This window comes from Anolis carolinensis, chromosome 2, assembly GCF_035594765.1.
Source record: "Anolis carolinensis isolate JA03-04 chromosome 2, rAnoCar3.1.pri, whole genome shotgun sequence".
NCBI classification, from domain to species: Eukaryota; Metazoa; Chordata; class Lepidosauria; order Squamata; family Dactyloidae; genus Anolis; species Anolis carolinensis.
This window is the reverse complement of record NC_085842.1, coordinates 125,713,323-125,785,411: the sequence shown is the minus strand read 5'-3', so window position 1 is coordinate 125,785,411 and position 72,089 is coordinate 125,713,323.

Genomic DNA, 72,089 nt, shown 5'->3' with positions numbered 1-72,089 from the left:
AGTGTGAGTGACCGAGAAAATCACAGCAGACTTCAAGGGTGCCACTATCATCACTCTTTTCAAGAAAGGGGATAGAACAGACTGTGGAAATTATCAAGTTATCTCTCTTCTAACCTTCGCAGGAAAAATCCTCACAAGAATCCTTGCAAACTGCCTTCTACTTGTCTCTGAAGATACCCTCCCAGAATCCCAGAACGGCTTCCGCCCCTACAGAGGAACTGTGGACATGATCTTCACTGCACGACAGCTCCAAGAAATATGCAGGGAACAAAACCAACCTCTGTACATGGCATTCATTGACCTTGCAAAGGCATTCGACACAGTGAATTGCAGTGCTCTCTGGACTATCCTCCAAAAAATTGTGGCTCCTCCATGATTACATGATGGCAACAGTCTTGGACAGCAATGGCTCCCAAAGTGACCCATTTAAGGTGAAATCAGGTGTCAAGCAGGGATGTGTTAGTGTCCCAACCTTATTCTCCATCTTCATCGCTATGATACTTCATCTTGTTGATGGGAAGATTTCCACCGGTGTTGAAATCATCTATCAGACCGATGGCAAGCTATTTAACCTCAGCAGACTGAAAGCCAAAACCAAGATCACAACATCTGTTATCGAACTTCAATATGCCGATGATAACGTAGTCTGTGCTCATTCAGAAGAAGACCTACAAGCCACTCTAAACAGCTTTGCAGATACAAGATGCTCGGCCTCTCATTGAACATCAAGAAAACCAGAGTGCTCTTCTAGCAGGAACCAGCCAATTACTCTGCAATGCCAAAAATACAGCTTAATGGTGTAACACTAGAAAATATTGATCATTTCCACTACCTTGGCAGCCACCTCTTCACAAAAGTCAACATTGACACTGAAATACAACACTGCCTGAGCTCTGTGAGTGTAGCATTTTTCCAAATGAAGCAGAGAGTGTTTGAGGATCGAGACATCCGTAGGGAGACCATGGTGCTTGTTTATAAAGCTATTGTCCTCCCAACCCTGCTATATGCCTGTGAAATGTGGACCGTGTACAGACGTCGCACTCAACTCCTGGAATGATTCCATCAGAGTTGCCTCCAAAGAATCCTGCAAATCTCTTGGGCCTGCGAACAGTTAGGAATCTGATTGGTCAGTGTCTCTGCCATGCCACTGGGGAATTGGTTTGAGCAGGTATTACTTTAGAATGAGTGTGTGCATGCTGACTGGAAACAGCCAGAAAAGAAGATGGCTGCCAGCTCTCAGAAGCCCTGTTATTTCTAAGGCTCTGGGGCAATTTTGTGGATTCTAAAAGGGTTATTTATTCCTTCTGTTCTCTGTAAGCAATCAAAGAGACTATTTTGAAGTCAGTAAAGTTCCTGTTAATTGTTCTACAAAGCTGAGCAGCACATCTGCAGGGTGACTTTGGTTCACAGGTAGATGTAAGAGCTTCTATTCAACATCATCTACAATCCTTAACATTCTTTGCATTCATATGGTCCTTCTGTGCCTGTCAATAGATATCACACAGAGTCTTCATATCTGTTGCAGGAAACTGAATTTTAAACGTGTGTGTGTGTGTGTGTGGGGGGGGGGAGCCTAGATAAGGAAATTAAGTTATAAAGAGGGAGCAAGTAAAACAAGAGAAGAGTTTGGGGAGAAGTAGATGAGAAACTGAACCTTCAAAATTCATGTAGGTGTTTCTTTCTTTCCCAAATACAAAAGGGATGGGAAGCAAGAGAGAAAAAACACAGATAGGCAGTTTCTTTTTTTGTACAGTTTTAGCACAAACATCTAACTTAAATTGAAATAAATGTATGCATAAATATATTAGTTAATGCTTTTTCTCTTTCAAACATTAATGTGCTTGGATTAGATATTTTGAGTGTGCCTAATCCTGCTAATTTTCTTATCTTTCGTCGGTCATTTGTTTTCATTTTCCTAATGCTTCTTGTTTCATTTTGCTTCATGTGCTCCTTCCCAGTGCATATTTTACTTAATATTCCATTTTACCTGATATTCAGAATGATTTTCAGTGTGTGATAAAAGAGAAAGGAGAATAAGACAACTTGATATTCAGCTGATGCAACATTTAGGAGAACACAGACACTTGCTCACTGGTTTGTGACATTTTGACTGGTCTAATTAAGATGTTGCTGAGGTCAGTTTTGAAATTTGCTGTCATGGGTGTTATCATAGATTAATGTATTGTCAAAGGCTTTCATGGCCTGAATCACTGGAGTGCTGTGTGGTTTCCAGGTTGTATGGCCACATTCTAGCAGCATTTTCTCCTGTGCATCTGTGACTAGCATGTTTGTGTTATATTTCCCCCTCATTTCCAATTTGCACAAAAGCTTTGCTGTTAGGAATAAAACTTTGAAATGAAAAAGTATTAATTCATATTTGAGTGTTAAGTCACAGTACCCGACAAAGCTTCTGTTTTCAGCCTCATAATTCTCAAGTTAATCGAATTAGAAAAAATTATGTGAACTATAATTACAAATTCTCTTTAGTGCTTTCAGCTGTCTTTGGAGAGAAAGACTCAGACCCTTAGAACTAGAAACATATATCTCTATTCCCTTTTAACTATACAGTTCAGAGTTTGAAAAGTCAGACACATATCACTTCTACTTGTCTCACATTTGAGAATCATTCCACTTGTTCCTGTTAATTAGGCTGTAATTTTGCCTTTTCCCTTGAATGACGCCATTCTGCTTTGTTATTCTCTTGATCTCAGCTTCCTAAACCTTTTGACATCAAAACTCACAGGTTCAAGGTTTTGAACAGGACCAATGAGTGACTTGTTATCTTAGGCAGAGTTTGGAAAGTTACTTTTAAACGGTATGAATCTACTGGCATGCTGAAACTATCCATAAGTAAGCTGAGACTCCAGAATATATGTTTGCCAATATAAGATGGTCCCATTTCTCAATGATGGATGGTTTCAGCATGCCAGTATATTCATACGTCTTGGATATTTTCTTATAAATATAAGAACATAAAATTGTTTTATATCAAGTCCAATCTAGTCCAGTATTGTCAACTCTGACCTGCAGTGGCTCTCCAGAAACAATTCTTTTCTAGTCCTGTCTAAAGATCCCTGATATCCCTTAGTATTTTCCTAAGCTGACCAGACCTGGCCTCGCTCAATTTAGTTTCCAAAATCATATGAGATTGGTGTGTTCACATGGTACCAAAGGAGGATATAATGCAATTTCCCCCATATGTCCCCTTAGGGGGTGTAAGAAGCATTTTTAAATGTAGCTGAAATCAGAAGCAGGGAACAGCCTCCCCAAATCCCATGGAAAACAATGAAACTTCTCAACCCAATTGACTTCCACTGACGTAGACCCTCCTACTGATGGAATGACATCTGTAAGTGAATAGAGTGAGGGAGATTTTTCTTCCATGTATGTACACTCAAAGTCTATTCTGGACAACTTTTGGATTGCTGGGAGGAAAAGTCCTGTTTTATGAGGATATTTTCTGTTCCATTACAGTCCTGGTCTTTATCACCCTGTCAATATTTGTGGTTTAAATCTACAGCTTGGGATGTTGGTATGGTAAACTCTACTCAAAAATGATATTCTTGAGTCAGTATTATTAACTGTCCATAGTGTCTGTCTATTCTAATGTGATGTGCTATGAAAAGGTGTACTATATCCATCTTGTTACCCTAACAATACAGATAGGATTAAATGTTAGAAATGTTCAGATGATGGAGGCACTTTTCAGTTGCTAAACCAGACGTATATCCAGATCAGGGTAGGCAACTTGTAGTCTTACAGATGTTCCACTTCACTCCCTATCGCTGGCTGTGCTGGCTAGATCAGAGAAGAGTTGGGCATAGCTTGTATCTCAATTCTAAATGATTAGTAATATGTGTCATAATTAGGATTGACTTTTTAAAATATTATCATATCCCTGCATTCTTCACAACTGGATGAAATTTAATCAGAAGAGTTAATTTAGTTAAAGTTATATATTTCTGCTGTTTTAAATTCCTGTTGTGTCCTACATAACATAAGTTCAGCGCCATAGTGAAAAAATAGAATTTGCTTAGGAATTTTATAATCTGGTAAGCAGGGGCGGTTCAACCATTAGGCGAACTAGGCTGAAGGTGCCATGAGTTGGAAGGGCGCAGACTGCCTCCCCCCCCCCTGGCTCCCCTGCCCTCTTTGCACCCTCCGACCTCCTCCCTCCTAGAATAGGCAGAGGCAGCAAGGACAAAGCAGCGGAAGGAGAGGAAGGCTGCACCTGGGCCTCCCTCCTGGTACACTGCCCACAGCCCCTCTGTGGCCTGGCCCGCCTCCGTGGCCTGGGCCTGCCTCCATGGCCTGGCCTCGGCCCGCCTCTCGGCAGCAGGTAGGCAAAGGAGGGTCAGAGAAGGAGGAAGGAGGAGGGGCTGGCAGCACCTCGCGCTGCCCAGGAAGCCCCTCGCCTCCTCTCACTCCCTCCCTCCACTCCCTCCCCTTCCGCCTCAGCCCACCTAGGCACCTCTGAGCTTCCCAGGGCCATCCCAAAGCCTCCGCCTCACAAGGCCAGGGACTCAGGGGGGAGGGAGTGGAGGGAGGGAGTGGGAGGGGGTGAGGGGATTCCTAGGTGGCACGAGGTGCTGCCAGCCCCTCCTCTGTCCTCCTCCTCCAACCCTCCTTCTCCTACCTGCTGCCAGCGCCCCCCTCTCCTCAGAAGCAGCCGGTCCGCTGGGCTGTTGGGAGTGCACCATGGCGGCTAGGCTGGGGCTGCTTGTTGGGGCGCTGCTTCGCCTCCTGTGTAGCCTGCCGGCACCTGGGGGGAGCCATCCAATGATGGACCCAAGGGAGCCCTCTCTCCTACTGCTGCACTGCGAGCCACTGCTGGTGTGGGTGCCTTGGAAAAGGGGTTGCTCTTGCCCTCCATCTCCTCCCTGTCCTCCTCCTGCTCCTGCCCACCGGAGGGAAACATTTTTTCCCCCTTTATTGCAGTAGCTGGCTCTTTCCCTTTCTTTGATCCAGGGCAAGCCATTCACTTTTTCAAGTCACCCCACCGCTCTCGTTTTGGTTGGCCCCGCAGGTAAGAAAGCAGCAATGATCTGGGGCCCCTTCCACACAGCTGGATAAAAATCCCACGTTTTCTGCTTTGAACTCAAATATGTGGCAGTGTGGACTCAGATACCCCACTTCAAAACAGATATAACCCACAATATCTGCCTTGATCTTGTTTATCTGAGTCCACACTGCCATATAATCCAGTTCAAAGCAGCTATTGTGGATTATCTGCCTTGATATTCTGGGTTATATGGCTGTGTGGAAGAGCACTGAAGATCCTTCCACACAGCCATATAACCCAGAATATCAAAGCAGATAATCCACAATAGCTGCTTTGAACTGGATTATATGGCAGTGTGGACTCAGATAACCCAATTCAAAGCAGACATTCTGGGTTATATGGCTGTGTGGAAGAGCACTGAGGATCCTTCCACACAGCCATATAACCCAGAAAATCAAGGCAGCTAATCCATAATAGCTGCTTTGAACTGGGTTATCCGAGTCCACACTGCCCTATATCCCAGTTCAATGTTTGGTGCTAAATTCACAAATATAGTAATTCCTACATAACATTACCATGTATTGAACTACATTTTCTGTTGATTTGTTGTAAAACATGATGTTTTGGTGCTTAATTTGTAAAATCATAATGTAATTTGATGTTTAATAGGCTTTTCCTTAATCCCTCCTTATTATCCAACATCTTTGCTTATCCAACACTTTTATTTTTCAGTGATTGGTTTGGGGGGGGGGGGGGCGCCAAAATTCTGTTCGCCTACACTTGAAAATTACCTAGGGCCGGCCCTGTATATTTTCATCCTTTTAATGGTAATTTCTCAATGCACACATAGTTAATTAATTCAGAAAAAAAGAATTAAACCACAAAATTATGTGGGCAAAAGGTTTATGCATATCTCACCTTAATAAACAGCAATATGTTTGACATTGTTTTGAAATGGGGCTAGGCAAAACTACAGTTAGATGGATCTGTAATTGGCTAAGTGAAGGAACCCAAAGGGTGATCACCAATGCTTTCTCTTCATCCTGGAAACAAGTGACTAGTGGAGTGCCATAAGCAGGTTTCCGTCCTGGGCCCGATTCTGTTCAACATCTTTATTAATGACTTAGATGAAGGTCTAGAAGGCATTATCATCAAGTTTGCAGTTCCAACATTCTAGGGATCTGGGTAAGGAAAGGGGGTAGCTGGAAAAATTCGACTTCCAATCGTCTCCCCTGTGGTCTACAATTTCCTTTCTCATTTCTTTGTATAGCTGCTCTGCCCTCTTGAATGTTACCCATTGAGTGACAATTTTCCTCTTTATTTTCAATTAGGTTCTATTATCAAATTTATTTTTATTAATTATTTATTTATTTATTATTTGCTACATTTATATGCCGTCCTTCTCACCCTGAAGGGGACTCAGAGCGGCTTACAAATTAAATTTACATACAATATTATATTAGTATAGTATAATACTGGTAACAAATTACTATATTGTACTGTATCAACATATTGTAATATTATTAGTAATATTACATGTAAAATATGATATATAACTAATATTATTATATTGTATTATTAGTATTATATCGTATTACAATATAATATTATGAATATTATATGTATATACAATATGTTATAATTATTACATATTGTAAATTATATTGTATATATATATATTTATATATAAACACACACACATATGTGTGTGTGTGTGTGTTTGTATATATATATATATATATACATATACATATACATATATAAAACTAGCATAGCATTATATTATATTATTATATATATTATATATATTATTTCATATAGTCTCTTATTGGAGTCTGGTCAACATTTTTATTATTGACTTAAATGAAGGGCCAGAAGGTATGATCATCAAGTTTGCAGATGACACCAAATTGGGAGAGATAGCTAATACTCCAGAAGACAGGAGCAAAATTCAAAATGATCTTAATAGATTAGAAAGATCAGCCAAAACTAACAAAATGAAGTTTAACAGGGACAACTGCAAGATACTTGTCACGCCCAGGGCAACGAGAGCACTAAGAACCGACACACGGAGGCCAAAAACTATCTAACATCTTTATTAAGGGAATATGTAAGAATAATAAAAGCAAGTAGGAAATATAGTCCAACAAAAGACCTTTCAGGAAAGGTCAGAAATAGTCCAAAATTATATTGTCCAATATTTTATATTAGAGTCCAAAGTTGTAGATCCAAACCTAAACACACTCTATTCGCAAGCAATAGAGTGGGGAAACGTCCAAACTCCTTCCAAAGTTCAGAGTAAGTCCACAGCAAAATTAGAAACAAGGCTTGATACTAGAAGCAAGGTCCAAGGCTGGAAACAAGGCAAGATAGTTCTTGAGTACTTGGCTAGTCAAGGCAAGGCAAGGAACTGGAGTTGCGGACTTTGCGAAGTCCGCACTTGGCTGGAACCACGAAATCACTCCCGAAGTTGATCTGTTGACTCCGCACGGAATTCTTCGTGTCAGGCACTTTTATCCCGGTTTAATTTCTCTGCAAAGCAGGTGTCCTGAGCTTCCTTTCCCAAGGGAAAGGAGAACAAAACACATCTCCCTCCAGATGCGTTCCTCCCTAGAATTTCCCAGGGGAACATGGCTAATTAACGTCTTGTTTAGCTGCTATTCTCAAGCTCCTCCGAACCTGCTCTTTCTCGCCCCTGCCCGCCGCATAGAACTGTTTCCTGGGAAAAGGAGGGGAGGCAGTGGGGAAGGCCTGTTCAAGTTCTTTCTTAATGGGCTCTCGGGTAGAATCATCAACAACAGGCATCTGGAAAGATTCCGGCTCTTGCTGAGCCGGCAAAAATCCCCTGTTTTCCTCCTCATCAGCCACAATGGCACTGGGATCAGGACTCCATGGCCCATGAGACATCACAATACTCCACTTAGGCAGAAAAAATGAAATGCAAAGATACAGAACGAGGAACACCTGGCTCGTCAGCAGTATGTATGAAAAAGATCTCGGAGTCCTTGTGGACAACAACTTAAACATGAGCCAACAATGTGATGCAGTGGCAAAGAAGCCAATGGGATTTGGCCTGCATAAATAGGAGCATAGTGTCTAGATCCAGGGAAGTCATGCTACCCCTCTATTCTGCCGTGGTCAGATTACACCTGGAATACTGTGTCCAGTTCTGGGCACCACAATTGAAGGAAGATGTTGACAAGCTGGAATGTGTCAGAGGAGGGTAACTAAAATGATCAAGGGTCTGGAGAACAAGCCCTATGAGGAGCGGCTGAAAGAGCTGGGCATGTTTAGCCTGCAAAAGAGAAGGCTGAGAGGAGACATGATGGTCATATATAAATATGTGAGGGGAAGTCTTAGGGAGGAAGAACCAGGCTTATTTTCTGCTGCCCTGAAGGCTAGGACGTGGAACAATGGCTTCAAACTACAAGAAAGAAGATTCCACCTGAACATAAGGAAGAACTTCCTGACTGTGAGAGCTGTTCATCAGTCGAACTCTCTGCCACAGAATGTGGTAGAGGCTCCTTCTTTGGAGGTTTTTATTTATTTATTTATTTCAATTATTTATACCCCGCTCTTCTCACCGAGGGGACTCAGGGCAGCTGAGGTTGGATGGCCAGCTGTCAGGGGTGCTTTGAATGCAATGTTCCTGCTGCTTGGCAAGGGATTGGACTGGATGGCCCACGAGGTCTCTTCCAACTCTATGATTCTATGATTAAGGTGATCACTACAGTTCCACATGATTACCTTGCTGAAAATCTCTTTGTCATATTGTGCAAATATTTTGTCTTTGCCAAAATAATGCCTACATGTGATCACTAATCCAAATGGATATATTGCTAATAAAACATTGGGTCACATATTTTTACACAGCCGGCACATTTGCAGATCTTTTTAAAGTTCATAGGACATAAGCGTATTTAACAACTTGCCGGATTGTGCTACTGCACTTTTTTCTGTCAGCAAAATGCCTACTGGAAATCTTATATAAATCATAGGAAGATATTTTTCCTGAGCTTCAGAATTTGAAAAAGTGACAGAAAAAACCCACCCTTTTAACTTTAAAATATCTTGACAGTTGTTCCAGACAATTTCTGCACCTGTCATCCAAAAATAATTGCAATTAGCCTGCCACAATTCATTTTCTTAATATTTTTCTTTCTTTCATCATCTGGTAATTGTCTGTCCAGCTTGATTTTTGCCTTAATTATTTTTTGTATGGTATGAATATTGCAGAGTTCCAAATCATGGTGTAGGTCTGCATTGCATATAGTCCAGCTGGGAAATATATCAAATGATATTTGTTCCTGGTGAATTGGATTCACTGTTATGGCTTCTAAATATATAGTAGCATCAAAAAATAGCTGACCTTTTGAAAAACAGTAGTGCATCTTTATCTGTCCATGCCAGGTGGCTATTTCAATATCAGCAGCAGAATATATCATAGCATAAAAACCTTTCATAAGATTTATATACTTTCTAAAAGAAAACTTCTCTTTGTAGATGCTGATTTTAAAAGGATTGCTCTCCAACCATAGAAAAGAAATTAAAACCATACAGACTCAATCATAACAAAGTCCAGGGATCTGAACCTGTTATTCTTGTGCATGAAATTTAACTTCAGACACAGTATTAGATGCCTCATATGACTTATGGGAAATAGAAAAAGCTCTGCAAAGTTTTAGATTATAATTATAAAAGGATTGCAACCTGTTGCTAAAAATAATCTTTCCTTTTGAAGAAAAGAAATTAAACAAGCCTGAAGAATAATCCAGAGAGACGTATACAAAGGAAGTGGGTGAATTCTACAAACAACAGATGATGGAAGAGGGAAACATGTAGCAAATTAAGCATATACGGGTATTGGAAAGCCCCCTTTCTCTTCGCTGTTTAAAAGTATGAAGTAGATTAAGATTAATGTTTACATTCAATGTTGCCTAGTCCCCTAGTACATAAATGGCTCGGAATTGTGTATTTGATGAGCTCCTGCCTTATTGAGCTCTTCCTTTTGCCAGTCCTGGAGGACAAAAATGAAGGGTACCAACATTTTCTGCAACTGATATCATATCCTCTTCCTGAGAGTCCTGCCACAAGAACAGGCTTCATGCAAATAGTAAAAGGCTAGCCATTACTGAGATCCAATTCTAGGCTGCTATGTTTCTACATAAATGTTCTGTAGTTGTGACTCCAGCCATTTTTGCATCAACACACAGAAGTAGGGATATATTGTCTTCTAAATTTCTGTGATTCTCTTCAAATATGGGGTTTATAGACATGATTGATTCACCCCTGCCTATTCCATCACCCATAGACAAAAGGAAAGTATTAAATAACATAACAACTATGCTGTTGATGGACATTTTTTCAAACTGATATTCAACTCTCTCTTTAGTAGAAAGACCAGAAGTGGAGTGCAGGTGGGTGGGGTGGGTGTATTCACAGCATTCCAGAAAAGCAGAGTCAGTATTTTCTAATCCACATCTCTGGATTAGAGGAATAGATTGCTTAAATAGAACCAATAACATAATCTACCCAGTGCAGTTCATTCCCATTTTCTGATACCCCTTATAATCTCAGAAAGAGGCAATTCCCTCTTTTTGAATCTTCGGTTGTGTGGTGTTTGCAATTAAATATTACATTTCTGCAGGATTCAAAGTTTCCCATATGCTATTAAGGCAAGACAACCAGCATTTTGTCTGTATCTTATCCAACAAGAGAATTGTAAATAATGGATCTGTGTACATATGAAAAAAAAACATGCTGTATCATCTCCTTCCATAGGCAAAAGCCCAATTTTCCCCCTCTCTCATAATGTATCTTGTACATATATGGACCACATTTTGAGTACTGAAACAGTGCGATGTCCATCTTGAATTTTGTTCACACCTTCATCCACACAGCAGTCAAGTGAAATAAAAAAGCCAAGTCAACATATGCAAGTTTTGTTAGAGCCTGGTGATCACATGAAAGGCTGTTTTGACTAGCATGGTACTGTAAAGATCTGATAAGCAGCCTGAATTGACCTAACCTTATCTCACTTCCAAACCCCAACTTTCATCCCCTTAAAATGTAGTTATTGATTTGCTATTGGAGAGAAAGACAAGAAGGATTGGAGAAAGACTTAGATCTGTTAGTGTTACTTCACACAGGTGAGGCAATGGCTTGGTTGGGAAGGGAAGGGTATGGCTGAAATTTAGCATTAAGGTGGTGAAGAAGGACAGGTACATCTATCTCACCTAATAAAGCTTTGCAGTATCTTCTCCTGCTCAAATTAAGATGAAATAATTGCAAGATGCCAAAGATAGAGGGAGTATGGCTCTACCAAACTTTAAGCTATATTAGGAAACTGCAATTCTAGTTTGGATGAAAAAAATGGATAACTCTAGATAATAAAAGACTACTGATATTAGAAGGACGTGATTTAAGATATGGATGGCATGGATATGAAAGAATATTAATTGACTCTAATTTTGCCACAAAGATATTTTTAAGAGCCACCTGCTAAAACATACACTATACAGGATATGGAAAAAGTACAAATCAAGACTCTACTTAAAAATACCTTTGTGGAAAGCCTGTAGCCAAGGGAAAGGTTATGAATTAACCGCTCCCTCTATTTTCCAAGTTAAAAAAAACAAACAGGAATTTTAACTGGTTAACCAAATCCCCATGCTAGTTTATGAGAAGCAAAAACTGGAGTTCCTCCAGAACTGCAAGCACTATCTCAACAAAATTTTGATAATTTATTCACACTATCATTACCTATCTTTCTGACAATTTACATTGCAATAGCAGCAATAGCTGACATAGTGGAAGCGACCAAATTATGATGTCGTGGGTGTTTAATCAACATTTTCAGCATGAAGACAACTTAATTCACTGATACTGACATCAGAATCGGACTCCCCAGATTAAACTCCATGAGAAAAACCTTAAATTTAAATACAATTTACGATGTTTCCAGATATTTAACAACTATGATAATTTGTAATTCAGGAACCACAAGTGTTCCTCCCTATTAATTGTGGCCATTTAAAAATCCAACTTGAACAAGTGTACAGAACTTTACAATGAATTCCTTCAAGATACTAACACACTGATGGAAGTGACCTGTGGTGTAGAAAATGGAAAAAAAATTACGCCTGCAGAAACTACAGACAACTACAAGAAAGATACCATTAGGTTAAGAATACAGGCATCGATTGGAAATGAGATATTTTCTTCCAGTCCAAGGAAAAACAAATTGCTAAGGTCTATAAAATATTATTAAAATTAGACTCAAAAGTATATCTAATCAAAGATTTTATGATTCAATGGTCAAACAATGTGGGCCATAATATTCACCTAGACAAATGGGAACAGATGTGAAAAACAAAGATTAAATTCACAAGATGCTATGGAGTAATAGAAAATTTCTACAAAATGATGTATAGATGATACATGGTGCTGGAAAGATGATCAAAGATGGAATTAAAATTTTAAAAAAATGTTTGTTAGAAATCCCATCAAAAAGAAGGAACATTTTACCATATGTGGTGGACATGTTCTAAAGCAATTTTTCCTGGATTATAATTCATATGAACATTGAAAACACTTTAAACTTCCACTAGAGCCAGAGGGTTTTCTATTGAGATTTACAAATTCAACACTACCAAAAAAAATCCTGAAGCTCTTTTTATACATGGTAACTACAGCAATTATTGTTTATGCTTACTATTGGAAGCAAGAAGAAATTCCCACCCAAGATTTATGGATTACAAAAATGTTGGACATGGCAGAGATGGTCAAATCGACAAGGCTTATACAATTGCCAGATCTTTCCAAATTTGAAGAAGAATGGCAGCCCTTTATTGACTATTTTAAAAGAAGAAAAGAAAATGAAAATATTTGGGTTTTTATATTATTAAGGGAAAACTAGTAGTGCAGAGATGTAGGAATAACAAGAAAAACGGAGAAGTTAGTGACAAGTATAACAGGATTTCCAATGATATCCAAAGAATCCTAGAAATTTAATCTACCAAAGATGAGAATATTTATGACAAAAATAATAGTTTTTATTATTATGAAGAAAACAGCAGAGACAGAATAGGAAGCGTTAGTTAGGGCTTTCTATTTTCTATTCTCCAACTTTTCTATTTTCTTTGTTTTAAAATACTATGCACCTGCTTTTCTATCCTTCCATTTTAGATTAGAAAAGAAATGTTATCACTGTTCTTGTGGGGATTTGTGTGTATGTGTGCATAGGGGGTGGAGGAGGCATTATCTATGAAGGAGAGACAAAAAGGTCCAGAGTAACAATCCCTTAGAGTCTCTGGCCTTGGAATCTTCATCGGAGAAGACTTCCTGGACTGGGTCAACCATTATATAATTCATCTTACCTTTTAGTTTTAGGCATACTACTTGTGTTTATCATTTAAAATCACTATATGATACTTGATTCAATTAAAAATACCCAGTCATTTTTTCAAATGGATGCTTTGTTATGGTCTGGGGACAGGTTGGCATGGAATACATCTGGTTCTACGTTCCAACTTGCTGAAAATTCCAACTATTCCAACTTGCTGAAAAATCCCCCCCAGTGCTCATTCCTGCAGATTCTAGGTTATGAGGTGACTGAAAACTTCCATGACAGCCACACTAGTCAAATTGTGTGTATTTGCATGCAACTGATGATGATATCTCAGTGGTATATCAGTACTCTGCCTCTGTGTGAGGATGGAAAATGTGAAAGTCACTGACATTATATAATGTAAATGATAAACCTTTCAAGGTGGGAGGTAAGGGAGACAGGCACAGTGTCTGATGTTATTAATTAGAATTGGAGATAATGCTAATTGCATGTGACATCTGGCTTGTGTGCATGCTGTCCCTCATGACTGCAACAAATAGAAACCTTATAGATGACTGAATTATGTGAAGGCGAATTCCAGTCACATAAAAGCCCATAGTGCTACCTACAGCAGGGAAATGGGGCAAAATGACTTCCTTCTCTTTGTCTTTCCTTTTCAGTTTGACTTGGGGAGCGTAGACAGTGAAGTGGGAATTAAGTGGGAAAAGCTGATCGTCAGACATATTTGCAAGATAACACAGGCAGAGGCAGAGGCGGTGGGGTTAATACTCCACTCTTTTAAATTAAGCCAGGTGTGAGAGGCAGCTGATATTGAAGAGAGCGGGAGGTGAGAAGAGGAAAGCATTGAAGAACACAGAAATTGCTATTGTTCCTGGAGACTTGCTCCTGGATAGGGAAGGATTTTATAAATCTATCAGTCAACGATCCAACCAATCCTTTTCATCTGTTCCCAGGGAGAAAGTTGAGGTTCTGAACCGATGTCTCTGAAGTCAGCAAATCCACTGAATTCTTATTATAAAAGATTTTAAAGGGAATATAACAAGTGAAACGTATGACTGATTGGAAAAAGTGTTATCACAAGATGGTATGGTACCTTGGCAGGTTTCCCATCTTAATTTGATATCCATTTAACAATCTCTAGGGCTTTTACACATGTGTCTAGAGCAGGCCTGCACAACTTGGCAATAATAAGTGGCTGAAATTAAATATGCTAAACCTCTTTGGACTGCAGATATGTTTTAAGCACCATACTCAGGGTTTGTGAGAGGATGCATTTTCCACAGAGTAAGCACCAAAGTGGAATAGCCTCAATTTGCCTGCCTCCCTTCAGTGTGGTGGCAAATTGCAAAACTTTTCTTGTTGCAGGCAATACATCTCATATCAAATAGTAGATAGACTTTGGTAGAAGAGTTTCTAATTCTGATTCTCTCCTTCAGCCAGAGAAGCCTCATGGTGCTCCCTTCTCAAACAAAGGGTAATAAAACACACTTAAGTCTTTTGAGAAGAAAGGGGAAGTTACTTCAGGCAGTAGGCAAATCACCTTGAGTTACTAAACTCTAAGAAACAAAAATGAAAACAAGACAGCCGGCATGCTCTACAGCAGGCATGGGCAAACATTTTGACAAAGGGGCCACGTTGCGTTTTAAAATTTGATGGCCAGGCTGGGCAGAGCAAAACAAGTAGCCATAATGTGCTTATCTGAGGGAGCTGCAGCAACTGGTCTTCACTACATGGCAAAGACCCTAAGCAGATAAAGCCCATAAAATGATTTTAAAAGTTCAATATTATGTCCATAAAGAATATAATATGTTCTATTCTGGTGGCCCATTTAAGGACCAAAACAACATAAAATACTTTTATAACTAAAAACATAGAAATTCAGTTTATAAAATAGAATATGTGAGGTATCAATTGACCTCCTGAAGCCAAGTAAAAAACGAAATTAGACAGGCTCCCTCCCTCCTGTCTTTCCGAAAGAGAATGAAAACGTGGTTATGGGATCAGGCATTTGAGCATGAGTAGCAGCAGAATCGCAATATGAATATATGACTCACTGACAGACCCCCACCTGTTTGCAGACTGATTTTTCAGGGTTCAGCTTCAGATACTTATATAAATATCTCTATATATTTAACTAGCTGTGCCCGGCCATGCGTTGCTGTGGTGTTGTCTGGTGGTGTTGGTGAGAACTTGTTGAGATAGTGGTGGTATTGAACGTCTGTTGTATGGTTGTCTTTATGTTTAGTATGCATTTGGTTGTTTGTGTACTGTGAAAGTGGTGAGGGTAGAGGGGGTCTATGTCCCTGTGTAGTATTGTATCGTATTTATATGTTGTCCATGTGTTGTGAATGCTTGGATTGTGTCCTGCTGCATAGTAGAAAGGGTTGGGCTGGATGGCCCTTGGGGTCTCTCCAAACTCTTGGATTCTATGCTTCTATTATTATTATTATTATTATTATTATTATTATTATTATTATTATCATCATCATCATCTTCATCATCATTATTATGTAGAGGCTGGATAGCCATCTGTCAGGAGTGCTTGGATTGTGTCCTCCTGCATGGTAGAAGGAAGTTGATCTGGATGATCCTTAGGGGTCACTCCAAACCTTAGGATTGTATGATGATGATGTTGTTGTTATTATTATTATTATTATTATTATTATTATTATTATTATTATTATTAGTAGTAGTAGTAGTATTATTGAGAGGTTGGGTGGCCATCTGTTGGGAGTGCTTGGATTGTGTCCTGCATGGCAGAATTGGGTTGGACTGGATGGCCTTTAGGGGTGTCTCCTAACTGTTTGATGCTATGATTCGATGTGTATTCTTATTGTGCAGATATTGGATGGCCATCTGTCAGGAGTGGTTGGATTGTGTCCTCCTGCATGATATAAGGAAGTTGAACTGGATGATCCTTAGGGGTATCTGCTAACCTTAGGATTGTATGATATTCTTATTCTTATTATTATTATTATTGAGAGGCTGGCTGGCCATCTGTTGGGAGTGCTTGGATTGTATCATCCAATTGCAGAGTTGGGTTGGACTGGATGGCCTTTAGGGGTCTCTCCTAACTGTCTGATCCTATGATTCGATTTGTATTATTACTGTGCAGATCTTGGATGGACATCTGTCAGGAGTGCTTGGTTTGTGTCGTCCTGCATGGTAGAAGGAAGTTGAACTGGATGATCCTTAGGAGTGTCTCCTAACCTTATGATTGTATGATATTATTATTATTATTATTATTATTATTATTATTATTATTATTATTATTATTATTATTATTATTATTGAGAGGCTGGGTGGCCATCTGTTGGGAGTGCTTGGATTGTGTCCTCCATGGCAGAATTGGATTGGACTGGATTACAACAGTAATTATTTCATATTACAGTAGAATCTCACTTATCCAACATTTGCTTATCCAGTGTTCTGGATTATCCAACACAGTCTGCCTTTTAGTAGTCAATGTTTTTATAGTCAATGTTTTAAATTCATTGTGATATTTTGGTGCTAAATTTGTAAATACATTAATTACAACATAGCATTACTGAGCATTGAACTATGTTTTCTGTCAAATTTGTTGTATAATATGATGTTTGGTGCTTAATTTGTATAATCATTACCTAATTTGATGTTTAATCGGCTTTTCCTGAATCCCTTCTTATTATCCAACATATTCCTTTATTGAGCCCCCAGATGGCATAGTGGACTAAGTGACTTGAAGGTTGGGTTGCTGACCTGAAAGCTGCCAGGTTCGAATCCCACCTGGGGAGAGTGTGGATGAGCTCCCTCTATCAGCTCCAGCTCCATGCGGGGACATGAGAGAAGCCTCCCACAAGGATGGTAAAAACATCAAAACATCCGGGCGTCCCCTGGGCAACATCCTTGCAGATGGCCAATTCTCTCACTCCAGAAGCAACTCCGGTTGCTCCTGACACACACAAAAAAAATATTCCTTTATCCAACATTCTGCCATCCTGTTTATGTTAGATAAATGAGACTCTACTGTATATTTATAATCTTATTTTATCGGCTTAGAACTGGATTATATGAGGCCCCTTCTACACAGCTGTATAAAATGCACACTGAAGTGAATTATCTGGCAGTGTGGACTCAAGATAATCCAGTTCAAAGCAAATAATATAAAATTATAAATGGGTAATATAGCTATGTGTGGAAGGGCCTTGAGTCTACACTGCCATATAATCCAGTTAAAATCAGATAATCTGTATCTTATAGGCAATGTGGAAGAGGCCTGAGGCCTAACTGTGCCTGTCCCCTGGGCTGAGTAGGTTGCTAGGAGACCAAGTGGGCAGAGTTTAGCCTTTTAACTGGCAGCAATTGGATAAAACACAATTATTCCTTTCCCTCTAATTAGGACTTTATTTTTCTTTTCTTTTTGTTGTATGAACGTAGAGGCATGGATGAGAGGTTGTGTTGCCAAGTTTAGTGTTTCTGGGATGTGTAGTTTTGTTGTTTTGTCCTAGGCCGAATTTTTTTATCCTTTTATATATATATAGATGGCACAGTTCAGTTTTAGACAAAGGGAATCACTATGGGAGCATCCCACCTCCTTTTTTGAGCATAGGATGGGTACATCTCACACAGCATTGCCTTCATTTTAAGCATGTGCAAAGTTCAGTGTTGCTTGCATTATTTGCAAAATACAACTCCTGGGATTCCATAGCATGGAGTAATAGCGATAAAAGTGGTATCAAACTGCATTGATTCCAGAGTGTGGATGCACCCACAGTCAACAGAGGAATATACTAACATACTAGGAATATACTACTACTTGGATTCAAAATGTCTTCAAGTGAAGGGAAAATAGGCTCACTGAGGCCCGATGCAAAAGTAAGGGGAACCTTTGAGATAGGAGGAATAAGCAAATACCTTTCCTCAAAGTCATTAATTAAAAAGGGGGCTTTCAAAAAGATGGAGGCCAGTTACCTGTGATGCCTGAGGTCCTGCTTGTATCTCTGGTACCTATGAGGCAGGCTGCAGTTGTTAGTTTGCTATGACTCCGGATGTGCTGTGGGAGTTAAGGGAGGCTTGGTCTCAGATTCTCCCAACAACAGTGGAAGGAAAAAGAGAGTCATGGGAGAAATCAGGGCTTCAAAGAAAGCCAACGCAGAAGAAGTTCCTCAAAAAGGGGAATTTCTGCCTCTCCTTGCCTTCTGACTGCCAACTGACTGCTCCCTGAAATAATGCCTGCTGCATTCTCACACTGGGAATTGGGTCTGTGCAGCCGACACAGGGATGATGGTCTTAGAGCTCCGAGGCAGAGGAAAAAGCCCAATCCATTTCGTGGGCATAGTTTACCCATGTTTTTGCTACAGGGTTCCTTCTGTCCCTAGTGGCTCTATATGCAAGTGTTGATGCTTCTTCACCTCTAACACAAGCTTGGCTCCTTGGGCTTTTCAGATTACATCCAATTGCTCTTATGGTACAGACTCGGTAATCAGTTTCCAAACACAATCTAGATAACATTAGCAAACATTTTAAGGATCTATGTTTTTTAAAGAGAAAAAAACAACACCAATTTCATTATGATTAGAGCTGCTCTTCTTTCTTTGTCTGCATGAGAGGCAAATAGAAAAAATTCATAAAAGTTCATGAATTGAAAAGTTGGTTTTGACAGGAGAACTATGTTCACTTTTTTGATTTGCATAAGTGACACTCTCCATTAGCCGTTGCCCCTCATTCTCCCTCTGACCTCCCCTGAGTTCTCAGGCTGCTCTGCCTTGAAGCTGCTTTCTTTTTTCTTTCTTGGCTGACAGGTATTTGGAGAAAAATTAATAATTTTATGGAGACAAGGAACAATGACTTATCTTAGCCCCTTTATCTTTGTTTAAAAGACTGCCTCACCTTTTAGGATGTAAATGGCACATCTACTTTACAGGCCTAAGAAAACTTAGCTTATACAGAAAATTTTATACCTGGAATGGTACTGATCTCTCCCCCATGCCACCAATCTGTGATGCATTCTCACAGGAGATAAGCCTCATTACAAATGGCAGCTTTAAGCACGGTGTATTCTTCCAGAACCAAGAGTGAGAAAGCAAACTTGTAGCAGTATGCAAAAATCAATGAACCAACAGATAAATTCACAAAGATTGAGAAACTAAAGAAACAAATTCCACCATAATATTGCACTGCTAATTCATTTCCACACTTTGTTTAAGCCTCATGTATGTGTGTGTGTGTGTGGGGGGGGGGTGTATGCTGGTATTGCATGCATTAAAAACAACAAATAGTTTTATAGCCTGATTTTGACTTAACACTGCCTATAAAATCCTTACCTAACCCGTACCCCCAGTGAGCTCTGTCTTAGACCCATGCAGACAAAAATATGTTGCTTGCTGATTGCATCCCCACTCTATAATCAAGTGCTTCATGGTTGCGAGCACACTTCTTCAGCATGTTGTAATTGCCCTTTGTTTCAGTCAAGAGACTGGTAATTACTGCTATGGGCCACATTTTTCGTCTGAGCAGCATTTGATTGCAACTAACAATATATTGTGGTAAAAATCTAAAGCCTTGCTGCAGTGTTTATAGATAAACCTTCTGCACAACAGACATTTAGCCTAATCATCCATCCCTGGAGTCAAAATACCATTCTCTCATTGCCTGTGAAAGATGATTTGACTGTTGCCTCAAACTGCATTTGGTTTTCACAAACATTTGAACAACAAAACTTTTGTTTTTGATTGAACATAGCTAGCAGAGCAAGTAACTGAAATTACTTGCAGTTATCATTCCAAACACACAAAATACCTAATTATCTCTACAATTAAGGTTTTAACAGTAACTCTCTAAATTCTTACAACAAAATCCACAAAAAATAATGCCTTTTATTTGGGCAACTAAAAAGCACAACCTACATTAATTAAAAAGCACAAAATAAATCTAAATTCCTGAATATCAGAAATAACCGTATCAATTAATTTTAGTTACATTTAAAAATGATAGTTTTATTTAGTTATTTATTATTTATTTATTTATTTACAGTATTTATATTCCGCCCTTCTCACCCCGAAGGGGACTCAGGACGGATCACATTATACACACATAGGGCAAACATTCAATGCCCATAAACACATCAAACAGAGACTGAGACAGAGACAGACACAGAGGCAATTTAACCTTCTCCTGAGGGGATGTTTTATCATTCAGAATCACGACTTGCAATAGCCAGTGTGAACCATGTGCAATTTCACCTTCCCTATCTAGTCGTATTACCCCATGATGATAATAGTAACTAAGAAATTACAATTATGCTGTAAAAAGGAGATCATGTCATGTCGGGTTGTAAATGTAATATCATGTAATTAAGTAATCTAGCTTATGTAATGGACTTCATAAGTAAACTGTGTTTGTAACTAGTTATTTCCAATCTGCCTAAAGTAATTGTGATTTCAGAGATCTCTATGGTGCTAAACAAATTGGGAAGTAAAATGAATACATTCCCCCATGGATGCTTCCTGCTATATGAGAATATTTATAGCAATTCTGTAGTTGTTCATCTTATTGGCAGGATTGGGCAGATATTTCTTCAACATTGGCGACAGAACAGCAACCTAGAACCTATTTGAAGTGAGCAGCCTAAACTGAAGTTTGCAGCGCAGTCTGCTTCGCACAATAGCTTTATCAATGAAATATCTTGAACTCAGCATCTGCTGCATGAGGTGATTGTTGTGGTTACAAGTGCACAATAAACATGGCGATCTGACTTTCCCTAGGTGAATTGTGAAAGTCAGATACAATGCTTAAATATGATTGCCCCTTAAATTTTAATAAAATATATGCCTTATTGTAAGAGTATCTTAAAATTCATTTATCATTTCTCAGCTATACGTTATTGGTAATGACACAATGTTCTTTTAATTCTTGCTGGGCCTTCAACTACCATCATATATGCAAGAGAGTATGTATTGATTGAGGAGCCCCGGTGGCGAAGTGTGTTAAAGCACTGAGCTGCTGAACTTGCAGACCGAAAGGTCCCAGGTTCAAATCCCGGGAGCGGAGTGAGCGCCCGCTGTTGCTCCAGCTTCTGCCAACCTAGCAGTTTGAAAACATGCCAATGTGAGTAGATCAATAGGTACCACTCTGGCGAGAAGGTAACGGCGCTCCATGACCTTGGAGGTGTCTACAGACAACGCCGGCTCTTCGGCTTAGAAATGGAGATGAGAACCAACCCCCAGAGTCAGGCATGACTGAAGTTAACATCAGGGGAAACCTTTACCTTTTTACTATGTATTGATTACAGCCATCCGTACACATTTGCAGTTATGACTTTTGTAGATTTGATTATTAACAGATTTGACTTAAAATAGTCTCTCTAGGTATTCCTAGGTATGTTATTCCAGTGTGACTGTAGAATCTAGAGGTTTCTAGAAATAACACCTCTCTAGGAATCTCTAGGTCCTGTAATGTGATAATCTGTCAAGCTTCCAGCAGAAGTTGACTACAGAATCATGGCGAAAGATCTAGACATTTCTAGAGAGGTGTTATCTCAGGTAAAAACATTAGAAATTTCTTTATTCATGATTTTCACTTTCATAGGGATCCTCTCAACAAGCCTAGCAAACGTGGAGCACTGACTGTATTTTGTTTTTGAGATATCCAGATAACCAATGATACTAAATTTCTTTGGCAATATTCTATTCTCTTCGATTATTATGTATTCAGTGCTTTGCTTTTTGGAAAACTATGTTGAACATTTGTTATAGGCCTACAAGAATTTTAGTTCTGATTGATGTGGAATCAATCAAAATGTATGCATAATATATTATTCAATACATGAATAAATGCTTTGGCTAAAAAAATCTGGAAATCCACAATGATTTTTTGCTATAAGTACTTCTTTTGCTGCCAGCATTGGCAACAAATCTATGACATATGTGGGAGACAGCATACTTCATGGTGCATCGGCCACCACCTTCTGCATACCAAAAATTGTAAATCTAGTATATTCCTTCTGATGTTCTGAGAAACTAACAAAATATTACAGTCCATGATATTAGATTGTACTGGGAAATTCTGGATTCTTCGTAGGTCTATATCCTGTCCAAAAAGAGCTGCCTGTGTTGGCATGCAGAGGAAAGGATAGAAGGAGAAGTGTCAATTGAATGCAAAGCTAGTGCTTTGAAACATGCCTTTTAGTGCTTTGGAACATGCATTTTAAATTTACATTTTATATTGTTAATAGTTTTAATTCCAAATTCATGTTTTTCAACGTTTAGTAATCTATTTTTTTAAATTATGATATCTTTGTTTAAATTCACATGGCAGTGTTTTTTGTTGGTATGGCATTGAATGTTTGCCATTTCTTGTTGGAAACCGCCCTGAATCCCCACATGTGGACTTCCTACAATCACATTGTACATCAAGCATGAACATGGTGATCCCAAAAGTTTTTTTATTGCTTGAGTTAAAAACCGAAATACCTCTCTTTTTTGACATTTAAATTGTACTTCAACTCTGGTGATGGGCAATACCTGAGTATTGTCCACTACACCCAAAAGATGTAATTTGTGGGGAATAGGTAGGGAATTGGTGGCCATGAGGCAAGAACACTATCCTCAAACCAAGAGGAATGCCCAGGAGCCTCAGAAGAAACATTCATGTGTTTCTATGGAAAGAAGCCATGTGTGCCAGAAGCATGAAATAGCAGCAATGGAGAGATGAAGCAATGGAGAGCTGCTGCCTCACATTTCTGTTACACATGGCTTCTTCCCATCTCCTTGTCTCTGTATCACTGCAGCGTCTATTCTTGATGGCTCTCTTTTGGTCCTGCTTTTTCAGCCACTGCCACCACTTCTGATCCATTAAAAAATCTGCTGCAATAATAAGGTGTCGGCAGCAACAAAGAGCATCAGTCCAGAGAGGAGAAGTTGCACATAACAGTTGCTTCAATTCAGCAATTGGAGGCGGCTGCACGAAAGGCAGTATGATTGGGTATAGGGCAGAAAAGGCTTTCCAGGGGCTGACCAGAACAGCTGGGAAGCAAGTCAAAAGAGTAAAGTTGGGTTGAGGACTAATTTTTTTCCCCAAAAAAAATCAAGACTAAAAAAAAGGATTGTGTACTGCAATCAATGGCATCTTACAATAGATGAAATATGGTAATTCAAATAAACTGTTATGCAAAAAAGGGAAGTGCTGGCGACAGCAGCCTGTGCAGATCTGACAATGAGAAACAGCCTTCCTGGCAAAACACAGAAAACAAGATAGGATAGTAAATGAAAAATGCATATTCCCTTTTATTAATATTTTTTAGATTTCATAGGGAGTAGGCATGACAACTGGGGAGATTTTAGGAGTTGTAATCCAAAGGAGCCCCCAGTGGCGCAGTGGTTAAAACCCTTGTGTTGGCAGGACTGCTGACTTTTTAAAAAATAATATTTTTATTGTGCTATATGTGATATGTACAGTTAAAGCAAGGAAAACATTGATACAGGGATAGTGAAGTAAAGAAGAGGGGAAAAATAGATGTGGAAGAAAGAGAAAAAAACAAGAAAACTTGTAGGTAGTAACAAAAAATAAAAGAAAATATATATAATAATTAAAAAAAATTAAAAATAAAAGAAAAAAATTAAACAAAAACATGACTTCCCATGGTCTTCTTTGGAGTTTGTTATTTGTGAAAATTCCCAATGTTCATTCTCCTTCTGATCTAGCCATCTTGATATTATGAAGTTTTTTCATACATTGGATAAGACTATTTTTAGAGTGTAACCGCCCTTTCGAATAAAGTCTCTGAAACCTGACCAATCTGTTCTTCCCTTTTCATTTCTGAGCTTTTGTGTTAATCTTTCCATTTAAATGATGTCAAATAACCTTAAAATCCAGTCTTCAATGATGGGTACTTTTTTTTGTTTCCATACCTTAGCAAGGATGAGTCTTGCTGCAGTCCCTATGAGAAAGAGTATTTTTGTCTTGGTTTTTATTTAACTTTGTGTTGGAGATGCCCAACAGATATGTTTCCAATGATAAAGGGAAGGTTTTTTTTGTAATATTTTTTGTGTCGCTTTATGTACATTCTTCCAATAATCTTTATTTTTTTTACATTTCCACCATTGGTGGAAGAAAGTACCTATTTCTTTGTTGCACTTCCAGCATTTATTTGAAATGTGCTTATTGAACTTAGCTAATTTGGTTGGGGTGTAGTGCCATCTGAAAAACAATTTATACCAGTTTTCTTGTACTTCTATGGCTGAGGTGAATTTCAGTTTCTTGTTCCACATTTCTTCCCATTGATTAATATTTATACTGTGTCCAATATCTCTAGCCCATTTTATTTGACAATTTTTATCCTGTTCCTCTTCCGCTGGCCATTGGAATAATAACTGGTACAGCAGCTTGATGATTTTTTTTCTTTTTGCATTGAACTATATGAGAAGCTCAAGAACATTGAGAAAACCAAAGTGCTCTTCCAACAGGCACCAGCTAACCCCTCTGCAATGCCAGGAATACAGCTTAATGGTGTCATATTAGAAAACGTTGACCATTTCCGCTACCTTGGCAGCTAAATCTCCACAAAAGTCAACATTGACACTCAAATACAACACTGCCTGAGCTCTGCAAGTGCAGCATTTTTCCGAATGAAGCAGAGAGTGTTTGATGATCGGGACATCCGTAGAGATACCAAGGTGCTTGTTTATAAAGCCATTGTCCTCCCTTCAGCCACCTACGGACCCACCCCCAAGACCCCACAAATGGAGGACCATCATTCTCGGCCTACGAGGGATTGCCTAAGTAAGTAAGAAAGCTGACTTGACGGTTGGGTTGCTGACCTGAAGGTTGCCGATTTGAATTCTATCCAGGGAGAGCGCAGATGAGCTCCCTCTATCAGCTCCAGCTCCATGTGGGGACATGAAAGAAGCCTTCTACAAGGATGGTAAAACATCAAAACATCCGGGCATCCCCTGGGTAATGTCCTTGCAGACAGCAAATTCTCTCACACCAGAAGCGACTTGCAGTTTCTCAAGTCGCTCCTCACACACAAAAAAACCCAAAAGTAACTTTTTCAAAATCTGCATAAAACTATGAATGGAGAAGTGGCAATTATTTTTTTAGTGCGGCTTAGAAGTCTATTTGTTACTTTGGCATCTAGCTGCACTGGCATTAAAATGAGGGCTCGTTTCCCTTTCAAATTTTACAAAAGGCCATAACAGCTTGGACTTTCTGAATAAGTAATCAGAAGTAGGTGAGGCTGAATGTCACCTTTTGATCATTTATTCATTCCTTTATATTTTGGCTGGCTTCAACCCAAATTATGTTACAAATGGGAAAAAAGGATAATTGTAGCCTTAAATTATTGCATTGAGATACATTAAAGTTTTCTACCCGAATAGGAAATACTTGTGACTGTGATAAATATCTTGATGGAGGGTTAAGCGGGAAGCTAGCTCCAATGTCAGTGTGGAAATGAATTCTATTGGAAAATTCTAGCATTCTCTCTCTCTCTCTCTCTCTCTCTCCCCCCCCCCCCCCCCCACCAACCCCCTGCCATCATTCTGTTAGAGCAATTGCGGTTTAGATAGGACAGGATTTTCTGTATGTGAAACACTTCTGTTTTTGACACCTAAAGCCTCCAAATTGAGGTTTTTTTATCTATGGAATGCCTGGTCATAAATATCTCTTTTCTGTCTCTATGTAGCTGCTTTGAGTCTGTGTTCCTAAGATAAAAGGAGGAGGAGGAGGAAGGAGGAGAGGAAGAGAACAAGAGGAAAAACAAGAAACAAGACCATATGACTGGAAAAATAATTGGTCATATAAAGCCTAGAGGTGTGCAAAATTCTGAATGCCATTTTGGATTTTGGAAAATTTCAGTGATTTGGAGATATTTATGAATCGAAACACAAGCCTCTTAATCTTTTGGATAAATTCGGAAAAGATTGTTCATTGTGACCTTTTATTCCAATATAACATACTCTTTAAAAAAAAGAGCATCAAACAAGTGGAGTAAAACATAACCACATTTCCTCCTGAGGGAATTTAGAAGATAACATGTACGACATATACTATCTTAACAAAAAAGAGAGAAAAGATTTAATAAGTAATTGCCTTTGTTCCCTTACTTGTATTTATCCCCTTTTCACTGCTTTCCCCCCTCCCCCTCCCTCTCCCATTCACTCCCCTCCATCTGGGAAGAGTCATGCATTTCCTTTATCATTCATTCTGTTTGTTGGATCAAGATAGTCTGGTTCAATTCCTTATATTTTCTGTTGCCCTTGACCTTGGCTATCAGTTCTTCCCATTTTCCTTTCCATTTTCCCCTGGGGTATCCATTGTATATTTATTTTTTTCTATCCATGATGTAATCTTGATGCATATTGTTATGTCTTACTTAGCTTTTCCCTCCTTTGCTCTTTTCCTGGTTTGCTGCTCTTGGGTAGACTGTTCCATTTGCTCTTATTTTAGGGGTGGAGCTTAAAACTCCCCTGTTGGCCTGGTTAAGTTGGTTCAGCCATACTGTCTGAGAGCTGATCTCAGAGGCCTTTCCCCCTCCATTTTCATTCCAGATCAAGGCTTTTTAGAGTTAGGTCATAAGAATGGTCTGGGTTCCTTTTGGCCTGGCAAACCAGAACAGGCTATCTATATCACGTGCTTACCATACCTTATAGCTATTATAGATAAAAGTATTTACTTTAAAGCCTTACTGTGCTTATCACAAAGATTAGAGAATTTTACTTTAGCCTTTAGTTCTGTAATTACCATAAAGACATCATAGCCAAAGAGTGTACTTATCTCATAGTTTAGTAAAGTACTTACCTCATAGCCTTTATAGCTTTTAGTTCTGTACTTACCTCATAGTCTCTATAACTTTTAGTTCTGTATTTACCAACATAGCCCAAAGAAAAGTTACATACCTCATAATTACTATAATTTATACTTACCTCATAGCCAAATGTATATTAATTTATAACCTTGTGCACCAACCTTACAGCCATTTTAGTTGAGCATATACCTTACCTCAATATCCTTATACTCTTAAAGATATCACAGCCAATTTAGTTCAGAGTACATACCACAAAGCCTATAGCATTTTACTATTATCGGTTCTGTATTTTATCATTATTAGTTTATATTTTACCTCATATTATTTCAAATACAGCAAAGAGTTTATTTCCAATGTGATTGAGGTCTATCTAAATGCTTCATTTCTGTTATATTATATTTTGGCTTATTCAATAATCCTGACTGAAGTTAACACTGTTTTTGTTCAATAAACATATTCTTGGTTATCTTTATTCAGTTTCAGCAGTGTTTACTTTAAAGGGTTTAAAGTGCATCATAGGGTAAATCGACAGCCAGACAAATAGATTCCTTTTCCCTCAGTGTGCCGTCACACATATAGTCGGCTAAATATTCATACCATTTTTGTATATCTCTTTTTTATATTCTTTTCATCCTAGTTCATGAGATTGACATGGACAGCTGCATGCAGTTTTTTTCTTTGATAACCAATCAGAAGGAGAAAGCCTATCACACGGGTTTCTGCAAAGCTGGTCTATATATAACCATGTGCAGCTCCTCCATTTTCTGTGGTGGTGTGGTGTTCAGAGAGAGAATAAATGTGTGTCCTTAGCTCCGTTCAGTTCCTCTGCCTGTTTGTTTCTTAAAACTTATAAGAGCACTACTCTAGCTACTAGCTGCTAGCTTAGCTTTAAGAGAATTCTTTTTCTTTGTGTCCCTTCATTGACATCTATCTTCCTCTGTTGAAATTATCCAACTTTTGTTTTCCATGTTCTGCTAGGGAGGTTTGGGTGATATCTACTTGGGCATGCAGGAATGATGCCCTACTCGTGTTCTGTTGATGTGGAGAAATTCAAAGGGATACTCTTCTGGGTTTTTTTAAAAGACATTTAATTTGTAAAACCTTTTAAAAATTCTTAAAACTGAGTGGATAACTGAAACATTCTGAAACTTGGCAGACTTACAGTTGTAAATGTGGTCTACAAGTGTGGCAAGTTTAATCTTGATAGCTTTTAAATGAAACAAAAATGAGCCTTGCAAGTTTCCCATTGACGTTTTATTGATTAGCCCATCAGCCATATCAAACACTTGACACATTTAAAACATACGCATACAGCATACAACCCATGGTACAACAAAAGTTAAAACAAATGAGCTGTTTACAAGGGATCAAGACCCTCATCCAGATCAAGTATCTGCATCACCCCTACAGTTTACCCCTATCGACTCCAAATATGCAGTTCTCAGCTGAGTTGCTTTATATAGAAAAGGGGCCTTTGGTATGTTATTTTAGGATTCTGGCTGGCCAGTAAAATTTTTGTTTTAATATAAGGATTCCAGTGTGTCTTTTGTATAATGTATGGTTTGAGGTATCAGTTTTTCTCTTTCTTATACAAGTTACAACTAAACAGTACATATATAATATTTTCTACCTCTGATGCTCCACCGATACAGAATCATTCATTATATGGAACTTGGTTAAACCTTCCACGTTTGACCATTGTATCCAGTGATTCAAATCTAGTTTTGGTAAATACTCTCCTGAGGTGTTGAGGCCTTTCTGTTTTTAGATATTGGGCTGTTTGAAAACTATGTTTAAAATGACTTAACAATTTCAATGTGTTGGCTTTACTAAGGGTAACAATGTCTTTCTGGCAGCTTCTATATTCAGTATTCGTTATGCAACAATTTTTGGATATAGTTCTTCTAGGAGATTTAAATATAGAATTGGAAGTCCACAACTCCTAGTGTAGTTTGTCAATTGAACTAGCCAAGAGGTCTGATGCTGATCTTTTGTGCTCTAACAGTTTTGGTGTCTGTCATTTCCCATGGCATTCAATTTGACCCTACCAAAACAATAATGAAACTCCAAATTTTGAGTTACAAATTGAAACGCCCCTTCCAAATCTTCCCGAAATGGGGAAAATCCAAAATTCAAAGCAAAAGTGGAAGTGATTTCTGCTGTTTTGCACACCTAATACAGACGTCTCCATTCTTCATCTCTGTACTTCTCAAGATGATGAGTGGAGCCCTTGACTTTTACTTAACCTTTTCAGTAGCTAGTTAGGATATATGTTCTCAACAGGAAATAATCCTGCAAACACACAAAGCTTAGGTGTAAAAAAAATACTCAGTACCTCACTATGCAACATCCACCCTGCCCACATCAGCCTCAAAGCACTAGAAGCACACTGTCACAGATATTTGCTGGCCAGGAACAGGCAGGTGGAATGTGACATTGTAGCAGCCAGTGCATTTCTGCAATCCGCAAAAGACAGCTGATATTGTCCCCTTTCCAGACCTTCAGCAAGAGGGAAGAGGAATGGGTAGACCATTATACTGTATGTTGTAGGATCTATATACGGTAACCTTTAATGCATGCTTGACTATTGAAAAGGCCCTTTTTAATATATCAGTTTACTTGTATGGTATTTTGAGAAGTTTTGCTTCCTCTTGGCTTTAGGAAGGCGAAATACACATTTTCTCACAAGCAAGAGGCCAGTCCACTGTCATCACCATGATACCAATGCAGAGGGTAATCTTTCCAGTCCTTTCTCTAGAGTGAGTCAGGGAGTAATATAGTGAAAATAATTTAGCCAAAAATGTTCATTTGTTGTTTCCGGAGGACTTTAAAAATAGTGATATTGCCCCCAAAGGCCCATCAACCTCCAAACTCACAAACACTGAAGACAGGAACCACCTTCTGCTCATTTGCAAACTGACAAATTTTATGTGACTGTTAATTTGTAAGATTGGCAATCCCCCCTCTTAATGCTGTCTAGCATTTCTGTAAGGAAAGAAGAGAACTTTAAAGCAAGGGGAAAAAGAAGGGGGGGGGGGGTCATGTGAAAAGTGACCCAGTGGGATGATTCAGGTAATTTTTTTCTCTCCCCTGAATATTTTGAATTGTGTTAAAACAAGAAGTTCCCATTTGGCTCAGCTTTAATTTTTGAAGATCTATAAAAGCTGATGAACAGGAAATATACTGAAGCTCTGCCATGCTAGTGGGTTATTGGCCAGTGGGATATTTTGTATTAGACTGCCTAGACTTGTGTTCCACTTCAACCTGGAATAGAAATAGATCAGACATGATGGGCAATATGTGTCATCTATTGACTGGATCAAGTTAGTCACAAAAAAAGGAAAAAAGAAGAAGAGGGTACATTGGTGCCCTGAAATTATGAGGTTGAGCAAATATAATTATGTTTGTGGGTCAAGAGAAATATACCTCACAGTAGTTCTTTGTTTATAGGAAAGCTATTTCCTCCCACATCCAGAAGCAGTGAGCATCCAGCTTTCATTTCAAAAATGCACTGGCTTTTTGACTCTGACTTGAGGATGAAGGAAGAGCCTGCCTGCCACTCTCTTTGAGTCATTTTGCCACTGCTCTCCTCAGGCCTGCCATAGCCGCCTATTGACTATGCATTGAAATGACTGTGATGTCAGACCTTATGCTTTGAGCAGCACAGCAGGTGCTTTCGGGCTTGATATACAGAGGCAGTGCAATAGAGCAGCCTTTTCATGCGGAATCCCCCAGGAGGAAATGCAGGCTTGGTGAATATTTAGCAGAAAGGGAGCAGTTAACTATCGATATTCTTTCTTTTCATGTTGTAAGGTAAAGTTTTAAATACATGGTAATGTTATCTATGAAGCATACTGGAACATGAAGAGAATGACAAGGTTTCATCATTGGCCTGGGCTGGGTGTAGGGAAATAGGGATAGGTACCTGAGATTTTTTAAAATCTCATTTTCTACATATTTTCTCATAAACAAGTTAGTTCACAAAAAAGATTGTATTTTTAAAAATCAGTAGAGTTTCTGATCTGACATGCTTGGGACCAAAAGTGTCACACATTTCATTTTTTCTAGATTTTGGAATGCTTGCATATACTTTGGCATACAAGTCATAAATACTTTATACACATAGCCTGAAGGTAATTTTATACAACATTACTAATAATTTTGTGCATGAAACAAAGTTCGTGTACCCTGAATTATTAGAAAGCAAACATAACACCCATGTGGACAATTTTGGATTGTGAAATATTTTGGATTTCAGGATAAGTGATGCTCAACTTATGCAATATAAAATAACAATTTGACTTGTAGCCACAGTGAAAAATAAAACTAATTAGCCTAAATGTTAAGAAGACCAAATATATTAGATCAAAGGGCCTGTAACGGCTTTAAAAGGTTCACTTAAAGATAAAATTTTCTGAATGTCACCAGGGTCATTATCTGGAGAAATTTTCAATGGTGTGCGTGCAAAAGTACAGCAGTAATCACCACTGGGAAGGTTGGGTTCACTGTTATCACCTTTTAAGGTTAAAGCCTTCCCTGTTTGCACAATAGGACTCACAAAGAAGAAGTAGGATTTCACTCATTTGATACTGTAAGAGGATTGCTGAAGTCTGAAGGATGGTCTTCAGAAGCCACTCTGAATATCCAGGTACAAATAATCCAGTCTCTACTGCTAAAACTATCAAAGGCTAGATTAATGCTTTGGTAGATCATATGTATTATTTAGTGTAGTCAATGATCTCACCAGATTATTACAATAAAAGTATGTTGCAACCTTTTAAATCCTTTTGAAAACACACCATTATACTAGCATAGACAGGAATATAGAAGCATTTGGATGCATTGCTTATTTGTGGTCCCTATGTCAGTGAATCCAGCTTCTGAACCTATTTTGAAGGTAGGAGTCTACACTCTGGATACCCCTTTAAAATTTAGATTAACACCCAGGGTGGATTTGCTGCTGCACTGACATGGAAATCACCAGTTGTTGCTGACAGGATGAAACATTTGGCTGGAATGCATTATCATAGTTACAGATGTGTGACCTAGACATGCATTTGTGATTGGTTTATAGTCATGGTCCCTATGTATTCAATACAGTAAGAAATACATAGGAATTGTGAAAAATTCCCAATCCAAACCAACAATGCAGCAGTCATTATGAGCAACAGGGGTCTGTTTTTCTGTCAATGAAGACATAGCAGAGTGATGTTTCCACTTTTCTCACATGAGTCATCTCCAGTGCAAGAAGGATAGGGATCCTGTTTCTGCCTGTCACACCAGAGATTCCTTGCAGAAAGTGAAAATGTCAGTCTGCTGCAACTAAATTGATGTGAGAACAGACCTCTATCATTTGCAGCAGCAACTGTCTGCAGATTCAGATGGTGGTGAGATTTAGACCAGGACATGGTACCTACTCAGCTATGTAATCAAGATGACTGATCTAGAATTGTATCCAGTATTATTTCAGAAGAACAAATATGCAAGGCAGTGTGGGGCAGGGGGTAAAGACTCATAGAATCATAGAGTTGAAAGGAGTCCTGTGGCTAATGTACGAGGATCTCGTAGGATCTCCAACTAAAGAGATCACAGTAGGTTTATCCTCTTTTTGAAGATGTTCAGAGAAGGAGAACCCACCATCCCCACAGGCAATTGCCAAACCACTCCTACTGTCAATGAGCTCCTTCTAATGTTCAATTGAAATCTATCCTTTTGTAACTTCAAATCATTAGAATCAGTCCTACACTCTGGGATAGCAGAGAAGAAAACTGCCCCCTCCTCTCTGTGACACTTCAGGTAAATAGTGCATTCATGTCTTTTTTTTCCATACATGCTCTTTCAAGTTTTTCTCATATATTTTGTTCTCTACAACTCTTATTTATTATTTACTTAAGACATTTATATTCCGCCCTTCTCATCCCGAAGGGAACTCAGGGTGGAGCTTAACATATATATGGCAAGCATTCCATGACGGGACATAAAATAATTATACACAAACATTAAAACATTAAACATTAAAATCAGTTATATGTACTTTAAAATCAGCTGTTTAAATCAACTCAGGACAATGTTCTGGCTCTGGTCAGCGGAGTAGGTGTTGTGACTACGCCTTCGGGGATTATGGTTGATGGTGATGGAATTCGAAGAGGAAGAAAAAACCCTCGTGATGAGGGTTCACCGGAGGAGTTGCGCAGGAAGCGACTTAGAGAGCTATATGGGGGATCTTCTGAGGAAGATTCAGATGGGGAGGTGGATGCTGAGGAACAGGTGGTGGCTGGGGAAGCGGGCACTGAATGGGCACAGCCACCGGAGATGTCTGGGGATTTGGGGCCTATGGATACTTCTGAACCTGGGGTTTCTGCAGGAGCTGATCCCAATTGGGATGCTTGGAGAAGGGAGGATGGTTCTTTAAGTGTTCATGGGGCTAAGTGTGGGCAGGATGATTGGGACTCCGACGAATTGCTAGGTACTCCAGATCCACGAGCTCTAGCTGTGTGGAGTTCAGACTCTGAGTAGATTTGGGACACCTGGTGTTTGGGTGTGAGTGTTTGGTCACCCAGGAGGAAGGGGAATAAAATGGGAATGTTTGGCCACTGCACTTTGCGTGTGGCAAGGTGTTGCTGAGGCGCCATTGGGATCTCTGTGTTTCCATGAAGATTGGACTTGGACTATGATTTAAATCTGCTGTTATCACCTAGCTTGGCTCTCGCTGTGTCTTATCGTGGACCTGTTTTGGATGACTGCACCCTCTTCAGACCTTGGATCGGAATTTGACCTTGCTACTGCCTTTGCCCTGTGATTGATGACTACTATCGGCTTTTGACTCCTGGCTTGCTCTTTGGACACCGCTGTTATCTCCTGACCTGACCTTGGAATCCCGGACGACGTCTTTTCACCATCCTTTTGGAGCCTTCGGCTTTATCCACATTGTGGAAGCAGTCTACTGAATTCTTAGTTTGTTTGTTTGTTTCCTGACCAATTTGGTGTTTTCTTTTGGGAACTGTTCCTTTGAAAACTACAGAGCCGGCTGGCAGGGCTTGGACTCAGAAAGTGCAGTTTGCACTAAGTTTGTTTAGCTTTGTTTTTACCTGCTTGTGTTGCTGAATTATATTTTTGTTTGAACTGCTCTTGAAGCACTGATAGTGAAGTGTTTCAAGGTTTTTTCTGTGTTTACATTACTTTTTGGCTTATCTGCTGAATAAACTCTATTTTTGTTCGCTAATTGGCGTCTGACTCTTGACAGTAGGTTTCCAATTATTGCCTCATTGCACTGCCCCAAAGGCTTGGTCCCACATCCAGGCCTTTACCATCTTTCTAAAGGTCAGGAGGAAGGGGACAGATCTAATTTCACCAGGGAGGCAGTACCATAGCTGAAAGACAATCACTGAGAAGGCCCTGTCTCTCGTCTCCACCAATCGCGCCTGTGAAGGTGGCAGGACAGAGAGCAGGGCCTTCCTGGAAGATCTTAATCTCCGTGGTGGTTTATAGAGGGAGATGAGTTCAGACAGGTAAACTCATATAATCCCCATTACCTTCTCTGAATCTGTGCAAACTTGTATATTTGTTGTTATGTGCTTTCAAGTGGCTTCCAACTTATGGCAATCCTAAAGTGAAATTGTGAAAGGATTTTTTTTTTGGAGCTGATAGTATGTTGTTTGTCCAAGGTTAACCCATAAGTTTCCATGGCTGAGTGAGGAATCAAACCCTGGTCTCCAGATTTGCGGTCCTATGCTCAAACCACTATGCAATTTTGTCTATATCAGGCATGGGCAAACTTTGACTATCCATTTGTTTTGGACTTCAACTCCCACAATTCCTGTGGGAGTTGGAGTTTAAAACACCTGGAGGGCCGAAGTTTGCCATGCCAAGTTCTGGGCACTTCTCAAAATGAAATGCCCAGAACTGAACACAGTACTCCAGATTGGGCCCTATCAGTGTACAATATAATGGGACTATTATTTTCCTCAGTTTGGAAACTATACTTATTTTAATGCAGGATAAGACAGCATTCACTTTTTTGCGCCAGCATCAGACTGCTGGCACACATTCAAATGTTGATCAACAATAATCCTAGAGTCCTTTTTTTCACACAGTACTGAGCCATGTGTCCCACATTCTATATTTGAGATTTTGGGGGGTTTTTTTGGCCTAAATATAGAATTTTGCATTTGTCTCTATTAAATAACATTTTATTAAATTCTGCTCAACTTTCTGGTTTATCTCAGTCTTTTTGAATTCTCTTCCAATATGTAAACTCTAACCCTTACTTTTGCATCATCTGCAAACTTGATAAGGATTCCCTTCATCCTGTCATCTAAGTCACTGATAAAATGTTAAAGTGTGATAGCCTTAGGACAAAACCCTGAGGCAGTTCACCTGAACCACGACACCTGTTAACAATCATTAAATAAATTAGGATATCTAATTGGATATATTTTACTGATGTTCAAGAAAAGAGTATCTCCTATTGAGACTACAAGCTACTTTCTAAAATGTCCAAAATTTGAGGGAAAGGTTGTTTTAAAACCTCCCTCCATGAAAAGCAAGAGCTTTTACACTCTCTCAATTCAGACTGCAAAAAGAAAGAAGAGACATAACAATACAGTAGGATGTCAGCGGTTGGAAGCCATACATTTCCACATGTATAAGATTTGAAATGAAGACGGTCAGAAGCCTGCAGTAAGCATCAAAACTAGGAGGGTATCCATACAGAATCCATACAGAAAAGCCATATGGGTGTATCTGTGCTTTATAACGTACATTTAGTGTTTCATTTAATATTTTTGCGGCCTTCCTTAGTCAATAAATATTTCCTGTACTGTGATCATGACAAGAGGATATAACTCATTTACATTTGTTATTATAATTAAAGAGTGTGGAAACACATTTGGACTTGTTTCAGGACACCCAAGTTAAGCTTAGCTCATTCTGTTCTAAATAATCTAGTGCATTGAAAATTAGAGAACATTGTTTAGATCCAGTAGTTCTATAGCCATATTGGAATGATAACTATGGTGACAGAAGCTGCAAAATTACATTAGTTAGGCAAGTCTGTTTCAAATAGTTGGCCATTGCTTGTAGCAAAGTTAAGCTGTACTTTTAATAGAAAGAAAGGATAATAGGATCAGCACTTGACAGCTGTTTTTCTATAGTATGCATAAGGATATGTGTTCAACATGCGAGTAATTTACTTTACTTGAACAGAAAAATGCCCCCTTTCTTCAATAGATGAATTCCATGTCCTTTTACTGTTTCAAAAACTTCTGTTAAAATAAAAGATGAATAATAAAATTTCATTTCAACTGAAATTAATGTCATAATTTTCCCACACCCACAAGGATATCACATTTCATGGCAATTCTCTGAGAATGTAGGGAGGTGGTAACTGCTTTACTCTGTGCTACCTCATATAATCAAACATGGTCATTCTTGCAGAATGACGTTTTCTTCAATAGCCAACTAAGCATTTGCTTCAAACTACAGTTGCAGTTTTCAACTCAGTATTTGTGTCTCTCAACTCTGCATTCAATAATAAACAGAGGTGAAATTTGTGCATGTTTTCATTTACAAAAACAGAGAACAAATGCATGTTCATCTGTATAATTATTGTGCTGTTTCATTCGGTTGAAGAACAAGAAACCTTGCCCTTTTTCCTAGTCACCTATTGAGAAAGAATGGGATTTGTGTCAACATCATGGTTTGAGGGCTGAATTTTCTAGGGCATCAACAACATATAATCAAATTGTAGAATTAGTAAAAATCATGCAGACAGAATCATCCTAGCAAAAAGAGGCAGACAGCCATGCATCACTTCCTGTTGGCTGATCTGGCTTTGAATCCCGCAAAGTTCAATAGAAACACACCAGTGGCACATTAAATACATAGACATAAAACAAATTGTACTCCTTGTTTTGGTAAAACAGTAAGTTGTATGCTGTTTTCATGAAAACTATTTTACTTGAGAATTCATTTCTGTGTGAGTAGGAGACACTGACACTAGAGTTAGCTGCATGAAATGTAATTGGTTATATACCATGCTGCATGGTACTTTCTTTAATTGTACATGAATAATTAGTAAGACTCTCTTTTGTAGATATATAATTCTTCGTCAATTTTCTTCTTGAAAGAAGCAATAAATTTCTTTAGTAATTTCTTCCTGCTGTGAGAAAGTATTCAAAGACTACACAGTCTGGGAAGTCTAGACACAGTTTGAGACTTTTTCCAAACATAATATTCAGTTGTCCTCTTTCACAGGAAACAGCATTATGTCCAAGAAATAACATTTCTATGAATAGATATTGTTTTCTATGGAGAAAATGTTATTTTCTGTGCAATCAAGCACATACAATTTTTGCTCAGGTTACCAATTGTAGTATTTTTTCATGCAGGAAAGAACTTTTTCTGGGCAAAGATTTAAACTTTCTTCCCAGAAAATGTTTCCTGTGTGGAAAGGTCTGTTTTCTGTACAGCAATATATAAATTATTTGCAGAATAAATCCTCAACCGTGAATATTCTATCAGTACAAGATTCTTTTCATCAGGACATCTTTCTCAACTATTTTTTCAATATCTTTTCAAATATTCTTTCAATTTTCCACTCTTCCCTTTGCCTACCCTGGATGTAAAATCTAAACTTCCCATATTCATACTGATTGGTCAGTTCTCTAAAGCAGTGATTCCCAAATTCCAGCCTTTCAAATGTTTTGGGCTCCAACTCCCAGCAGCTGTAGAACATATATTTTAAGCATACTAAATATCTTGAACTTAAATTTCTACCTATCCCACAAACTGTGATAAAAGTGTTGGTAATAAAAAGAAATTCAGCCAGATATAAGTAAAGCTTTTTACAAAGGAAGAAAAAACATATATAGTAAATGCATGTGGTTCATACCTAAGCTGACACTCGAGGCCCTTGCAGATTACACAATTATAGTACGATTATCGACAAAAGCAATATGCTATGAAATCCTGTGATTTGCACCTGAGGGAGGTGCATCTAGAATTCTCTGCCAGAAAATAGTGCCTCTGACCAAACTACAAATCTTAGAATTTCATAGGAGGCAACCATATCAATTAAAATGGACTCTCAATGCTATAAGTGTGTAAAATGAGAGGGCTACTATTGTCACTCGGGGAAATATGAAATGATGTTACAGGAGTCTATGGCATCTTTTAGTGGTTACCAGGCTTACTAGGTGTCCTGGATTTTAAGGGACAGTTCCTTATTTCAGGAAAATGTCCCATGTCCCAGGGGATCACTGGCCGAGATGTCCCTGGGCCTCTATCAATGAAGGCCCCACCTTCTTTCCCTCCCCTCTGACCTAAGCTTCTCCTTCTTTTGGCAATTGACATTCCTCTGCCCCCTCCTTTACTCCTGGAGGGGGTGGACTCCTCCTCCTCCTCTTTGGCATTTGGAACAACTGACATTCCTCCATTCCCTCCTTCCCTCCTGGAGGTGAGGAGAGGATGGAAGGATGTCAATTATTGAAGATGAAGTCAATTGATGATGAAGAGGAGGAGGAGGAGGAGGAGGAGGAGGAGGAGGAGGAAAGGAGAGAATGGACTCCTCCTCTTCTTTGGGTGAGGGGGGAGGCAGAGGAGGTGAGGAGGGGACAGAGGGATGTCAATTGATGAAGAGGAGGAGGAGGAGGAGGAGAGGAGATAGTGGACTCCTCATCTTCTTTGGCAATTGGGACAAAGAGGGGGCAGAGGGACATCTATTGTCCCAATTACCAAAGATGAGGAGGAGGAGCCTGGGTGAGGGGGGGAGGAAAAGGGGGCTCCTCGTTGGCCAAGGCCCCAGAACTTCTGCCCCCAAAAGTTGCTACTCAGGCCTTCCCCTTCCACAAGACCCCCCACCCTGCTGGGTGTCCCTTATTTTTTAAAGAAGACACCTGGATGTCCTGGTGGTTACAGTCCAAATGTCATACCATTTAGTAAGGGACAGGTGCTCTTGTTTAAAAACAGTTCATGTATTCAAAATCTGAATGACTTAACTGAACATCTCACACATTCTGGTGCTCCGTGTAGAATGTGAAAGTCTATGTTAGGCAGCCATTAGAATCTGACTTCTGCATTGGTATTCTCCATTCTGCTCACTGTGATCTTTGCAGTCTGTTTTTGCCACTATTTATTTGTTGGTAATAGTTTTTCCATATTTCAAAAAGTAATGTAAGGACAAATGCATTAGAAGCAGACTTTTGTAAACACATATAAACTCAGTTTACAGCATTTTTCCTACCTAAATGTTTCTGTTTAATTCATGTAATAGCATTGTATTTTTCTATATACTTGCCAATGGTCCAATATAAGCCAAGGACAGATGGTTTATCAGTTCAGACGATGGTTTGTGGAAGAATATATATATATACACACACACACACACACACACACACACACTCCTACAATTCAAGTTTGAGAGTAGAATGAAATCCTCTCCCCCTCCTGGAAGCAATTGCCCTAACAATTTTGTGAAGGCATATGTAGCCTAGCTACAATTAAAAGAGAAAGAGGAAACCTAACACACTGTGCTGAAATTAAGGCTTTTTGGAATGAGCAGCATCTGGTTGTGTTGAGAAGAGATTGAATAAAACAAATTGGAGTTGACATGATTCTTAAATGATTTCAGATTCTACAGTGGTAGTGTGCTGTGATTGCTTTTCTTTCAGCCATTGAAAAGCTTCAAATTGAGGAACTAATGCAGTGACTACTTTTTGAAACCTAAGGGCAATTTCTCTTTGCCCTGTTCCTTGAAAAGTCTCATTGGACTTGATTTTCACTGCCTTTGGCCTCCAGCAGCCAATTTACTCATGCAGAACAGATGTCACATGTTTCCATTCTCTTCTGTCTTTCAACTGTAAAGGTTTTCTTCTTCCCCCATCTCCCCTGCAAAAGAAGGCAATGTTTGCTGATGTCGAAGGGAGCTTTCAACTGCAGAAATCACCTCTGTGTTGAGTATGTGTCCCAAATGTTCTAATCAGAAGAAGAAAGCCAGCACTGCCTTGATTTACTACACATGGAGATAATTGACAAGCTCTGTTTAATGCATTACCCGCATTGACTATGAATTCAGGGATTCTTAGTGTATGCCTATGGAGACACTATGGAATGAGGGAGGTGAAAGGAGGTTAAAATAATTTTCAACACCACACAAAATGGTCATTTTCAGCTAGCACCCCCCACAAAGGAACTTCAATAAGCAATAATTATTAATATGATTATTTTTTACCTCTAGGCTTGAGGGATGCCTGAGTTCTCTATATAAAGACCGAATATCATGTATCATGAACACAATGAAGCTTTCAAACATTCGGTAGAGACAAAGGGGCGTAAATGCACATAAATCCATTTTACTTCCATACTACAAATATTAATTTCAAGGGCTTCTCTGGTTCTAACTTTTGTTTTGTACATCTGCTATATTTGGTGAACCTTTATCTGTTTGATGCATGAGCATGTTAGAAATTAGGGAGGAAATAACTTAAAACTGTTCCTCTCTTTTACAAAAAGTACACCTCATGATCAAAGTAAGAGCAAAACAAAAAGCAAAAAAAACCTATAATAATGTGATATCACTTATATTTGAATGGAAACAGAATTAGTATTCCGGCTGATCGAAATTGCAGAACATTATTTATTTACAAATCCTTCATATACTTTGTAAATTCTTGAAGGATGTCTTTCTTTTCATTGATCCTCTTGCCATGGCCAACGTAATTGGTAGTTAATCAATAGGTGTGATTCTGATTAGCTAATTCTGAATCCTCAGACCATGAGACTGAAAAGCAGAAAAGGTTAGTAAAGTACTTCACTGATGATCCAATCTATCTTAAGTGAATCTAGCTTTGCTAATAAATATTTAATGGGCACTTGTTTGCAGTTTAATAGAATTAGATAATTCTATTAGAGTCCTGTTTTGAGATTTACATGGACCATACATCACTGCTGAGGATATGGTAAATAATTTAGGCTAAGTGATTAGTAATTAGAGACACAGTCAGATTAAGCTTGGGCTTTCTTATTTTTGACTACCTTGGAATATAAATGGTTTAATTGCACTTTTAAGTTTTGGCCATGCCCAGAGCAACTATGTGACGAGTCTTGGAAATGCCTTAAATGCGATAACAAAGTAGAAGGCCCCTGGGGTTTATTTCATATCTCATCCTTGGAGTTAATGAGATGGAAAATAGTTTGCTGTTTATCTACACTAGATTGAGCAGATGCTGCCAATTCAGTTTTATAGAAAGTAATCTTAGAGAAATTGTCTCCTGCCTATTACAGTTTCATGGGTTGAATCTTGATTGTCCTCTCTTAAGTTCCAAGAGAATATTTCCCATGTCAACTATGACATTGATAAAAGATCAGTCCTGCAGAACATAAGACGAATGATCAGGTAGCATTTGGTGAAAAGAAAAAAGTATTTACTACTTTCCAAACTGGTTAAAAGAGAGAAACAATCAACTCTTCTGAAACCAATGGGTTGAAAAGTCCCTTCAAAAAGGCAGGGCTTGCCAGTTACTTTAAAAAAGTAACTCAGTTTGATTCCAGTGTTTACCATTGTCATGCCTGATCATTACATTGTAGTAGTGGTTCCAGCAGCAGCAGTAATAATAAGAATAGTATTTGTATCCTGTCTCTTCTCGTGTCTCATGGTTCAAATAGTAACTTGTTATTTGCACTGCTCTTTACTTTTTCCATTGTTTTCTGACAGATTTTTGAGGGGGCGGGGCATTCAATTAGAAAATGGCATGAAAAAAAATCTTCCTCTTGGTTGGCCCATTGATTCTGACTACTCTTTGGTTCTGACTCCTAGGACTTTATTAAAAGAGGCTGGCAAACTGGCATTGCAGCTGGACCATCATCTTTGTTGACAACTATATCACACAATGCTGTTTTGGTCCTGCTGCTGGTCTGCCTCCAGTCAGCTGCTGGCCTGCTCCCTCCCTGTAGTTATTCCATCCAAATCCCATAGTGTTTCTGTAGGAAAACACTGGAAAAAGCAAATGACTAGCGCAAATAAGAAGTAACTATTTTAACTGTGAGCCTTGTGTGATAATCTAGTCTGCTTCTGGGTCCATATGCTAATAGTAAGGTGACATCAGGGGACAAGATTCACCTCCTCACCCCTTTCTAGTTTGCTATTCCAAAGCTGTCTGTTTTCTGTTTCTTTGATATTTTGTGGTTATATTTGCCCTTTTTGTTGTTTTTCAAAGCTGGAATTCCAAAATGTAGCTAAACTGAAAATATTATAGAACTGTAGGAAGGTGGTGTTAAAGGATGTGCCTAAGTATGACTGTGGGACCATGGAGTGGTGAATTAGTACAACTGTGCTAATGAAAAGAGATGTGATATTGATGGTACTCAATCTAGTATGTATCTACTATCAATGATAGTGTAACTGCAGTGGAATAGTGGATTCATGCAATAGTCCCTAGTTTGTTCTCTGTTCTAGCTTTCTGGTGTCCCTTGAAACCTGAGGGCTATATGTTCCTGGCTCTCAGCTTATGAAGTTCTTCAGATCATTGTTTATAGAGGATCTTTAACATTTGGTGTGCTGACAAGGATCTAACACCCTTCTTCACCTAATGAGAATCATTCATTATATTTTTCTGTAGGAGAAGACAAAGGACAAAATGGCTGCTTCTTGCCCAGAAGCCAGTTAGTTAGAAGTTGCTGAATCTTCCTTTAATGTGATTGAGGAAATAGAATCATGTACTAAATGCACATTTCATCCTCTAAAAGACAAAATTTGCTTATCTGCCTCCCAGCACTTGCTGTTTGAGGCACTAGCCTCACTCACATTGGCAGGCCTTGCCAAGAAAACTAAACAGCATAACCCTCCAACATTTCACAGACTAAAAGCTGGGACACATGCAACCAAGCAACATCAACATGTGGTCAAAATGGCCAAAGTGATTAATGAGAAGGAATACCCATGCTAGGATAGGCTGCAGCCAGTGCCGGATTTACCATTGTGCTTAGATGTGCTTAAACACAGGGCTCCATTGGCCAGGGGCCCCCATCTTTCTGCCATTTTTTCTCATGGATTTTGTTTATTTGGTCCAATTCTAAATTTGGAGGCATTCTGTTCTGGAACGATTCCAGACATAATGATAGAGTTGATAAGCCATGGGAGTGTGCCATAAAGCAGGCAGTGCAGGCCTACCCAGTTTCCCTCCTTTAGGGCCCAAGAAAGGGACCTTATCACTTAACTAGCACATGGCCCCATTTGTCCTAAATCTGGCACTGGCAGCAGCAGTTTACTTATTGTTCCCTGACCCTACTGGGATGGACAAGATCCTGCCCTCACTTTTCCTTTACTGTTGAGATGAGTGCAAACTCTTCTTGCACTTTTGACTCAAGCCCCTTCTACACTGTTATATAATCAAGGTTGTCAAAATAGATAATCCACATTATCTACTTTGAACTGGATTATATTAGTCTACACTGCCATATAATCCAGTTCAAAGCAGATAATCTGGATTTTTATATGGCAGTGTGGAAAGTGCTTCAGTTTGCAGCAACTGGGGTAATCTGAGAACAAAGGAGGGAAGTGTTAGGAAGAGAGAAATTGAGACATCTTAAAAGCAACTGAAAAAGTAGGATGACAAAGGATAAGTTGGAGCTCTCCATGACAAATCAGAACTGTTGAAAGGTGTGAAGCAGTTTGATATGCCTTGTACAGGTCTTAATTAATGCTAGGCACATTTAAAATTGATTTTTTTGTCCTCCTTGGAGTTTGCTGCACGGCAAAATGAGTGTGTGTTTGAGTGGTGGTGATGGGACCAAAGAACTGATCTTAACTAGGATGAAAATAACCTGACTTCCCTGATTATTATAATTTTTTAAAAAAGAAAGCTGTTTGAGCAAATCAATTATAGCTCAAGCAATGGGAAATAGTAGCAAGAACAGAGTCAAGCTTCATTAGCCAGTCTTTCCTTCTGCTCAAAGATTTTTGGCTCGGTCACTAGAATAGCTCTGAATGTAGGTCAAGGGCCTGAGACACCACATTTATCATCAGTAAAGGTTGAGACAACAGTAATCAGTTTGTTTTGACTCCCAACTGGGAAGTGAACAGCTTATTTTGGTTTAGTGATGATTTGAGAGGCTCATCAATAAAATCACCAATACTCTCTTTTGTCTAGTAATCCATCTGTGTCTTGATGCCCTCTGTGATTGCTGGCTAGGGAAAAAAAGAGCAAGGGAAGGGAGGATTTCCCATTTTGCTAACATCACTGGCTGCTATAACAAATACATGTACGTTTGTTTCCCTTCATCTTTTTTGACAGCTTCATTTTAAATAACAGGTGCAGTTTCTTTATCTATATTTGGTGAGAGGAAATAGTCAATGCAGAGGAAGCATGCCTTGGACTTAGGGGACAGGTACAACATACAGTTTTATTTTAAAAATGGGAAGCCTAGTTGTATTCATTTCTATAGGAACACTCCTGTTTTGTCATTGATTGCTATTGGGAGTGGCATCTCCCAATAGCTCTGTTGCCACAGAACATCAAAATAGGATGGAGACACTTCCTACTGTGTCTAAAATGACTGAGACTCTAGGAAATGAAACAGGCTATTTTATTAGTGCCAAAGTACAACGTCAAGCTGATTCCAAGATGGAGACTGCAATAATTTTGGGCCATCTTGTTTGTTGAAGGTTCTTCCTTCTGGATGGGATTAATGATGGTCATGTCTGAAACATAAAGGCCTGGCCACTTAATAATAATAATAATAATAATAATAATAATAATAATAATAATAATAACAACTTTATTTTTATACCCCGCCCCATCTCCCCGAAGGGACTCGGGGCGGCTTACATGGGGCCAGGCCCAATAAAACAAACAAATAACAGTAACAAAGCAATAAAACAATTATCCCAGTAAAAAACATCAACATCAATAAAAACAATTATTAAAATCAACAAGCAGGATACAGTGTTAAAAACAGGAGACTAATTCATAGATCCCAGGCGAAATGTAGAGTGTTACGAAATGAGAAAGGAAATCTCAAGTTGAATGGACAATAAAGTGCTGTATAAAATGGCAAGACAACAACAATGGGACTATTATGGAATGGACAGATAGATCAATCCAGCAACAACTAAACATCGAAGGCCTTTTGGAACAGCCAGGTTTTTAAGCTCTTCCGGAAGGAGAGGAGGGTAGGGGCCTGCCTGATCTCTCTAGGGAGCGAGTTCCAAAGCCGGGGGGCCACGACAGAGAAGGCCCTCTCTCTCATCCCCACCAACCCTTAACACAAACCTATGGATATGTATAGAATATAGCTTTGTTGTTTGTTTTATTAATTTATCTGTGCTGATTTTATGTGCATAATAGTGGTGAATTTTGGTGTATTGTTTTATGATTTAATGCTGAATTGTTTTACTAGTTTTATCCTGTTCACTGATCCCTTGATAGAATCATAGATTTGGAAGATACCCAAATTCCATCTAGCCCAATCTCCTGCTAGGCAAACAAAAGAATTCCAGCTAGATAGCCATCTGATCTCTCTAAAAACTTCCCATGAAGGAGAGACCATTACCATTTGAGGGCAATCTTGCACCATAAGGAAAATTCATCTCATGTTTACTCATGTTTACTCTTTCTTTTATGTTGAGAGGTCATAAATATTATAAATATTTCAATAAGTGATAAAATGATAAATGGTTATGAGGAAAAACTGCTCTGTGTCCCCTTTTTGACCCATTTTGAGTGTTTTTTAAGGGGCGAAAAATGATCAGTTCTAAGGTCTATGGGGTAGCCCATGATCTGTACTTTGTTCATCCCAGTGTAAACCCCCAGACTGCCATGCACATTATTTCTGAAGTATCTAATCGAGTGTCTATTTCTACTGCATAGAGAACAGATTAAGCAAAGAACATGGCCTGCCATTGTGTCTGATTGTTTATGTATTGTTTGTGACAAAAAGGGGACTAAAATTTTACTTGACATTTTTACCAATTCCCAAATCATTATGGTATTGTTTTAGCCACTTGAGTGATCAATAGTCATTCTTCATTGTCTCTAAAATTGTTTCCCCAACACCCCTCCCCCAAATAATAAAAAAGTTAAAAACCGGCACCAGCGAATATGGAAATTGCTTAAATTGAAAAGTGATCTTCGTTATGTAGAACAGGAAAGGAGATTTCATAAACGTAAGTAACTGCCGGAGTATTTGCACAGACTAAAGCTTGACCTTCTCTAAAATTAGAAAATGGAGTTGGTCTAGAAACATAGGCCAAATATCAAAATATCACCTTGGAATCTTCAGCTAATTCCTGTGACCGTCCAGGAGCAAAGCAATTCTTTACACTTGGAACAGTGGAGTGGATTCAGGCTTAATCAAACTTAAAACAGACCCACTGAAATTGATTTATTAACATCTGATCTTTTTTCAGTGGGTCTACACCTAGATATCTGTCTTCATTTGATTTATTTAATCAATTTACATGCCACCCACCATGTCTAAAATAATATTTCTAGGTATTAAGTATAGTTCACTCTAGATCCAACCGATATATTTAAAAATACAATTATTTTTCAGAGTACAGCTTATCTTTTGGATTTTGCTCTGGAAGAATTTCACAGTTAGGAAAACATGTTTCGCCCCAGAACTTCCTTTGTTTGTAATTTGATCTCCTATTTACTGCTGCGTGATTATGTATTTCAATAAGTGGCTCTTCTTGTTTGCTAAACTCCCAAATGAATAATGGAAATAAATTACTCACAAATATTACTTAGAGTACACTAAGATTCTCCTGTGAAAGGCAATAAAGAAGTGCAAACAATGAATTAAGGCTTCCAAGACCTCAAAGGATAGGTAAATAATATTATTCATATTAAGAAATGGAGAAACTGAAGCAAGTGTTTTACTTAAAGTTTTGGAGATGGAAAAAGAACTGGGGAGATGGAAGCAAATTTCTCAAGACAAAGTGATGCAGCTTTCACTTGACCCTCCAGCCATTTTAAAAACTCTTTATTTATCCATTCATCCAAGGATGGAGAGAGTCCTGATCACAGGCATAATCCATCTTATTAAGGTTCCCCACTGTGAAGTTGTGCAATATCGCAGTTTATATAATGAGCATACTTTGAAGCAGGCGTGTCACTCAGTTTTCTAAGCAGCAATGGAGTCCTTGGAACTCCTACCTTAGCACGTGAAGCTACTATCCCATGACATTCCCTTGTCCAGAGATAGAGACACGTTACTGATATAATTATAATAATAACAACAGTAATAATAACTTTCTTACCCATCTCTCCTTATGGCTCGAGGCAGGTTACAGAACAATTAAAACACATAAGCACAGCAAAAACACAACAAAAACACATATTAAAACATACCACTATAAAAGTTACACACCAAAATGTATCTCTATAAAATACATATTAAAATACACAAATCAGAGATTAAACAAAGGACACGCATTTAAAATTCATGTTTAAAGACTGTCTGGTTAGGCGTGCCAGAAGAGATAGATCTTTACATGGTTTTAAAATTCTGACAGCTCATTTAGCTGTCAGAATTCTTCTGGCAGATTGTTTTACAGTCGTGGGGCGGCCAATGGTGGAGTTCCGGCTGGTTGGAGCAGCCACCCGCCCCCCACTCAGATGACCAAAGTGTGCGGAGCAGATTGTATGGGAGAAGGCGATATGATGACTTCCACTATTGCATTTCTCTGAGTGCCACACTACTGTGATGCTTTGTAGATTTGTTCTCCCATAACCTTACTTCTGGGTAGCAGGGGAACTCCGCCCATAGTTCTGGTGCTCTGGAGGTTCAGTTTTTTATTCTTTAAGTAGAAGCAAGTTTGCAATTGTGCTGAAATTAGTTTTTCTTTAAAAAACTACTAGATTAATTACAGTGAAGCGGGGGAGGGAGGGAGGGAGAGAATTTTGTTTTTTGATATCACTTCTGTGCTGGCATACCAGCACAGAAACAGTATGAGAGATCATCATACAGATACATTGTGGCATCAAAGCATAATGAATGGCTGTTTACAGGTTTTCCCATCAACTGCAGAACATGGATTTATCATGGGAAGGTGGCAGACCACCAATGGATAACACATGGCATCATGTGATAGGAACCTGTGGTGAACTTGTATGCTTCTATGTCAGTTTGCAATCTTTGTAAAATAAAGTCCCAACCTCTTCAAATGCTGTAAAGATTTCCTAATCAGGACTGCAGCTGTGGGACAAAGCAGGTGTGCAACTGAGCAGACATTTGTGGGAGCTGTTATTCCAAGTGTTGGCCAGTCTCTTTCTCTGTGCAGGAAAACCCAAACTGGTTTTCTTGGAAGAAAAAGAGCTTGATAATATCAGAGGAGGGCTGCCTTCTTGATGCCATCTGGTCCACACTTCATCTGAAAGTTTTACTATCTTTATGTTAATCCATATATACTTCCAGAATATATTTGCAAGTAAAGATATTCTTTGTTCACTTGGCTCATATATCATTTTCACTGATAAGGAAGAGCAGTGTGTCTGCCTTCAGTAGTTTCTGCTGACACTTTTAGTTTGCCTAGATCAACAAGGAACAACAGTGAAGGCAAACAAGCTCCAATTCTGTTCTCTAAGAGCAAAGAAACTCTATCTCAATGTCTTTGTGTTTTTTTAAAAAATTGGTATGGCATATTTAAAATATTCCAAGAGCCTTTCTGTCGTAGCATATACTGGCCTCTAGCCAGGGCAAACACATTGGGAGATTCCTCTATTTTTTTGCTGTAGTTCACCAAGTTGTTTATTTGTTTAAAGTTGTATCACACTATTTTCCAGCATTTCCTGGAAACAGCTGCAATATTTTATTTCCATTCAACATTTTCTTTTCTTTCTCTAATCCCCTGACATTAAGTCTAGTCGTGTCCAGCTCTGGGGGTTGGTGCTCATCTAAGCCGAAGAGCCAGCATTGTCCATCGACACCTCCAAGGTCATGTGGCCAGCATGATTTCATGGAGCACTGTTACTTTCCTTCCAAAGGGATACCTATTGATCTACTCAAATTTGCATGTTTTTGGATTGCTAGGTTGGCAGAAGCTGGGGCTAACAGCGGGAGCTCACCCACTTTCCAGATTCAAACTGCTGACCTTTCAGTCAGCAAGTTCAGCAGCTTAGTGTTTTTAAAAAATTTCAAGACATATTGAAACAAACAAAAAATCTCCTTGATTTCTCATTAAAAAAAACATAATAGTGCTATAGTGCACTGGTGAAATGGCAGTTCTGTAGTATAACACCATAATGCTAAAGAAAAAAAATCAAGTAAGAGATCTGCACTTCAGGTCTTAGGATCATCTCAGAGGATAGCATACCCAATTTAAAAGAATACCTTAGAGGAGCCATACTGCAGATCCAAGAAATCACTACAAACAATTCCTTAAAGGGACGGAACATGTGGATATGGAAGTAATTACAACCAACAGAGTCAGGGGAAAAAACAAGGAATTGTATTAAGAAAACTTTCTTTAGAAAAGTTTGAGGACCCCCATTCACTTAGATGATTTCTGCTTCCTACTATGTTGTTGTTTGTTGTTGTTTATGGTGTTCAGGTCGAATGACAGTGATGAAAAGCTTGGCAGGGTCCTTGACTGCCTTACCATTTGGAAACTAATTCAGCAGGCCCATTCCATTTGGGACTATCAATTGGATTTGGCATTGCGTTGTTGATTGATATTGTGGGGGTAGATGTTGCATCCCTCCTTTTTTAAAGTTTTAGAAACTAAGGTTGAGATTGTGTTGGGAGCTGATGTAGATTGACACCACAACAGTGCAACTCCAAAGGATTGTAAATAAACTGGATGCCCAGAGTGGAGTGTGTATGTGGGATAATGGACAAAGATTTGCCATTATATCTTTCTGGGATCATTGTGGACAACTCAAGGGAATGTCCAATAAAAGATCTGCTTGCATAAGTGGGTTATAAGTGGGGCAAGATTCTGACCAAATAGTGAGAAGTGTGTTTGGCAAACCACTGGATAAATGAAAGCAGTCTTTGACCTTGTGGATACAGGAAAACATACAGAAGGCATTTAACATCCAGTTTAGTAGCCATCTTTTCTTGGATTCTGTGTCTCCCCTTCTTCTTATGCTTAAGAAATATCACCCCATCCCACTCTAGCCAGCCATAGCAGCTAAAAGAGATTTTTTTCTTGACAATTTTTTAAAAAAATTCCCTGAAAATCAGGAGATGTGCTACTCTTTCTGAAATTGGGGGGGGGGGGGGGAATTATGCCCTGGTTATGTTGTGTAATTGTAGAGAAATTCCAGAACATAGCTCTTGTAGTTTGTTTTTTAAAAAGATTTTAAAGTAAAACCGAATAAATTCCAGAAAAATCAATAAATGAGTAACAGGTTCTGAAATTTGAGGGAGTAACAGTGCTAAATGTATTCTAACATTGTAGCATGTTTCACCCCAATAGCTCTAAAAATGAGGGAGAAAGGAGCTCCTGAAGCCCACCCCACACGCACATTTACCTTAACGAAATAGTAATGAAATTTTGTTACTATCGTAATATAATGAGTTTTTTTTACTAATGATACTTTAAAAATGAAACTACTATTTAGCATATTTTTGCCCCCAATGGAGGCTTTTTGACTTTACTTTTTCAGATAATTAAACAATGCTTGGTTTATGTACTCCCTCCCCCCCCCCCCCAAAAAAAAAAAAAGCAGTACTGGTTGAACTGAATTCAGATTGCATGAAAACAAATTTGCATTTCAAGACAGCTCATACATACCAGTATTGGTTCAAAGATGGAGGCCCTTGGTGGCAAGCATGAATTAAGATATAGGAAAGGGTAAACAATTATGCAGAAAGATGAGAGGAAGTGTTTTGATTTGGAAGCTTCTGGGCAGCCTCTTTCTTTTGGTGCATACAGGGCTCCTTGTCAGCCACTCTTTTCTTGATGCCAAAACTAATGGAACTCTATAGGAGTTTGTCATCTCAAGGTTGAAGATAAATTTATACACTGAGTTAGGACTCAGTGCAAAATATAGCAAGGGATTTCATGTTTGGAAGGAACTTGAATGCTGGTAGGAAAAGAAAAATTGGTTTTGGGTGCAATCCCTTCAATTGCATATACCCTTCAATAAAGGTAAAGGTAAAGATTTCCCCTGACGTTAAGTCCAGCCATGTCTGACTCTGGGGGTTGGTGCTCATCTCCATTTTTAGCCGAAGAGCCAGCGTTGTCCGTAGACACCTCCAAGGTAATGTGGTCGGCATGACTGCATGGAGTGCCGTTACCTTCCTGCCTATTGATCTACTCACATTGGCATGTTTTCGAACTGCTAGGTTGGCAGAAGATACCCTTCAATAGCCAGGTAAATTCATTTCTATGGAAGAACACGTGTTACAAAAATGATTTAATTATTGTTACAAATTCAATCTTAAACTACACTTTTCTATAAGGTCTCTGTGCAGTAATGAACTGCTCACATTATTGAATGACAGAGTTGTAAAACCCCTTTAAAATTTCTCCTGTAATTTTGTAACACTTCTGTACTATTGGGATCTTTCATCCTGTTAAGGTTGTTTCCATTTTTTTTATATATTTTTTTTGCAAACAACAACTCAGAATTACAAACTGTTCAGGGTGTATATGTTTTATGAATGTGGATAGATAGATAGATACAACAGATATACACTCGCTCAAACACACACACACACACACACACATGTGTATGTATCTGTATCCATATATATTTTACATCTATCTATATGTCATCTATCTATCTATTGGGTTGTTGTATGTCTTTCGGGCTGTGTGGCCATGTTCCAGAAGTATTCTCTCCTGACGTTTCACCCACATCTATGGCAGGCATCCTCAGAGGTTGTGAGGTATTATGAGGTATCCATACCTCACAACCTCTGAGGATGCCTGCCATAGATGTGGGTGAAACGTCAGGAGAGAATACTTCTGGAACATGGCCACACAGCCTGAAAGACATACAACAACCCTGTGATCCCGGCCATGAAAGCCTTCAACAACATATCTATCTATTCATATGAATATAGATATATTTAAATTCATCTATATTTTATCTGTGGAATATGTTATGTTACTTCAAATAAACAACTTGGGGAGGGACTAATTAGTTGACAGGTGACTTGAAGACCTGCACACACATGTGCACATGCACACACACACACAATTTACATGCAGAACATATAATGCAGAAAGTATGAGTCAATGAAAAGAGAAAATTAGAAAAGCACAAATAATTTAAAATATACTGATCATTTGAAACAACCACTAAGAAGGTTAAGGAGGGAAATACAATGGTTAGCAGAGTTAAAGACCTTATCACATTTTTTTTACATCCAGCAAGAGACAGGCATGCTGCCCATCACCCAACATTGCTGGACTTCCTGTTGAAGCCCTTCCCCCAGCCAGAATGGAAGTGTCGTAGGACGCTTCCCTCCTAACACGAGATGGCTCCCATGTTGAGCACACTTCAGCACCACTTTGGTGCCACTTTTCCTGTGTGATGAGACTGGTAAAAAGGCATCCGGGGGGGGGGGGGGAGCATTCATGTGATGAGGTCAAATGAATAATACATAATAACAACACTAGATTTACATAATTTCAAGGTGAGCAAATAGATTAAAAATAGCATATATTGACTTACATTTTTTAAAAAACTGCATGGATGTTGTTTGTGAAAACGGGCCTCCAGGGGCAGGGATAAACATGCAACTGTCACAGTCTATGTGCTCAAATCAGGCCTTTTCCAGGCCATTTTTGTTCTAACTGAGACAGTGTGCCATACTGCAGGGCTAAGGAACTGATGGCTCCCGGATATTATTAGACTGCAGCTTCCATATTAAAATTGTTGGTTTACAATTGTAGTCCAACAACATCTGGAAGGTAATCCATTCATCATCCTTATTCTGGGCAGAGGCATCACATCACTCAATTGGTGATTCTATGTGTATGAAGCCTACTCCAAAGAGTCTATACAAGAGCAAGCACTGTGTTGTATACATCTAAAAATATTAGTCAAACAATCAACCTAAGGAATTTGGGTCAATTTATCCATGAGTCAAAGCTAGCCCTGTATGTTAATTCTTGTCTTAAAAAATAATCATTCTGTTCTCTGAGTAAAATGAGCTCATTCCATCTCAGGAGACCCTAAAAGAAGCACTGACCCTCTCTCAGCTCTCTACTGTGGTATTGCTTCTGGTCTTTTCAGATGCCTGGATGGGAAAATGGTGGCAGCAGCCAGGAGTAGCTGCCTTCCTGTGTCAGCATTAGTGTTTTCTCCTTTACACAGAATGGCCTTTGGGTTTTCAACAGGTCTTATCAAAATCCATACTTTTGGCCCCAAAACCTGCCACATACTTATACATGAAGTTGACTTATACTTGATATGGTATGTGCAAGTACCCAACACCCACAAGCACTATCCTGTGGCATTCTTCAGGAAACAGAAGTTTTGAAACTTTAAGATTTTGATATAATCCTCCTTGAATATTAATTTCCTGGAGGGTATTATTCTGAAAGGAAACAAAGTCTCTTTTTTTTACATTTTGTTTTCATTATATTACAGCTTTTGTGCAGTTCTTAGTACTTTGCTATTCATAAAGATAGAATTTGAATAAAGGAAGGATAATACATTATTATTATTATTATTATTATTATTATTATTTCTACTACTACTTAAAAAGAAAGTATTAAAAGAAAAATATTTCCCATTTGATCCTCTTAACTATTTTTATCTAATCTTTTTTTGTTGTTGAAGTTTTCTGTTAAGGTGGTAAAAACGCCTTTCAACAGGGATTCTAACTCAGCATGGGACTTGTCTAATCTGGCTGGAGTACTGTCTCACATATCACTGTAGCTAGTCAATATTCTATTATTGTAAGTTAAGTGGTTTGCTACAGTATTCTGGTGGAAGCTATTAGAAGGCATGTTACCTAATTTCCTAAGCAATAATGGGATAAACAGTATGCATTTCTATTATAAAAAACTAACAATTGCCTTCTCAAAGTAATGGATTTTTTATACATTTGGCACTTAGGAGACTGAGTCATAAATCAGGATAAAATTAAATATAAAGTAAGTGAAGTTTGGGGGAAATGACAATTTATTACAGAATCAAAGTGTGTAGCTTTACCTGGACTCTCCTTGAACTTCGCTTTTATTGGAATTGCACTTATTCGATTAGGGTTGGTTACTGAGTCTAAATTAATAGAACTCTGATAGCAACAATGCAATGGAATAAAATTATTACATTGCGTCAAAACACATGAAAGGCATGTTTGAAAGGATAATGGCAAAATCAGTCTACACTTTTATCAAGAGCCTGCATTGAAATAAATGTTTTCTCATGCATTCAGCATCTAAGGAGATTATAGAAGGAGGGAGGCACTGTAAGAAAATCCACCTGAATGCATTCTAAAATGATGCAGTCATGTGTCAGTAGCACAACAGGCACACATGAAGTGAATATCCAGTCATAGAATACTTGTTCTCTTTCATCTAACTGAAGGCGAAACGTCTTATTCATATTTCTAATATTTCATTGTACTTGACTGACCACAAAACAGAAACTATACAGAGTTTTGTAGACCACAGTATTCAGATTTTCAGTGGTCTTCAGCAACTGTCTTCACTGAGGGTCCTTCCAGAAAGGCTCCAAAATGCAGGGGCTGTTGGGCTTTTACCTGAGGCATCCAAATGATGCCTCAGATGAAAGTGAATTAATTTGGGACAAAGCAGGTTAACCCGGCCTTTTCTTGAATTAATTTGATAGCCCATTAGATCCAGTGCCTTCCTGAAAGACCAGGGCCTAATGGGATATTGGACCTGTGGGGATTCACCCCCAGGTAGCCCTAGGACTATCTGGGGGTGACTCTCCATTGTCATCTTGCTTCTTTGGGCTTCCAAAAGCTCGGAGGAACAAGATGGTGCCCGCCCCTTCCTCCAAAATTCCCGAAAACAGCCCTAAAACTTGTAAAAACTTATCGGGCCACTATTTTTTTAAAATAATTTTTATTGAAGCTTTGCTATTACATAGAAGTGAGCAAGGGGTAGGAAACTAAGGGAAAGATTCGTGAGGAGGGATTCGGGGAAAGGGAAATAGTGTAGTAAGGGAGGAACAGGAAAGTTAAGAGAGGGGGGTGGGGGGAGAGAAATGGTATGGATTGGGGAGGGGAGGGTAGTATTGGCTATCAGCCAAGGGAAAATTACCTATGTTCTGGTGGATAGGGGTGGGGGGGTAGGTAGGGTGACTTCTCTTCCAATATGATTTTTTCTGTCTTCATTTTCTTTTTTAAAGTAATCTTTAAAATCGGCCCAATTTGTTTTTTTCATGGCCTTACCGGAATTATTCTTCATCCAAAAGGTTAAATTATCCATATCTCTTATTTCTATAATTTTATTTATCCAATGATCCTTAGTAGGGGTTTCTTCACATTTCCAATTTTTTGTCAAAAGTATCCTAGCTGCCGTTATAAAATAAGTAAAGAGTTTACCTTTATTTGTCTCAATTTTAACTTCAAAGTCATACAACCCTAACAGGAGGAGTTCCGGTTTAAAACTCATATTTAATTTAAGAATCTTATTACATTCTGCGTGTAATATTTTCCAAAACTTTTCAAATTTTTTACAGCTCCACCACATGTGGAAGTAGGAGCCCATTTGATCTTTACACTTCCAACATTTATTACTGGTATTTTTGTACATTAGGCCCAATTTTTTTGGTGTTAGATACCACCTATGTATTAATTTTAGCCAATTCTCCTTTAAGTCTGAGGCATATGTGTATCTAATTTTCTTCTTCCAAATTGATTCCCATTCTTCTATGTTTATTGGCCTCCCTATGTTTTTAGCCCATTGTATCATTGAATTTGTGACTTTTTTGTCACAAATTTTTTGTAGAGAATTGTTATGTTTTCCCCCCTCACTTGCAAAAATTTATCCCACTAGTCTATCTTTTTTGTAAAATTCATTGATTTGGATATATTGGAACCACGAGACGTTTTTATAATATTTTTGTAGTTCTTCCAAACTTTTTACTGAGGGCTCTTCATCTCTGCTATTCAGTCCACCCAAGATCTCTTTATAGGTTGGCCAAATTGTCCAGCCAAGGAGTCTTCTTTGGTTCGCCTCAAGAGGCGATAGCCACATTAGAGTTTTTGTGTAAAAATAATTTTTATATTTGTTCCAAATTTTTAACAGGGCTGAGTGGATAAAATGATTTCTGAATTTTTTTTTTCTACTTTGGTCATTTCATACCATATATACCCATGCCACCCCCTTCTTAGGTCAAATCCCTTTAAAGTGAGGATTTTTTTTTTATGTTACCCATTCTTTTACCCAATCTAATGAACACGCCTCGTAATATAGTCTAAGGTCTGGAAGACCGAATCCACCTTTTAATTTGGGAGTGATCATGGTCGAATATTTAATTATTGGTCTTCTATTCCTCCAAATACATTCAGATATATCTTTATTCTAATCCTTGAATATTTTTGTATTTCTTATAATTGGGACGTTTTGAAAGAGATATAATAATTTAGGAAGTATGTTCATTTTTATTACTGCTATTCGCCCTAATAATGGTAAATTTAGGTTTTGCCAATTTTCTGGGTCTTTTTTCATTTCTTTCCATTTGGCTAAATAATTTAATCCAAGGAGCTGGTTGTTCCTTGCTGATATCCAGATCCCCAGATATTTAATTTTTGTTGCTATTTCTAGTCGTGAGATTTTGTGTAATTTTTCTTGGTTTTTCTTTGTCATATTCTTAGTTAATACTTTTGTTTTCCTTTTATTTAATTTGAAACCTGCCACTTTGCCAAATTCCTCAATTTTGTTCAGCCAATTGTTTAACTCTCTTTTTGGGTCCTCTACTATACAGATTACATAATCTACAAAAGCTCTAATTTTTATTTCTTGTTTGTCCAATTTTATCCCTTGTAATTTTTTATCCTTTCTTATAGCTTTAAGTAGTACTTCTAGAGCAAAAATAAATAACAATGGAGACAAGGAGCAACCTTGTCTAGTTCCTTTTTTATCGGGCCACTATTAGGGCAGCCCTGGAGTCTTCCTGGTGTGTAGGAATCACATACCAGGAGACCGGGGTGGGGGGGGGGAGGAGGAAAATTGCTCCTTGCCCCCATCTCCTGGTATGTCATTTCTATGCACCAGGAGTACTCCAGAACCGCCGTAATAGCAGACCAGTACGTTTTTATAATTTTTAGGTCTTTTTAAAGGGGTTTTGGGGTGGCCCCATGCCATCCTGATGGTTACCAGAATGCCATGGGGAAAATCTGGAGGTTTTATAAAACAAGTGTATTTATTTATTTATTTACATCACTTTTACCCTGCCTTTCTCCCCGAGGGGACTCAAAGTGGCTTACAATAAATAGGCAAAAATTCAATGCCTAAAAATAATGTAAAAACAACAATTCATATAAAACAATCTACAAAACAACAATTCATATAAAACAGATACCATTACAAAATAAAATCACATTATATACAATTTTAAGCATGTCCAAGATTAGAATCCATTCATCCAGAATCCTCAATAAGTCTTCGTACAGGTCATGTAAAGTCCATGTTCTCATTCATTTAAAGCTTCCGTGCACAACCATGTCTTTAAGGTTTTCCTGAAGCCTAGGAGAGTTGGTATCTGCCGTATGTTGCTGGGGAGGGTGTTCCACAGCCAAGGAGTCACCACCGAGAAGGCCATGTCCCTCGTTCCCACAGGCATTACCTGCAAGGCTGGTGGGACTGAGAGCAGGGCCTCCCCCGATGATCTAAGAGTTCTAGAAGGCTCATAGGGGGAGATACATTCAGACAGGTAAGATGGGCCATAACCATTTAGGGATTTGTAGGTCAAAACCAGCACTTTGAATTGGGCTCAGTAGCATATCGGCAGCTAGTGGAGCTAACTCAACATGGGAGTAGTATGCTCCCTGTAAGCCGCTCCTGTTATTAGTCTGGCTGCTGCCCGTTGTACTAGTTGGAGCATCCGAGCCATCTTCAAAGGCAGCCCCACGTAGAGCATGTTGCAGTAATCCAAACGGGATGTAACCAGAGCGTGGACCACCGTGGCCAAGTCAGACCTCCCAAGGTATGGGCATAGCTGGCGCACAAGTCTTAGTTGCGCGAAAGCTCCCCTGGCCACTGCCGAGACCTGGGGCTCCAGGCTCAGCGATGAGTCCAGGAGAACCCCCAGACTGCGAACCTGTGTCTTCAGGGGGAGTGCGACCCCGTCCAACACAGGCTGTAACCCTATACCCTGTTTAGCCCTGCAACTGACCAGGAGGACCTCTGTCTTGTCTGGATTAAGTTTCAACTTGTTCGCCCCCATCCAGTCCGACACAGCAGCCAGACACCGGTTCAGGACCTGAACAGCCTCCTGAGTGACAGGTGGAAAGGAGTTACAGAGCTGGGCATCATCTGTGTACAGATGACACCGCACCCTGAAACTCTGGATGATCTCTCCCAGCAGCTTCATGTATATGTTGAACAACATGGGTGACAGTATTGACCCCTGCAGGACCCCACAAGTCAATGGTTATGGGGCCAAGCAGACGTTCCCCAATGACACCATCTGGGAACAACCCTCCAGAAAGGACCGGTGTGACTGCAAAAACAGTACTTCCGAGACCCATCCTGGCAAATCATCCCAGAAGGATACTGTGATCGACGGTATCGAAGGCCGCTGAGAGGTCCAGCAGAACCAGCAGGGACACACTCCCCCTGTCCATTTCCCAGCGTAGATCATCGACTAAGGCGACCAAGGCTGTCATGGTACCATGCCCCAGCCTGAAGCCAGACTGTGCCAGATCCAGAAAATCGGTATCTACCAAGAATGCCTGGAGTTGTGCGGCCATCACACGTTCCACTGCCTTGCCTAAAAAGGGGAGATTGGAAATAGGTTCAGTTCGATAAAGTGCTTAATAGTATATGGTACAAGCCATTTGCCTCCACACTGCAACAGTAATGACACAGCAGTCCTAGGCCTGGTCTAGCAGCAAAGGATACAGCACTGTCCTTTTGGTCTACACTGCAGAGGCAAGAGGGAACGCTTTCCACAGCTTCTGTGCACAAACCCGGTCGGCTCAGGCAGTCATGGGGCATGGGGCAGATGAGCCCAGAGGATGAGCACAGTGGGGACCAGGAGCCAAAAGGCCCAGGGACAGGAGGCGCAGCACCAGACACAACAGCGACAACACCTCTGCACTCTTATGCCCGTCGGCCCCAACCAATGGATCCAGCTCCTGGCAATGATTTAAACAAATGGTGGCTCGTAGATGTGTATGGATTTAAACCCATGCTGAAGTGAGTTCTTTAAACTCAATTTGGTGCAGGTTTAAACCATGTCTGGAAGCACCCTGAGTTTTCTGAGAGAGATTCATTTTAGAACACAGAGGTCATGTTTAATTCATATTAGAGGAAGGGAAATATTTAGGTATTGTTAAACTTCAATTCCAAGAAAGCACAGTGGCCACAACCATTGCTTAATGCTGGGTGGCAGTTAATGGGAGTTGGCGTTCATACCTTTCTAATTCCATGTTTAGAAAAAATGAAGGGAAAGCCTGGATTTTGATTTTTATCTTTTAAGTAGCATTAAAATACTGCCTGAAGTTATGACCTCATTGTTATATGAATGAATCGAATTGGAGTAGGTAGCACTAATGAAAGTGAAAAATTATAAATGTCTAGAATCCATCAGGTCATTGTGTAGGCTGGAATGGAGCCTTTGTTGATGTTGCATATTGTCAATGTTACTCTCTTATTATGAATCCTGAGTGCTTTTTCATTTCTGAGCCCTACTTTATGGGGGCTTCATTAGGAAATTCTAATGTCATAGTTGTCCAAACTTAGATGTTGCAGTTCAAAACAGTTTTGGGGAAACAAAACAATGACACTCCATTCCTGTACTACTAGATAGTAGTTGTGTCCTTAGCTGTGGTTTTGCTATGACAATAATATACTGTGAGGATGGAGAATGTATTGCTTTTCAAATAATGGGGATAGTATTCAACCATAACTCAAATATAATAATTCCTATTCCTAGGGCTATATTACAGTGGGAAGACTTTGAGACAACCAGCAAGAGGCTCTGATTTGGCATGCATACCCATGCCAATTCCTTGAATGAAGTTATGCACCCTTCTCTCTTGTCAACATATTTATTGTAAAAAAACTAATAGTCAAGTTTCTTGTCAGAAAGCCAGAGTTCCACAGGTAGGAATGATAGGGATCAGCATATTTATTTTATTTTATTGTTGGACTCCATATTTGTCAAAGTCTTTAGTTACCTCTTCTTTTTTCACTAGAAACACAAACCAGCCAAAGTGGAAGGGAAGAGGGCTGTTCATTTTTTGATAGAAAGCTCTTGGAAGGCACCATGCTGAAAAGCTAATATCCCGATGAATCCACAAGGACCTGGAGTGACTAGAGGTGTCAGTGAAACTTGTCAAGATGCCATCAAAATGGCATATCTCTATGGGATTCATGTCATTCCCTTTTTTTTAAACCTCAGCATGGAGGCCTCCTCTCCAACATGAAAGAATTGAGAGAACTGATCAATAAACACATACACATTTTAAAATATAGCTGTAAAGATTTACAGCCTTTTTCAAGGTTTCTTTCAAGCATTTTTCCTTTACATGTAGTTTTGCCTGAAAAAAATCAGCATCTAATTTGAATAAAATTTCAGGTATCAAGCAGTGCATCTTTCATCTGAAGTAAAATGGATATGAATTTCAATTAATAGCTCCCATTATAATCTGTCTCCACCTGTAGTTTTCATCAAAATTACTAGGTATGATATAACGTATGATCAGGATTTTCCCACAGGCAGCAAGTTTGCCCATTACCTTAGTCATATAGACTTGCCGTGAAGGACTTTTACTGTTGTCTGTATGTTGAATAGTAATCTGAATAGCATTCAGAAGATTTATATGTATATCTCCCCATTCTTTTCCCTCCTCCCAGAAGACAGCAATTACTAATTCAGTTGATGAAATAACAATGTTTCTATGAAAAGAACCCAGGCGTCAAATAATCCCTGTAAAATACCAATATTATGGCCTTATTTTTGAATGAATTTAATTTATGGAAATTCTTTTGAAACACCTCAACATCCCTTTTTTTCTTGAATCTTACTCTTGAACTGCTGAATTAGCTCAGTGGAGTAGTTTTGTAAGACCCTAACAGCAAGGCCAGTCAAAGCACACTTAATATGCTTACCAAAGTACTGACTAGTACTTTCAATTCCATTTTGGCTGGTTATTGCTGATGCGTTGTTGAGTGCTCTTAGATGGCTGGTCTTATGAAAGGTGCCATTCCCCTCATTTCCAGAGTTGGTGGGAAGATCTGTTCAGTTACTCCCTTTCTGATAATAAAATAAATTAATTTCACGCCTATCTGGCTCAGAAACCTGGGAAGAGACCATAAAGATTTATACTCCATATATGTTGGTATGAACACTTAACAGGACAGTTTATTATTTAAGCGCCATCGTGTTTTATATTTCAGAAGTTTGAATTACTCGCTTTCTTGGTGATGCTTAAAAGGCTTACAAAACGACAGTCTGATTACATCTATCACAGAGGATGTTATTAATTTGTTTCTTGCCAGTGCCACTACAGTCCTGAAATGCCTTAATTAATGCCAAGACGCCTAACTCTTGACATGTCAGGGGCTTCATTATTATCATGTAGTTTGTTGACTCCCTTTAACCTGCATGGTTAGTTGAGGTACTTTGAGACATAACATCACAACAAGATGAATGATGAACTGTTGCATAATTTTATTTATGAGTGTTTGATTTTGCTCTGTTTTATGAAAGCACCCAATGCTCTCATCACTTATTGATGACAAAGTTAAATCGGAAACTTCCTAAAGTGTCAGCCTGAGGCTCTGACAAGCTGTCAAATTGCCTGTAACAAGCAAAATCTAGAACAATAAATTTTTTTAAAAAAATCCTCATCTTATATTGTTTGTTTCTAGTGTGAATTTCCACTGAAACATAAACTCAAGCATTTGCCATCCCTATAACCTTGTAGGATGCCCCAAAAAAGGACATATAGAAAAAGTTTACAAGTCAAAATATGCACACAGTTCTACTGGGTTCTTTTCCAACTAATTTCCTGCTAGGTTGTGTTGACAGCTGAACCTTGTTTAAAGGAAAAAGCACCCAGTTGGTGCATGAGCATAGTAGGATATATGTTATCCTCAAGTCCTTTTACACAACACATTTGTAGTACTATGAGTACACATTGACTGCCTTGGCTGCATCCCTTGACATTTTGGGATTTGCAGTTTGGTGAGAGGCACAAGAGAGAATTCTGGTTGAGAATTCTGAAGCCACCCCCCCCCCCCAAATTGCAGGATTTTGCCATGGCAACACAAGTGGAACCATAGTGATATAACTGTGTAATGTGAAATGGCATGTATTGTTGGAGCTTGTTTGAAAAGTACAAGAAATATTGACTTCAATGGCTTCAAACTACGAGAAAGGAGATTCCACCTGAACATCAGGAAGAACTTCCTCACTGTGAGAGCTGTTCGACAGTGGAACTCTCTCCCCCGGGCCGTGGTGGAGGCTCCTTCTTTGGAGGTTTTTAAGCAGAGGCTGGATGGCCATCTGTCGGGGGTGCTTTGAATGCGATTTCCTGCTTCTTAGCAGGGGGTTGGACTGGATGCCCCATGAGGTCTCTTCCAACTCTACTATTCTATGATTCTATGACAGATATGGAAAAGTGTGTATCTCCTGATTACATGAGGGGGACCTTAATGTGTATAATTATGTTTGTCCTGACCTTATTCACAGACTGGGCAGAAGTTAGATATGGGGCATATCTGTGCCCCATATGTCTGTGCATCTAGTTAGCATTGGCTTTCCAAATCCTTGGAGGAACTCACATACCATTTAAGATGAGGCTATGGTTTCATTTAGATATATCTTTGTAGTATGGGACCTGTTTCAGGAGAAGAACAGAAATGAGGACAATTGCATGAGATATTTTCATCCAACAGTTACTGCCCTTTCCAACCAGGAGAGAAGATGTATTCCTGTAAACTCCACATGTGAATTGTACAAGTCAGGGTGGGCTTAAAGCACAGGATGATCATTCTAGAAAATTAGAACATCTGTATTTTGGGAACTTTAGTGTGTTATACTGGGCCGCAAAACAGTTATCCTTGATAAGGGACTTGCATCATATTGGGCATAACCATTGTTTTTCTTCTCAGGCAGGTTTTAAAAAAATGTCACCAGGTCAGAACAACCTGAAAGTTGTTGGCTTTTTAAAAGTTTCAGAGCAAAATAGGCCCACTCTTACACTTTCTTGGTTTCAAATAATTGCACTGCAGCATATTTCTGAATTTGCCTGAGGCAATACTCCACAGCAGCATTCTTATAATTTTTATAAATCTGAAGCTAAAGATGAAAACATTTATTCTTTTCTAAGAAGTCGATCAACTCCAGACTCAGGCTGATATTTCAGAAGCTGGCTTAATAGTTTGTTCCACAATGTCACCAAGAAAAAAGAAGGAAGGAAAAAATCTTTGCTGCAGATTCAGGGGAAGATAGTTGTCAAGTGGAAAAAAGGTATCTTTAAAAGACAGGATTCCCTTTTACAGATGGTGTAGTTTATCCATCAATCTGAAATCTGAAATGCTCCAAAATTGTCCGCATGGGTGGTTGAGATAGTGATAACCTTACTTTCTGATGGGTCAGTGTATATCAACCTTGTTTCATGCACATTATTATTGAAAATATTCTATATAAAATTACCTTCAGGCTATGTGTATAAGTTGTACAATTGGCCCTCTGTATCCATGGATTCTATATGCATAGATTCAACCATCCATGTTTGAAAATATCCCCTCTCCAATTCCCAAAAAGCAAAGTTTAATTTTGTCATTTTGTAGAAGCGACACAATTTTACTACAGCATTTGAGAATTCACTGTTTTGAGTATCCACAGGGGCCCTGGAACAAAAGCCCATTGGATATCAAGGGTCCACTGCAAAGGAAACAAACATTAATTTCATGTCCTAACTCCCAAGATATCTCATTATGTATATGAAAATATTCCAAAATTTAAAACAAAACAAAACCCCAACAAACAAATAAAAACCAAACTGAAATCTAAAACACTAATAATCCCAAACATTTTGAATAAGGAATACTTAGAAGGTTTACTTGTGGATAAAAATGAAGTCTAAAGTGGATGGAGAATTTGATCATTGTTAAATAAAGCTATATACACAAGAGATACTTTATAAAGCTTTCCAGAAACATGAGTAGTAGTATAATTGAATCTTTATGTTATTAATATTGAAAAGGCCATTAATGTGTTTGCATTACAGTGCAGGCCGATCTGCACATTTGTCAGATTTGATGTGAACTGTAGATTTCAGTGTGTCTGCCGAAATCAAGGCACAACTTGGATGTTTTTTGCAGACATATATCACACTCACACTTGAGTATGATGGACAGCTCTTTTCCTTCCCCTCCCTGCAGAACCAATATTTCATCTACACAAATCAAAACAAGCTGATAGTTAAGACATTAGTATACTTCCTGCACCCCTGTCTGCTTTAAATCCCACCACCACCATCTCGTGTCATTTTTGCATGTGTGGAAAGCTCTCTGGAGGGGCTTGCGCTGCCGGCTGGCCCCTCACATAACATTTTGAGGGGGAAATAGGGGTGGGGGTGGCGGGAGTGCCATACCACTCTTTTGGGCCCAAAGAACCAGGATCGCTGTGAGTATTGCCAGTCCTGGGAGTCAATCCCTACAGGGCCCTTACTTGCAAATATCTTTCCAGGTAATTTAATATGGAGCAAACTGGATTTCTCTGGACTAATTTGTTTTTACCCAAGCATCATTTGGATACCTCAGGTAAAACTGAGACAGGTCCTGCATTTTGGGCCTGTCTGGAAGGGCCCTAAAATTGTGCTGATTTTATTACCAGGTAGGATGGCTTTGGACATGTGATGATGCTGTTACAGAAAAAAAGACACATTGGGTTCAGAGGTAGGGAGTAAATGGCAGGTATTTCAGACTACAACTCTCATAAGTCCCATTTAGCATGTTCAGTTACAAGGATTTTTTATGAGTTTTACACTAAAAAGTCTACATCCCAGGTTGCCTAGAATTCCTGGCCAATACCCATTACTATTTGGAAAACAAGAGCAGGGGCAAAAAATGTATTCCTTTCCTTTTTCTCACTGAGGCAACGACAACTGGCAGAGACCAGTTTAAATAGACTAAGATGATTAAAGTTTTAGTACCTATTTTGTGGTTCAAAAATTGACTTGGAGTCCATACTGCTACAGTATATAAATCAGTGACTCATATATTCTCTTTCCTTTATACAAATAGCTACCCAAGTGATTTTGAACCTCTGTGCAAATGCCAACTGCATAGAAACACTATTGTGCAAATTCTCCTGTCACTTCCCCCAAAGGGATAGATTGCTCCAAATGAGCTTCTGCATGACTGAGCCTTTGCATATAATAGAGTGGAAATAAAACTGATGGTGTTCTTCTACCATAGCATGCCAATGATGTACTCCCCTAAACCTTGCAATATACGTCACTATGAAATATAGGCCTCCGTGTGTCAGTATCTAGGAAGCATAACACAGGAAAGAAGAAATTGGAGCATTAATAACTGGCTTGTGAACTTCATGTAAATAACTGATTTCAACAGTGTAAATAGAGTGCTGGACAAGTTGGGACCCTCAACCTTATGCTTCTGTTTGTATCCCATCCTTTTCTCAATGTGAAACAAATGCAGATCATACAAGTTTAAACTCATACAGCTAAAAAAGTTCACATCATACAAAAATATGACTAAAGTATCAATAGAATTAAAAGCAGATAAAAGCATGACTAGTAACAAGAGAACAATGAACACAACTAAAAGAACGCATTACCACAGTCTTCAAAGGCCTTACCTACCTGTGGAAGTATAGCAAGAACAGTACCGGTCCTCTGGTACTAGCGTTTTCTGTGTTTCTATCAGATATAACTGTAATGGTGGTGGGACAGATAGGATATACACAGAATATCTGAAAACATAAGCAGGTTTATGTATGACTGTAAAACAAAACAAAGAAGAAACCCACTCTGAGAATTTCTCTCATTTTAGTTTTCCAAGTGCCTTGCAAGCTCTTAGAATCTGTAACCACAAATAATGCACAAATATTTTAGCTACCACATTTTTAGAATATGAACTGAAATACATTGCAATGCTAGTAGGTCTAATGACTTGTCATTTACATTTGAGAATAATTGATTTAAAAGTGCTTCTAATCTGATTTTCCACAAAGAATCCATCAGCTGAACATCAGCCTCAGGGTATGCATAACTTTAATGTACACACAGTATAGTTTGAATGGCAACATATACAAGACTAGCACAAACTGAATACCATTTCAGCAGTTCAAGTCTTTTACCTGAATACTTTGAAAAGGTCGGTAAAAGGTCTTAAGAGCCAGGAACTCTGCATGTTGCTGAATTATGTGAAGAATAAATATGTACTTGACCTGCGGGAGCACCATTATGAAGCATAAGGTAAAACAGGCTCCAGGAAAGTGATCACCCGCCCTTTCTTCATGAAGGAAAGAGTACTAACTGTGCTCACATGTAATGGCTACCCTTGAATGTTCATGCTGGTTTCATTTAGCTAACTGCAGCAAAATCAGCTTTTTCTTTGGAGAATGCTGAACTACAGTGGGAAATGCACAAGCATTTCACAATTTTATCTTTTCACTCATCCCTATCTCAAGATGTCTGTGTTATTTGCAGCATATTTAACAGAAAATACTGGCCAGGGGCATGATATATATTTTATTTACTTCAGCTATTTCCCTACTATATTTCAAAGTTAAGCTTAAGGCAACATTTCAAATGTATGATAGATTGAGTCTTTGCTTTGAAAAACTCGTTACCTGCTAGGTTAGGAAGCCTGGATCAACTGTGTGGGAAGGGAGATTGCCAACCCATTGAAGGTGGCAAGGCCATCATATCATAATGTAGGCACTGGTAAAACAATGCGACTGGTGTTTGGGACAGGACCAAAAGGGGGCCTTTAAAGCTGCTACACATTGACTTTGTTGATATTTGAGATGTCTAAATAGGATCAAGAAAGAATGGTGGGCAGGGATTACCACTCTAGTCCTGTGTTGTACAGGTTCAGCAGCATAGGATGAGCTGAAGAAGTTACAGAGATTGTGGCTTCAGTCCTGATTGGGAAGCATGACCTGTTGTCATCTTATGAAGTATAGTGGATGTTTGGCTATGAGCTCTGTGTGAGCAAAGGGATGACAAAAAAGAAGGCTTGGCATGCTTTGATGGTGGGGGAGGGAAAATGCCCTTGGTTGAGTGGCCTGGTCCAGTCTATTGAGCACCATTGCTTATAGCAGTGTTCCAGTCTATATGAATAATAGCTTTTCCCCTTTTGGCAAAGGACTAATTCCATACTGTGACCCACTGTCTTGCAGGAATACATTGTAGCCTTTTTCTCTCTCTCAGTAGGAGACATTTAACTTCTAGGAGCTGGGTGCAAAACCAGGGGTACATAGGTTGCAGGAACTCTTCATTGCCTTTTTTTCCCCACAGATCCCTCCACCACTTTTTCTCATTAGTTGTGGGTGGTAGGCAGCTGACTGGATGATGGTTAGGGCTATGCTATAGCCTCTAGGCATGCATTATTGAGAACACTGATATGGACTCCACAAAAATGTAATGATAGTGCAAAGGGAAAATATCTAACCAAGTGCCACTTACAGTAAAGACTGCACCCAGGAATTTCATTACAGGCAATCTCCATGAACAAGATAGGTTCTGTAGGTTTGTTTGAAGCTGAATTTGTATGTAAGTTGGAACAGGTACATTTTAACTGTAACACTAGCCATATATATGGCTAGAGTTACAGTTAAAATGTACCTGTTCCAACTTACATACAAAGAAAGTGGAGTGAGCTCCTGTAGCAAAGTAATCAATATCTATCTATCTATCTATCTATCTATCATCTATCTATCTATCTATCAGCTTTGGATGGCATAGGGAAAGGTTAACATCCCTGTGGTGTTTGTTTTGCTGTCTGTGCTCCAGTTCAGAAGATTTCACCTCACTTTCTATCCCTGTTTTTTGGATTTTGAAAAAAATTGGCTTGTTGTGGAAACAAGGATTGGTGATAAAGCTTTAATGGAAACACCTTTCCCATGATAACTCTTTCAGGACTGAATTTCCCTTCCTAGGGGTAGATTTCTCTCACTTCCTGTTGTCTCACCTCTGTTCTTAATTATGAGTCGTTTGTATGTCAGATGTTTATAACTTGGTGACTGACTGTTAAAGAATACAAAGGAAGTCTAGCAGTAAACTACTTTTTTCAGGCATGGAGACTTTAAAAGTAGTTTGTGCGAGGCGGTTTGTGGCATGTTTTAGGCAGACTGAAAAACTTCTAAAAGCTCAGCCTTCCCAACTGATCATGTATTGTTGTTTTTAAATGACATGGTCTAACCCTGTCCTACAGAGAATACAAGCTGTTTGGTTTAGCCTTTTCTACCAAGGCTGAGACATAGAAGGATGCCACAGTGGATGTCTACCTATAAAAATGCTAGATGTTTGGACCAGGGAAATAAAGTCCCCTTATTTGGTTTGGAATCTACTTTGGTTAGTTTTTGTGGCTCACATTTTGAGGTCCATTTCTTGAACATGACATCCTTTAGTGCCTTTATTGAGATCTGTGGAACAGCAAACTGTTGCTTTCATCCAGGTTGAACATAAGTTGCCAGCTTTCCCTCAATTAGTAGACAACTGTGAAATGATGGGGTTGGCAGGGAAGAAAGTGGAATGAGCTCCTGCAGCAATGTGTGAAGAGTGATCAGTGTGCTTATCCACTCTTTGGGCATTGGGGGTTTGAAGGAAGGGCCTTGTTTTATTGCTGATTTGTCAGAAAGGAAGATATGTTCAGCCGCCAAACATTGCCATTCCATTATCTGCTGTTCTGTCCTATTAGATGTGTTTGTATGGTGCGGGCAGGCCCATAGCGGGGGTGGTGGTGGTGGTGAAGCCCCCCCCCCCCGCCCCCGAAATGTGTCAGGTTAAAAAACCTGGTTTCCTCATGAATTAGTTAACCAATTAAAATTCATGATTAAAACAGTTTCTTTTTTAACATGACACTTTTTTTGGGGGGAGGGATCCTTAACCCCCTCCTGGTTATGGGCCTGGGTGCAGGGGATGGGGGGATTAATCTCCATTGCCTGGTAAAGACTGGTCAAAACCAAAAATGGGATTGAGGATTGCTTTAGAGAATGATTTGGGACTGTTGTCACTGCACTAGATATGACTGGGAAAAGATTTATAAGAGTGATGGAATGCATTTACTGGAGGTGGTCATTGTAGTTTGTTTTGAGTGATTTTTTTAGGGCCTTGGGGAAAAGGACACCAAGGCCTCCTATTTTTTGAGGTAGTTTTGTAGGAGAAATATGATACAGGCAACTTCATTGAGTGTCCATGGTATTAAAATTATCCTTTGACTTTCAGGGCTCAGGGCTAGGGGAGAACACTGTATCTGGTGATGTACTTGATCCCCCATTCTCCTTTTTGTTTTGGAATTTGTGGGACTTGAAAGACCTATAGTAGCTTTCCTTCAACAGGAGGCTGATCTGTGAGAAGATACATTCATATATTTTGTCACAGACTAACAGAGCACTGAGGAAAAAGTCAAGAATATACCCACCACCACCTGCGATAAGCCCATACATCCTCTGATGAAGTTGTGGTCCTAATTTGTCCTATTATTGATGCCTTGTCTCTTATTTTTTGAGAGGGTAAGCAATAGGTAGGATTGATTCAAAATATTTCTTCTGCCTGAGATGAAAGAGAAGGTGACCTTCTCACTTTACCATTCAACATATAGCACCTGATAGGACTTACACCAACATCAATAGGGATATAAAATCCTCCACCCACCACCCAAAGGCAACAGGTGAATTGAATTCAGGAGTCCTATTACACCCTGAATGGCATAACTAGGGGTGTCTTTCAATAGAGAGAAACAGAAGATTATTTGACAACAACCAGTAGTCTGTTTCTACTAGTGCCTAGCATTTGCCACCTGTGGTGGCCTCTTCATTCTATCTAATGGTAGGAATGACCCTGGAAATTCAAGAGGCAGCAGTAATTAGTTCTGCTTGACACAGAACAGTGGTAGCTTACCTGTTTATGTTTATTTTATATGTTTAAATATCCCGGCTGTAATTTAGGTCTCTTCAAACAAAGGAGATCTGATTTAGGGTCATTCTACTTGTAAAAAAGCAATCAGCACTTCAGCCTACCATTCATCCTGATCCATTGATCCCAGGATAAACATCCATTTATAAAATAATTCAAAATCAAGCATAATCAAGCACTTCATTTGCAATAAATTAATAGGTAAGTATATCTGGAGATTTTCCATTCAGCTTTGTCTGGTATCCAAGGAGGCAGGCACTATTATGCAATATAACGTATCAGTCAATGTATTTAACTTAGAGGAAAATCTGGACATGCTGATAATCACCCATGAAAAATAAAAATATGTCTTCCTCTTTCTTCTTTGAAACTGTTTCTGGATTTCAAAGAGTAAAGAACAGGGCTCCATAATGTATATCTGCAATGGATTTAACTGACTTTAGGGTAAGTACTTTTCACATACACACACACACACACACACACACACACACACACACACACACATGCATATTATTCTTTCCTCAAGGCTGCTTGAGGAAACTAACAACAAAATAGAACAATAAACTAATAAAACTGTCCCTAGTTTATAAAAAATAAAATGTTCAAACAGCAACAGAAAAAAGGAAAAGGGGTATAACAGTAAAATTACTTTAAAACAATATGATGGCTCTTAAAAATTCACAGTTGCTATGGTAGGAATTCATGGTCAAGATCCTTAAAAACTGACATTTTTACTTACTTGTAGAAGGTTGTGAAAGAGAAGGTGAGACTTCTTCTATAACACATACCATCAACTGCCAATTGACAGTCATGGTACAGACACAACTGTGTAAGAACAACAGGAACTGAAAATGAATAGCTAACCCTTTGCTGAGTGTAGTGCTGAGCAATGTTGTTTAGTGGGGTAGTTTTGAGGGGGAGGCCCAGAGTCCTGTTTCAGTGCCTATGTAAAAGCTATGATGTAACAGAAGGGTTCAAAAAACTCACCAGGCTCATTGACTGTTGCCCCTTTCTTTTTCTCCATGTGGGAATCAATGACATTGCAAGACATAACCTTCAGGATATTACAAGGGGCTGTAAGATTGCCAATGTGGGTAGGAAGCTGAAGGGAGCAATGGGCAGATGGTGCTAGCAGGAATGATATGGCTTCTTGGACCATGGTCTGCAATTTTATGAAGATGGACTTCTGATAACTGAAGGGTTGCACCTCACAGCTGTTGGCAGGGATGTTTTTGCTTATACCTGATCAGGAGGGCTTTAATCTGAGATATATGAGGAGGTAGACAGTATTCTTGGGAGCAGGTGTTCATGAAGTGCTAGGGATAATAGTTTGACTGTTATAGAGAACTGGTAAATAGTATAGGACCCCAACAATTGGACCAAAAAAACCCCCTTAAATAAGCAGCTAAGGGGAATGACCCGTGGGCTCATCTACACAGACATTATAACCCATACTCACCATGTATTTGATTCTTGCTGTCTTCACAATGTTCTTCCACTTCTAGTAGATCTGGGTTAATCTGGTTAAGCCCTTCATTAAAAAAGACAGGGGGTGCTCCAGAATTTGCTTGAAACTCAAACAACCCCTGCAACATTGAACAGAAGGACTAAGTCTGATTTTCAACCAGTCAGCTGTCACCCTGGGGCACTGCCACATCCCTTTTTCTTGCACTCATTAATGTAGAGAAAATGGGATGGATTGGGCCATTGTTGCTGCCATTTTCACTCCCAGA